This window comes from Macaca fascicularis, chromosome 2 (genome assembly GCF_037993035.2).
Source record: "Macaca fascicularis isolate 582-1 chromosome 2, T2T-MFA8v1.1".
Taxonomy (NCBI): domain Eukaryota; kingdom Metazoa; phylum Chordata; class Mammalia; order Primates; family Cercopithecidae; genus Macaca; species Macaca fascicularis.
The window spans coordinates 47,309,667-47,381,755 of record NC_088376.1 but is presented as its reverse complement, the minus strand read 5'-3'; the positions used below and the strand labels follow the sequence as shown (position 1 = coordinate 47,381,755).

Below are 72,089 nucleotides of genomic sequence, written 5' to 3'. Positions count from 1 at the left end.
GCAGTTCTGGTTTCCAAATTTCTAAGAGACAAGTACATTTGCCTCTAATTCTAGCTTTCTAAGACAGGGCAAAAAACCTCACATGAGTTGCTATGTTTCAATGAGAATTTGAGTTCCTTTATTTTTTAAGTGACTGTAAGAGCAAGAAAATCACACCCGCAAATATTTGCTTTATCTCCTAGAATTGCAAGTGAACATTCTTGTTACTATCATTTTTTATTTAAGTTCAGTTTAAAGAGCAGTTTTTCTGTCTCTAGGTGATATATAAACATTTCACTATGAAAATGTTCTGGCTTAATCAAAATGAGTCAGAAAGAAGTTTAGCCAGGAATTTTCCAACCTTCATCAAAAGTGGCACTGTCAAGGTTGAAAGAAAGCACTAATAATCTAATCTTCTGTTCTCAGTTCTCAGGTTTTTCTCCCTGAAGTCTGAATGTTTATGTCAGTTTGAGCAATCTTGCAATCAAATGCCTGTGAGGAGAGTATGAGGCATTTAAGACAAGTGATGAAATGCCAGCCATGACTCTGATTCAAATGGAAACTGTGGAAGAAGCAAAGTCTGTTTAGTTTTTAGTACTTAAGAAAAGTACTAAAAGAAGAAAAGAAGAAAAATTGTGTAACAATATTTTAAGAGATATCTATATATATCAGATGGAAAAATGGTACAGCTCTGCTCATGTTAGAGTATAGGCATGTTTGAGATTGGTCGTCATTTTCATTACTTTTAATTTCATAAAGACTAAGATAGCAAAGCCTGTCATTTAAAACCAAAGTATACATATGACTTCTGATGGTGCTGTTTTGTTCAATGGTAGTAATCAGGTGGGCATGCCAGGTTCCCAAGAACAGCCTTTTCTTATTAAGTAATAAGAAACCTAGAAAATCTAGTTGGCAAAGCCTCTCAGAATAACCTGACTCTGTTAAATGGTTGCAGCCTGGGCATTTACTTGATGTTATAAGACATGTTGGCAACAGTCTAAATAATATTTCTGTCTATAATTTCCTTATCCTCAACAAAGATATTCATTACCATTGTCAGGAGTAAACCATGTGTTGGAAGTAATTAGAAGAGTTAGAGCTGGGGAAAACAGGATTGAGAGGGAACTGGAAAATTTTGAAGGCATTTTTAGAGAATGTATATATCAATATCAAAATATGGCCCAATTCAAAATCAAATGATATTTTCCTTTTTATGGTCCTGAGAAGTTCTACAGTGATTCTTAACTAAAACTTTTTATTCTTTCCTTTGAAAATATGAATTTTTTTCACAACTTATGCTGAATAGCCTGGTAGGTACTAAATTCCTTTCATAGATTTGCCAATATCCAATTCAGGTACAGGCAAGTAGACATGATTTCTAGATTTTACTCCCATGTAACAATTGTAGAATATGCTATTCTTACTGTGTCCAATCCAAAATACAGACTGTTAAAAAATATGTGATTTCCCATAAAAGATATTCTCTGTTGGAAGTAAACTAAGGGTGGCTTTTAAGAAATAGGTTAAATTGCCTCCCTTCATACCCAATTTAGAATGAAATCCAATATAAAGTTCTTACAATTTTCCCCCTGCCTTCCTCCCTTCATTTTTTCCTTTTTCCAGAAATGTTTATTGAGTACCACTATGTCCCAATTATTATTCTAGATGCTGGAGATTTGACAATCAACAAAACATAAGAAAAATTCCTACCTTCATGAAGATTAAATCCTTCTAGAGGAAACAAACAAAAAACAAGATAAGTAACACAGGAAAAAAAATGAGGGACAAACAAAGAAGATAAATAGAAAAGATGAGATGCGAGTTGAGTTTTGAACTGAGTGCCCACGGAAGGTCTTATTCAGTAGGTAACGTTTATGTAAGAACCTGAAGAATGAGAGTAAATGGGATGTATTTGAAAAAGACGTATATGGGGAGGTGCAACAGTAAGTGGCAAAGCCCCAAAGCTATGAACATACCAGGTTTTCTTAATACAAAGTGTGGAGGTCAGATGATTAGAGCAAAATAAACAAGGCAGCGGTATAAGAGATAAAGTCAGAGAAATATGTGAGAACCACCAGATCATGTTGGCTTATAAGTCGTTGTAGTGATTTCATCTTTCCTTCTGAAAAGTGAAATAGTCACCATTGCAGGGTTGTGAGCCAAGAAGTGATATGATCTGACTTATAGTTTAGCAGGATCACCCTCACTGCTTGTTAAGGAGGGAATGAGATGGGCCAAAAACGGAGTAGGGAGACTACTGGGAAAACTATTAGAATAGTCTGGGGAGAAGAAAACCATGGTTTGGATAAGGGAGCTGGCAATGAATGTGGTAAGATGTTTGAACTCTGTGTGCAACCTAAAGGTAAAAGTAAAGAGATTTCTTACTGGATGAGGCATGAGATGTAAGGCAGAATAAGGCAAGAAGCATTCCAAGATTTGGGGGCAAAATAAAAGAAAGAGTGGGATTACCATTTACTGCAATAGGGAAGGCCACAGGAAGAGTATTTACGGGATTAAATGTCAGATGAAAAATTTTAGATGTGTTAAATATGTTGTCCAACATGAAATGGAAAAATCAAATTGTGGAGTTCGAGGGAGAGAATGGGACTTGGCCCGTTGTGATTTAAAATTTCCAGTATGTGCAATTTAGGCATAGTATTCTAAAGAATAGTCACTATTAAGTTTCAAGTGGAGGTGAAATTTAATTACGTGCCATTAGTTTATAATAGAGAGGGCAAATTTGAACTACTTTTGTTCATCCTTCTTCATAACTAGACTAAATAAGCTTTTCAATAATTTTTGTCAGGCTGGTAGTAATCATTCCTTCGGTTAACTTCCACCAGGCCAAAATTTCAGGGTCTAGCTTTATTATAAATCACAAGACCACTAAGCTGCAAAAATCAAAGGAATAAAAACACTATTTCAAAACTACATATCTTTCTATTTAAAAAAATTATAAAACACTGATCCACACTGATCTAGCAATTTTAAAAAAAAAATTTATTGTCAGGGCATATCTTCTATACAATGTGGTATTGCTCTCTTCAGTCTGTGAAAAAGTTCAGAGAAGAGTTAAAACAATAATAAAACTGCTCTGAGACTTTTGGAACAAAATGACAAACTGAGTATGAGTACATGACTTTTTCTCTTATTTTTCCCTGAACTAAGTGAAAGGAATTAAGGAAATAAAGATGTAACTAAACCTAAGACATAGATGCAAATTGAGGATATGCCTTTAGTGACAAACAGTTTAGACAAATGTCTGAAGATGAAAAGTAAATGTGTTTAAACTGATGCATCTATCAAAATGGAGAAAGTTGCAGTACAAAACCTAGTCAAAGAAGAATTCTATGTGGGAAACTTTCTTGCTTACAGAACCCCAGACATACCTGAGGTTTGATATGGTTAGATATGAAAACAAGACCAATGTGTGAAATAGTACTTAACGTACCATGCAAGATGAATGAATGAATACCCATATTGAAAGCATCCTTCTGAAATTTCACATGGGAAAGTGTTAAAAGAGCTTTCAAAGTTCACTTTCAAAGGGGACTAGATACATATATTTATCCCTTGCCTTATGATGGGGATACATTCTGAGAAATGGTTCTTAGGCAATTTCGTTGTTGTGTGAACATCACTTAGGGTGTACTCACCCAAACCTAGATAATATATCCTATTACACACCTAAGTTATATGGCATAGCCTATTGCTTCTGTAAACATGTTATTGTACAAAATAATGTAGGCAACTGTAGCACAAATGGTAAGTATTTGTCTATGCAAACATATCTAAACATAAAAACGGGACAGTAAAAATACAATGTTATAATCTTAGGGGCTCCCATCATATATGCAGTCCATTGTTGAACAAAATGTCATCATGTTGTACATAGCTGGACATATATATGTGTGTGTGTATATGGGTATATATGTGTATATATGTATGCATATGTGTGTATATATGCGTACACACATATATGTAAGCATATACATATACCCACAGGCATACATACACACATATATGTATTTGTGTGTGGGAGTATACAAGTGCATATATGTATATATATTTACTTATACATATGCATACCCATGTATATACACATATGTATACACCCACATATATATACCCATGTGTATACCCTTTTATAGCATCATCAGATAAAATAATTTAAAATTCTGAAGGAAGGTAATTTTGAGTTTAAATTCTATACTCAGCTGGACAGTCACTCATGTGAACAGGTAAACAATCATTGAAAAATTGGTAAGGTCTCGGAAAATTTTGTGCCCCCACATGCCTTCTTCACAAAGCAGAAGAGAAATACAGAGATAAGAAAGAAATGGTGGACCTAACCCGGTGCTTCATTTCAAAGACAGCTCAGAAAATTACCTGAGCAGAAAGCAATTGATCCATATCAGTATAGAAACCAGAGGATTTCCTGAAGGAAATCTTTAGAAAGAAAGTCAAGTCCATTCAACAAGAAATTTAATTTAAAAATTAAAAGTTCTATGTGTAAAATTAAGATAACATACGTACCCATTATGTTGAACAAGCATGGCATGGTTTGTGACAACAAACAAATTAATTTTATTTCCACCAACTTTTTAAACCTTTTTCAGTAGAAGCAATCTGTCCCATTCCAATGTAAAAACTCTGGAAGGCCCATAACATCTTTGCTTCCCTGGGTAAGATATTCTTACTGTATGTAAAGTTGCATAGTTGTGATTTATTAATTACAGTCTAATTGTAATAATTAGTGGAATTCTTCTTAGCCGTAAATAATTTCCCCTCCGCTAACTAGGTTCTAATACAAGGTGGTAGCCAGTGAGAAGGAGGGGAAATTGTGGCTTCTCTTCTTTTTCGACCTTCTTTGCTAGTTACTGTATTGATACTACTAGAGTCTAAGCAGGAGAGAGGAGAGATAAGGGAATATAGAAGTTATGAGCAATATTGTACTGATAGAAGCTAGCTTGCTACTCTACACCAGAAGAAGATAAAACTGATTCTTTTTCTCTTTAAGCCACTTCTGAAAACTTCCAAGAGATTCCTACTGAATTCCTCTCTCCTGCTACTCCGTTGTTCTAACTTAATATATGTCTATTACTGATGGTCACTTGCCCCTGAGCATCTCATGATACTGCTCCTGATTTTTTTGGCTAAGTTATACTCACTTCACCTGAAAATTTTACTGGAGAGAAATCAAGAAAATCTCATTCTTTTCCCTACTTTTTCGTTTTTCAAACCAATAATCTATAGGAAACACCACATCTCCTGTTTCAACAGTTTTTAAAGGCATGGGAGATGCATTTGAAACTTTAGACAGATCTCCTCAAAGTCTTCCCCTAAAAACAGTGACTTTGCACTGCTTACTTTCTCCCTCATGCCCTGCTTCTGCCTCCTATAGTCCACAGCAGAGGCCCAGAACAAAGGAGACACACAACAGATTTCATTCACTCAAAAAAAATTGATTATCAATCTAAAAAATCAAACATTGTTGCATTTCTGCAAAAATATTTGGCAATTGACTTATTAGTATAATTTGTTTGCCAATAGTCAATTTTTACACTAAGTAACACACATAGTTGTAAGTGTTGGCCATTTGTAGTTGTCACTAGTTTGTGACATAGTTCAGGAATCTGAAGTATAATTTGAGGCCACAGGTCAAGATGGATTTTTTTTTTATCAATTTGGAGATAAATATCTATAAACTTGACTTAATCTGAACCAAATATTCCCATGAACTAGTTTAAAAAAGTGGATAAAGAATTTACATATTAATCTATTCGTTTTTTCTCCCAAAATTAGCTGTATTTTATATCATAGTTGTCTACCACTGACCTACAACATAAAGTATTATACAATGATAGTTCTTAAAAGTTACTTTAGAGAGTATGCATGCCAAAAGAAATACTGCATGTATAAGGTCAGATAGCAATTAGTAGAACTAGAAAAACTTAACTATCTTAACATTAGTCCCGGTTTCTTATTCTACTTCTCCTGATTAATATGTAAAACATACACCTATTCATGTTTACTTTGGAAATTGCTCAGAATACAGACTGGAATTTTGCAACATTAATTAGATGGAGGCTATGAGACTGCAGCAATAATTAAAGATGCCTAATTTCAGAAACCGAAAAGGAGAAATAATCCAAAAGTGGAAAGCAAACAAATTATGAATCAGGATTGAGGTTGAGATGCAGAAAATGGTTGTGGACAAATAAAAAGTAATTGCTTTAAATGGGAATCAAAAGAGAAAAGCATGGAGGACCATAGTGCAGAGGACTAATCATTAAAGAAATGCAGATTAAAACCACAATGAGATACCATCTCACATCAGTCAGAATGGCTATTATTAAAAAGTCAAAAAATAACAGATACTGGTGAGATTGTAGGGAAAAGGGAATGCTTACACACTGCCGATAGGATGTAAATTAGTTCAGCCATTGTAGACAGCAGTTTGGTAATTTCTCATAGAACTCAAAATCGAATTACCATTCAACCCAGCAATCCCATTATTCAGTATATACCCAAAGGAATGTAGATCATTCTACCATAAAGATACACGCATGCATGTGTTCATCACAGTACTATTCACAATAGCAAATACATGAGGTCATCCTGAATGCCCATCAGTGGTAGACTGGATAAAGAAAATGTGATACGTATATACCATGGAATACTTCACAGCCATAAAAAGAACGAGATCACGTCCTTTGCAGCAATATTGATGAAGCTGAAGGCCATTATCCTTAGCAAACTAACACAGGACAGAGAGTGGAGGGTGGGAGGAGGATAAAGATCAACAAACTACCTATTGGGTACTATGCTTATTTCCTAGGTGGCGAAATAATCCTGACACCAAATCATCATGACATACAATTTATCTATATAACAAACTTGCACACGTACCCCTGAACCTAAAATAAAAGTTAAAAAATAAAAGAGGAAAGGAATTGTGCAAGCTCCATCTCCAGAAATTTAAATAAATTTAAAAAGAAAAAAATCTTAAAAAAAAAGAGAGAGTTAAGAAAGAAGTTGGACAGGTGTGGCTTGATTTTTATGTACAACTAAAAATATATGAATAACTACTATAAAAATTTTGAGCTTTTCTTAGCCTTTGTTATTTCTTCAATATTTTATCATCTTTCGTATTGTTTTATTCCCCCATCGTAAAACTCTTAGAAGTATAAACAGATCTTATATACATGTTTCAGCACCAGTGAAAGAAGTCTATGCTGGGGTTTTACTACACAGTCAACCTAAACAGAAGAAAATTTGGATACATTTAACTATTGTGGGCATCTGTGAAGAAGTTCAGAAACAGGATTGAGCTACAGAAAATTTACACTGAAAGCCAAAAGACCTGCATTCTCATCCCAGTCCCGCTGATAACCACTTGTGTGACTTAGACTAATTATATCCTCTCTGTTCCTCAGTTTATTCACTAATAGACAAGTGGGAAGGCATAGATGAAACAAGACTCCCTACAGTTTTCTCTTTCACTGTTTGTGTTCATTGTCAGTGGAATAATGTATGCTATACTGGTGGATGTCAAAACTTATTACCAAAATACTAACGTCAACCTTTTGCAATATGACAGTTTTAAGTGTATCTGTGTGTGTGTATTTTGTGTGTTTGTGTGTGTGTGTGTGTGTGTATTTGAAGAATGTGATGGTTAATACTGAGTGTCAACTTGATTGAAACGAGAGATACAAAGTATTAATCCTGGGTGTGTCTGTGTGGGTGTTGCCCGAAAGAGATTAACATTTCAGTCAGTGGGCTGGGAAAGGCAGGTGCATCCTAAATCTGGTGGGCACAAGCTAATCAGCTTCCAGTAAAGACAAAGCAGGCAGAAAAACATGAAAATGAGAGACAGGCCTAGCCTTCCAGCCTATATATTTCTCCCATGCTGGATGCTTCCTGCTTTCAAACAACAGACTCCATGTTCCTCGGTTTTGGGAATAGGACTGGCTCTCCTTGCTCCTCAGTTTACTACCTATTGTGAGACCTTGTGATCATGTAAGTTAATACTTTAAAAAACTCCCCTTTATATATATGTGTGTATATATACATATATATATATAAATTCTGTCCCTCTAAGATAACACTGACTAGTACAGATTTTGGTACCAGGAGTGGGGCATTGCTGAAAAAGATAACTGAAAATGTGGAAGCAACTTTGAAACTAGGTAACAGGCAGAAGATGAACAGTTTGGAGGGCTCAGAAGAAGATGGGAAAATGTGGGAAAGTTTGAAACCTTCTAGAGACTTGTTGAATGACTTAGACAAAAATCCTCATAGTGATCTGAACAATAAGGACCAGGCTGAGGTGGTCTCAGATGGAGATGAGGAACTTGTTGGGAACTGGAGCAAAGGGGTTGATGGCATTTTGCTGTGAAACTTCAAATCTGAGAGAGATGATTTAGGATATCTGGTGGAAGAAATTTCTAAGCAGTAAAACATTCAAGAGGTGACTTGGGTGCTGATAAAAACATTCCATTTTAAAAGAGAAACAGAACATAAAGGCTCAGAAAATTGCAGCCTGATAATGCAGTAGAATAGAAAAACTCATTTTCTGGGTATAAATCCAAGCCGGCTGCAGAAATTTGCATAAGTAGAAGGAAGCTAAAGTTAATCCCCAAGACCATGGGAAGAATGTCTCCTGGGTGTGTCTGAGACCTTCATGTCAGCCCCTCCCATCACAGGCCTGGAGGCCCAGGAAGAAAAAGTGGTTTCATGGGCCTGGCCCAGTGTTCCTGTGCTGTGTGAAGCCTAGGGACTTGGTGCCTTGTGTCCCAACTACTCCAGCCATGAAAGGGGCCAATGTACAGCTCAGGCTGTGGCTTCAGATGTTGGAAGCCCCAAGTCTTGGCAGCTTCCATATGGTGTTGAGCCTACCAGTTCACAGAAGGCAAGAATTGAGGTTTAGGAACCTCCACCTAGATTTCAGAAGATGTATGGAAATGCCTGCATGCCCAGGCAAAAGTTTGCTGCAGGGGAGGGGCCCTCATGGAGAACCTCTGCTAGGGAAGTGCAGGAAGCATATGTGGGGCTGTGGGGTTGGAGCTCCTCTACACAGAGTATCTACTGGGCCACTGCCTAGTGGATCTCTGAGAGGAAAGCCACTCTCCTCCAGACCTCAGAATGGTAGATCTACTGACATCTTGCACCGTGTGCTTCAAAAGGCTGCAGACACTAAACACCAGCCCATGAAAGCAGCTGGGAGGGAAGCTACACCCTGCAAAGCCACTGGGGTGGAGCTGCTCAAGACCATAGGAACCCACCTCTGGCATCAGTGTGACCTGGATGTGAGACATGGAGTCAAAAGAGATCATTTTGGAACTTTAAAATTTGCCTTCTGTGCTGCATTTTGGACTTGCATGAGCCCTGTAACCCCTTTGGGCTAATTTGTCCCATTTGGAACAGCTGTATTTACCCAATATCTGTACCTGCATTGTATCTAGGAAGAAACTAGCTTGCTTTTGATTTTACAGGCTTATAGTCAGAAGGGACTTGCCTGATTTCAGATGAGACTTTGAACTGTGTACTTTTGGGTTAATGCTGAAATGGGTTAAGACTTTGGGTGACTATTGGGAAGATATGATTAGCTTTGGAATGTGAGAACATATTCGGAGGGACCAGGAACAGAATGATATGGTTTGGCTGTGTCCCCACCCAAACCTCAAATTGTATCTCCCAGGATTCCCATGTGTTGTGGGAGGGACCCAGGAGGAGATAATTGAATCATAGGGGCTGGTCTTTCCTGTGCTATTCTCATTATAGTGAATAGGTCTCATGAATCTGATATTTGTATCCCATGTGAGTGCTTGCCAATAGGTGACCTCAGCAGAGGAGGATTTTAATAATCAAGTGGATAGAATGACCCATTCTATGGAAACCACTCAGCCTCCTTGCCCAGACAACCGTGTCATCACCCAATGGGCCCATGAACAAAGTGGCCAAGGTGGCAGGGATGGACGTTACGCATGGGCTCAGCAACATGGACTTCCACTCACCAAGGCTGACCTGGCTATGGCCACTGCTGAGTGCCCAATTTGCCAGCAACAGAGACCAACACTAAGCCCTCCATATGGCACCATTCCTTGGGGTAATCAGCCAACTACCTGGTGGTAGATTGATTGTATTGGACCTCTTCCATCATGGAAAGAACAGAGGTTTGTCCTCACTGAAATAGACACTTACTCTGAATATAAGTCTGCCTATCCTGCACACAATTCTCCTGTCAAGAGTGCCATCTATGAACTCACAGAACCCCTTATCCACCATCATGGTATTCCACACAACATTGCCTCTGACTAAGGTACTCACTTTACAGCTAAAGAAATACAGCACTGGGCTTATGCTCATGAAATTCACTGGTCTTACTATGTTACCCATCATCCTGAAGCAGCTGGATTGATAAAATTGTGGAATGGCTTTTTGAAGTCACAATTACAATGCCAACTAGGTGACAATACTTTGCAAGGCTGGGGCAAAGTTCTACAGAAGGCCATGTATGCTCTGAATCAGCATCCAATATATGGTACTATTACTCCCATAGCCAGGATGCACGGGTCCAGGAATCAAGGGGTGGAAGTGGAAGTGGCACTCACCATCACCCCTAGGGACCCACTAGCAAAATTTGTGCTTTCTGTTCCTGCGACATTATGTTCTGACGGTCTAACGTTCTTAGTTCCAGAGGGAGGGACGCTGCCACCGGGAGACAATAATTCAATTAAACTGATATTTAGGATTGCTACCTGGACACTTTGAGCTCCTCCTACTTTTAAGACAACAGGCTAAGAAGGGACTTAAGAGTGTTGGCCTGGGTGATTGACCTGGACTATCAGGATGAAATCAGTATACTATTCTATAATGGAGGTAAGGAAGAGTGTATGTGGAATACAGGGGATCCATTAGGGTGTCTCTTAGTATTACCATGCCCTGTGATTAAGGTCAATGGGAAACTACAACAGCCCAATCCAGGACTACAAATGGTCCAGACCCTTCAGGTATGAAGGTTTGGGTCACTCCACCAGGTAAAAAAAAAAAACATGACCTGCTGAGATGCTTGCTGAAGGCAAAGGGGATACAGAATTGGTAGTGGAAAAAGGCAGTCATCAAAACCAGCTATGAGCATATGACCAGCTGCAGAAATGAGGACTGAAATTGTCATGAATATTTCCTCACTCTTTTGTTAAAAACATATATGTCAGGTATACACTTGTACTAAGAAAATATCTTCATTTTATTTCCTTTTCCTTTATGATGTGACACAAGATTTATTGACTTCATATAGCATTTAAGTATTAACTTTATGTAATAGTATTTGGGTTGGGGATTGGTGCATTTCCAGTTGTATGAAGGATAGTTGTACTACGTTAGGCATAATTATGACTTCATTATTGTCTTTATTTGAAGATTATGTATGATCTCAGGAGTTGTGTATCGGTTCAAGTTGACAAGGGGTGGACTTGTGATGGGTAATACTGAATGTCACTTCACTGGATTGAGGGATACAAAGGATTTATCCTGGGTTTATCTCTGTGGGTGTTGCCCAAAAGAGATTAACATTTGAGTCAGTGGACTGGGAAAGGCAGACCCACCCTTAAGCTGGGTGGGCACAATGTAATCAGCTTCCAGCGAAGATAAAGCCTGCAGAAAAATGTGAAAATGAGAACTGGGGCTAGCCTCCCAGCCTACCTCTTTCTTCCATGCTGGATGCTTCCTAGCCTCAAACATCGGACTCCAAGTTCTTCAGTTTTGGGACTCGGACTGACTCCCCTTGCTCTTCAGCTTGCAGACAGCCTATTGTGGGACCTTGTGATTATGTAAGTTAACACTTACTAAACTTTCAGTTTATTTCTGTCCCTCGTTTAGTTCTGTCCCTCTAAGAGAACCCTGACTAACACAAAGTGTTTAACAACTTTCCTAGTATATTTTCTACTTTACAAAACTTGCTACTTTAGGCACTTCCATGTTGAAAATAGCTTATTGTGCCTTCTAGTACTTATGTTTGATAAATCCATGGAATCTTTTCTCTTTTAATGTTTAATTCCCTTTTCATCCTCACCATTTTTTGGCTTATCTTCATCTGCCTTGACGTAAAATTTAAAGTCTGTCTCATATAATTGATCAATTTACTACCACCTCCAAAATTTCTTTAACAGTTTTGTCAAAATTTAGTCATTATTTCTGATAGATGCAGTAGGCAGAGAAATTCTAGGCGGACAGAGGTAGGTCTCCAGAAAACCCCACCTTTGAGCTGAAAACCCTGAAACCTGTAGCCCAAAGTGAGACCTACTATCCCTGTTTGCCTGATCTCTCCCAATTGGTTCTTGTTGAATAACGTATTTTTATCAATTGAATGCTGCCATTTCGAAAACGACCTGTGGCCCGCCCTGCCACCCATCCTGTGTCTATAAAGACTCCAGACTCAGTCAGTAGAGAGGGAGAAGTGGCTCGACTGGAGAGAGGTGACTTGGCTTCAGAGGGATGGCTGGACTTCAGAGGAGCCAGCCAGAGATGGCCAGAATTCAGGGAAGATTATCTGCCCTTCCTCTCCAGCTCCCCACTCCGCTGAGAGCCATCTCCATCACTAAATAAAATTCTCCACCTCTACCATCCAACAAGTGATCCATGTGACCTAATTTTTGTTGGACATCGGACAAGAGTTCAGGACTCACTGAGTGCAGGTACTCAAAAAAGACTGTCCCACTGGCCCTTTGTCCTGTCTGGTGGAGAGCAGCCGCCCCACACCACAAGGCAAGGGGCTCACTGAGCTGATAACACACTGCTGTCCATGAACAGCAGAAATAAGAGAGTATTGTAACGTGCCCTGGGGGGCTTTGGAGGTTGCAGGCACCCCCCTGTCTCTCTCATTGGGTGCCACTGCAAGGCCTGCATGGAGCATGCTCCTGCCACACAAAGCAGCTGGCTGGATCCCTCACTTCATCACTCACACCTGTTCTGGCCATGGGATCCGCACAAAGCCTGCTCCTGCCAGTGCCCACAGTGGCTGGCTGAATTTTGGACTCACTCACTCACGGGCTCCCTCCTGCAAGAAGTTGCAAGAGGTTGAGCACAGTGGGCCCAGTATTCAGGGCCCCCAGTCACAAGTCCAATAAAGGGGTCAAGAAAACTCCTGCATCATTTTTACAGTTCTTTAAATGTGTACTTAAGTTTTTTAAAAGGCGAAAAGAAAAAACATTAAGTATAATTATGAGGAATTCCTTACCCATTTCCCTGCCGGTAAAATGATACTGGATAGTACCTATTTCATTGGGCAATTTTTAAAGATTGTCTATGCATGAAAAGAATATAGCCCAGTGAGTAACACTCAATAGACATTGGTTTTTCCTGTTCTTTAAACAGCCAGACAGGAACCCAGTTCTGAAATATAGGATTAGTACCATGTCGCTAAATTCCCAGAAATTCATGAAAAGGCAGTTTCTAGTATCACTGTTCTGAAAGATTTACCCCCCAGGCCTATTAAGATGCAAATCCCTTAATTTTTCATACTATTGTCTTTTCCATGACAAGTTTTCATTTGACCTTACTCTCATATAAAGAAGGACTTAAAGTGAAGAGAAATATCTTGCCTGTTGTGTGCTAATTACTGGAGCTTCCTTCACTACCATCCTGGTCTTTAGTGAAAAAGAAAGACAAGTCTTGAGCCTCTTTGGCTTGAGCTAATTACCAAACATTTTTTTCACTGGGCTCTTGCTCAGAGGAGGGCAATAATCAGGACTCTGAGCATTGGCGTTTCCTTGGCAGCCATGTCAGATACTAATTGGCAGTCCTGAGGCTGTGGGGGAAGAGATTTTACCTGACTAGTTGAGCTGAGAGCCTCAGGACTTCTTTCTTAAAAGCAATCTCCTGCTGTGATTTCTTACAGAAAGCCTGAGATTTAACCAAAATGCTAGCGATTGTCACTCATTGGGGCTGTAAAAAGGTTCGGGGCACTGGGAATTTTCCACTTTGTTGCCTGTGCAAGTGACAGTGTTCTGGATTGCCCAGGGTTTACTATGTTGATAATTAACATTTTGGCTACAGTCAATTTTAAGAATTGACCAGAAAATGAAAAACTGATTAGCATGACGCAAGTGGATCAACCTGCTTATGAGGAAACGATTTGGTTGAATCTTTTTGAATGAAGTGGTGAAAATACTCCCAACCTTCAGAATTGCACTAGAAACAACACATGCAAATGAAGGTATAAGAATCCACAACGATAATTTGCATTTTACACACTTTCACACAAATGTCCCAAAGGCCTCCCAAAACACAAATTAAATTTCACAGATCTCCCTCTAAGGACACATTTATTGTTGTTTATGAAAACAGAATGGGAAATTGAGACATAAATCGAGAGACAGCCACAAATTAGTCAGGTCGACAGAATGCATAAAAGATAGAGCTCAGTTTCAAGTTCTAAGCACTAAACTACATAAATTCTTATCCGACAGTAAAGATGAAAAGGAAAAATATATTAAATTTATTTTTCTGTTCTTTACAAGGTGGAAGCCTACATTTCAAAGCTTGTCATGCTGAAGATTTATAATTTATAAAACAAAGCAAGCAGAAAAATATTTCTTGTATCAGTATAATAATGTTTTTTTAATCCAATTCTCTTGCCTTTTTAGCAGATATCCATTGAGCCATCACCATACATAAGGCACTTTGCTCTGATGATGGAGAGTATAAAACACAATTCATTCTCTTGCAGACTTTGCCATCCATTTGTAGAGAACAGCAGTCAAGCCTGGAAAGTAAAAGACAACTCCATATCAGACTGTGATTAAATGTGAAATGATTAGTGTCATGATTGTTCAAAAGAGGGACAGCTGCCTGTGGCTGAAGGCATTTCAGGAAAGCTTTTTGAAGAAAGGAATAATTGAACAAGCCTGCTACAACATGAGAAAAGACAAAAAGACAAAGAGTGACGAGAACATTGCAGTGAAGGAGTGAACCCTAGGGGAAGGTAGAAATGAATTATGTCACTTCGTGAGAAACAGGCAGACCAGTATAAAAAGTTTGTGAAATCAGCTGAGCAGTTTGGAATCTGATTATTGGAAGCCTACAATGTCAGGAACTTGAGCTTTATATTATAAAATATGTTCTTCCAATTGCCGAATTCCCAGTGGTATAAAATACATTCCTGCTTCTATCATTTTATTCAAATATAATAGCATCAGTGGTCAAATTTATCTTTTGACTATTTCCATACAAAACAGAATATTTCAAATGAATTGTTTTCATCACCTGTTTGTGTATTTTAGTAATGAGACAAGGTCATTTCATTTCTCACTTCCTACCTCATTCAAAAAAGTGAGGAAAACTCATTACAACTTGCGTGCCCTAGGAAATTAAATCCAATAATGAACAAATAAATGTTCATAATGCATGTTTTTACAAATTGCAACCCTACCTAGGCCACAAATCCAGAGACAGCCCTTCAAGGAGGTTAAGAATTGGGATCCTACAGTCACTCACACTTGATGTGACTCTATGCTGCCAATCATTAGCTATATAATCTCATACAAATTACTTAACCTTTTTAAGCCTCAGTGTCATTATCTGTAAAATGGGGATATGATGTTCTCTCATTGTTAACATTGTTATTCATTTATCTTTTCAACAAGTATTTATTGAGCACCTACTCTGTGCAAGAAACTCTTCCAGGCACTGGGGATATAGGAGTGAACAAGATAGATGAGCAACAAGCATGTTTGGAAGGTTTAAATAAGACAATACCTATAATGGATTAAGCAATACACCTAGTGAATGATCAATAAATGTTAACTATTATAACTATTATTAACACCTTACCACATACTTTATGACTTTGAGCAAGTCCCTTTACTGCTCTGAGCCTCAGGTTCCTTATTTTTAAAATAAGAAAATAAATATATAGGGCTCCTAAATTCCTTTCCATCTTCTACATGCTACAATTTTACGACTGACAAGCTTTTTCGAATGTTGAGGGAGACACCAGAAAAGAAAAGAGAAAAAGGAAACAATCCCATCGATTCACAGAAACAGAAAGGTAAGAAAAAGTCAACATTAGAGTTTTCTACACCTATTACTCTATATATCAGCTAAAAGAAGCATTCCACTATTAAATCAGAATGTAGTATCTACAAAGATTGAGAGTGATATATAGTGCAGACAATACAATCACATTTGTAGGGTTTATTACTACTTATATTTTTGTTTTAAAAATTGGGTAAACATAGAATAATTTCTTGGAGGTAACTGTATGACAGAGATAACCAGACTGTAAGACAGTTGGTCTAATGACTAACTCTAGAAAATAGCAGCCAATTCATATGCAATCAACTTATAAATATGGCCGATGGTACTAAGTGAATTGTAATATAGACAGTTTGATGATCTTATATAAAGACTTTCTGTGAAGTTCCAAGCACAACTATACTTAGTAAGAATGTTATTTTCTTTTGCAAGTGGAGATTTAGTGAAACACTTAAAAAAATCTGTTCCAAGCCAACCAGTTAATTAATTTGTCACCTGACAACAATTTGTGGTTATCCTGTGAGCAATGGTCCTTGAATCAATGACATGAACATTAATTTATGATTCTGAAAAATAAAGAATCAAGAGGACTTCATGCATGACTTGCCGTGCTTTTAAAATTGTGACGTAAGTGTGATAATAAAAATGGTAGTAATAATAGTAGTAGCTACCATATTCCAAGGGAATGCGAAGCCAGGAAATACATTATTTCATTTAATTCTTATAGTAACCCAAGGAGCTGGGTATTATTCTTTCTATGTTTTCGGTAAGGAAATGACTCAGAGAGTTTCAGGAACTTTCCCAAGGTCACACAGCTAGCAAGCAGCAGCAGAGGCCTGAAAATTGTCACTCCTCTTTGTTAATGACAGTTGCCAGATGACTATGCTAGAAAATCTTTAGGTATAAAAGCAATTCAAGAGAATATAAATGAGTCATTCCTGGACTTCTTAGCAAAGAGACCTTCATTTTCTGCATTTACATTTCAAAAGACTATATGATAAAGAAATCATTTGCTATTGCTAGATAAGTGCTCCTTCAAGCAAGAAATTTAAAACCCGTTTTTAAAAAATAGGCAAAAAAGAAAGAAAGAAAAAGTACCAGCTCTAATTTCCTCTCTATATTAGACAACCACAAAAGACACTTGAAATTCTGGCATTAAAAGCAGGCTGCCCAGAATGACTGCAATCTCTAAGAGTTTGCATTTTAAATGAAACAGTTGCCTCTGTGACATAAATCAAGATATTCCATACATTTATGAAGTTGGAGGCCTGCTTTATTTGTGTTCATATTGTTAACAACCTTCTGGCATATTCTGGAATGTATCTCTTTCTTTTCATCTATTTTCCCAGCAGATTTTAACTCTACTGGCATGGGGATTTTTGTCTTCTTTATTCAGTATCCTCAGCACCTATAAGAGGGTTTGAAATAGTAGGTATTTGCTATATATTTGTTAGTTAACAACTTAATAAATCAATTGATATGATATAAAATATATTGAAGAAAAATGCTATCAAATTTTGTGTGTGCGTGTCTTGAAATTGTCACACAACTCAGAAGCCGAGTTCCTCTGAAGCCATCATTTGCGTATCTCAGAAGTTACTTTTCATGATACCCAGGACGAATTCAAAACTGTTCAAAGTATTTTTTCCTTATAAAATCAGACGGGCTGGAAGTCTAAAAGGATTATTAATACCTAGACTACATCAAGAAGAAAATTCTCCAATTCCAATGTTATCCCATTTCAAAGCCTACCCTTTGTAGGTTTGTATATAAAATATGCTCTGCCTTCTTTCAAAAACAATTGGTAACAGCTTAGACCAAAATAACTTAATCAATCCCTGGAAAGATTTTTTATTTTTCAACTCATCCTGTTGCTTTACCCTGAGAAGCCTTAAAAATGGTCTTAGAGCTGCTGGAATTCCCTTAAACTAGTCTCCTAAGGAAACTATCAGGAAGATTTATGTGGCAGCCTGCTTACTTGTCTGCCTATCTTCCAAGGGGCTGAACTTTAACTGCTAAATTAACTTAGTCCCTTTGGCATTTGGGGACTTACTATAAGGGAAGTTATATATATTTTTCTCTCTCCTAATATCTACTTCAGCCTATTTGATAAAAACTTCTATCCCACTAGAAATCTTAGAAAGAAAACCTCACCCATTTTTTGGACCCCTTTCTCTCTCTCTTCTACCCTAGAGAACGGTAGCTGTGTAAATTAAGATAATGCTAGCTGTTGTAACAAATCGTCAACTTTCAATGGCTTAGCTCAGCACAATGGAGATACCCTTTTTCACTCATGTAACAGTACCAGTACCATGCCATTAGATCTAACTGTCTTTCATAAAGTGGCTTAAGAATGTAGACCCCTCCCTTGAATGGCTCCACCATTTGTTAGGGTCTTGAAAATGTCTACCTCTAAGTACCCAATGAGAAAAGGAAAGAGATGGAGAATAAGGTGCATCATGGTTCAGAACTGACATACATACTTTCTATTAATATTCCATTAGTGAAAAAATAGTCATGTGATTACACCTGGAGGCAAGAGGTGGACTGGAACACATAGTCTTTGGCTGGGAACCTGCCTTCCAGGGAAAACTCCAAAATAAGGAAAGGGTACACATTATTTTATAAAATGTTTGGTGGATTGCATGCACCCTGCCAAAATGAAACTGTGGGACCCTGCCCTGCACTGAGGAAGTCAGATGTTTGGGTTGGATAAGTCTGTTTGCAGATGCTTTATGTCTCTTCCTATTTGGTGCTTTGTTGTTGAAATGGTCCACCTGGAGTTATCTCTGTCTTGTGGTTAGCCCTCCAGGGCAGACTAGAAGAACCTGCAGAGGAGGCTTGCAGTTGTCAGTTTTCCAATTTGTGACTAGGTGAGTAAGTTCAACTCACAGGGAAAGTGGAATAAAATGCCCCTCTTGGCCTCAAATTCAAGCTTATTGTAGTATCTAGGCTTATCAACAACACATCTTATTTATTTATTTATTTATTTTTTTGATACAAGGTTTCACTCTATTGCCCGGGCTGGAGTGCAGTGATACAATCTTGGTTCACTACAACATCTATCACCTTGGCTCAAGCGATCCTGCCACTTCAGCCTCCTGAGTAGTTGGGACTACAGAAACGCACCACCATGCCTAGCTAATTTTCTTTTCTATTCTTTTTTGTTTTGTTTTGTTTTGTTTTGTTGTAGAGATGCAGTTTTGCCAAGTTGCCCAGGTTGGTCTGGGACTCCTGAGCTTAAGTGATTTGCCCACCTTGGCCTTCCAAAGTGCTGGAATTACGGGCATGAGTCAACACATCTGGCTCACATCTGGCTCACTTCTAACATTTTTCTAAGTTTCTGTTAGATAGAGGAATATAGATAGATAGCTAGATAGATAGCCAGATAGATAGCCAGATAGATAGATATATAGATAGAGAAAAAGGAGAAAAAAATCAAAGCTCTATAATTAAGTTGAAGGATAGCCAAATTTAATTTTCTTAAAGTAATTATTACTCTTGCTTGAGCTTTTTAAAGTGGCTTAAAGAAAATAAACCACCAAGACTCTTGTAAACACTTTAGAAAACAAAAAATATATATTAAATCCTTAACCTTCCAAATAATCTGAATTCTTGACATTTAAATAGCTTTCCCAAGATAAAACTAAAGGCTCAGAAACGAAGTAAATGTTTAATGGGTGCATACTTTGATTCCTTTGAACTTGCTGCCAGCCATTGTTCAGTCTCCTTGTTGGGTTTAGGTTTGCAGGTTTTTGCCTAAGCTCTTCAAATTTCAAACCTGTTTCTTCAGAGTGGCATTAGCCCCTACCTATATGTGAACCAGACACAACTTCTTTTTGTGCCATGCCACAATACTATAGTGATCTTTTAAAGTGTTCTGGGTGGAATTTCAAGGGGGAAACGGCAAAGCTCTCCAAGGAGGTACTTGGGTGGCCTAGCATTGAAGACAGAGAAAGATTGCAGAGAGAACCAAGCAACCAATAAATCCTGGTTATCCATTTAAATACAGCCACAACTTTAGTACAATAAGCCTTAGCCACAGTGGCACAGGGAGTTGGACTCAGCTCTCTGGCGACTGTCACACCAGCTACATTGAATTGGCAGAGGAGGAGCTGGCTTGCTCACAGTCCAAATAGGAATGACGCATTAAGTGTGAATTAGAAAAAAAAAAAAAAAAAAAAAAAAAAAAAAAACATTTTAAGACATGTGTGGCCTCTTCTCTCTCCTGGCTGTTTTGGAATCAGTGTTTCATTCATGGAAACAGAATCACAAGTAAAACCTTACTGGATTTTAACTTCTCAATCAATATGGAGTCATTTTTGACATGATCCTGTAGCACCTATTTTCTTTTCTTTATTTTTCTTCAGCAACAATGTTTAAAACAAATTAAATGTAGATTTGAATACAGTCCCACACTGGTTACCTTCTTTGGCAGGAGAATCCTCAAACATAGTTTGGAAGTGACGTCTATACACATCAAGTTAACTAGAATGTAGCAAGTAACACCAAATCACGGGCTTATCAAGAACATTAATTAGAAAAAGGTCCTGATAGTGGTCGTTTAAACAGTAAGACATCAGTGAAGAAAGACATAAAGAAGAGATATAATGGATTGCCTGTTAACTTTCATTTTATTGTAATTTGCACATTTCAAATAACCTGAACAACAAAACAGCCAACTAGGTTAATGATTTACGTCGTCTTCATTTCCAACAAAGTTAGTAGATTACTGCATGAAAACAGACTGTTGATGGAAACTGTTGGAAATGAAGTCCCTCAAATTTTTTGTTTGTTTGTTTGTTTTTTGAGATGGAGCAAGGCTGGAGTGCAGTGGGTTTGATTTCGGCTCACTCCAAGCTCCACCTCCCGAGTTCACGCCATTCTCCTGCCTCAGCCTCCGGAGTAGCCGGGATTACAGGCACCCACCATCGCGCTCGGCTAATTTTTTGTATTTTTAGTAGAGACAGGATTTCACCGTGTTAGCCAGGATGGTCTGGATCTGCTAACCTCATGATCTGCCCGCCTCCGCCTCCCAAAGTGCTGGGATTACAGGCGTGAGCTACTGTGCCCGGCCGAAGTCCCTCAATTTTTAAACAGCAGTAAGCGTTTATATTGTTATTTTAGGGGAACCCTTTTCACGGTTATAAACTCATGTGAGAATAGATTCATGTGAGGAGAGATCATGTAGGTTCTTCTTTATTTTCTAGAGTTGGCTATTTAAAAGCCTACTGCTGAGAAAAAATGAAAGGGATATCTTATGCCTATCCCATCTTTCTATTATGGAGTCAGATAACTTGTTTTCCACCAGAGTCTCAGTCATACCTGACTTAGATGATTTAGAAGGTGAGATTTTGGAACTTTTTTTTTTTTTTTTGAGATGGAATCTCGCATGTCGCCCAGGCTGGAGTGCAATGGCAGAATCTCCGCTCACTGCAAGCTCCGCCTCCCGGGTTCACACCATTCCTGCCTCAGCCACCTGAGTAGCTGGGACTACAGGTGCCCGCCACCGCTCCCGGCTAATTTTTTGTATTTTTAGTAGAGACAGGGTTTCACCGTGGTCTGGATCTCCTGACCTCGTGATCCGTACGCCTCGGCCTGCCAAAGTGCTGGGATTACAGGCTGAGCCACCGCGCCCGGCCTGGACTTTTTTTATGTAGTTGTACGTGGATGAGATTTTGGATTAGAAGCTGAGGCTAGAATGGGTTAAGCTTTTGGATGGAGGTGAATGCATTTTGTACATTGCAAGAATATAATTTCATTGGACCAGAGAGTAAAAGGGTGTAGACTGAATAGTATCACTAAAAAAGTCATGTCCAGCTGGATTCTCAGAATGTGGTCTTATTTGGGAATCAGGTCTCTGCAGATATAATTAGTTGAGAGGAGTCATAATGGATTAGGTTGGGCCCTAAATCCAATACGAATGGTTTCCTTGTAAGAAGACAGAGATGCAGAGGAAGACAGAAAGAAGACTCTGTGAAGACAGACGAAAGGACTGGAGTGATGCAACTACAAAGCAAGAAATGCCAGCGATTGCTGGCAACAGAAGCTAAAAAAGGTAAGGAAGTATTCCTCTCTAAATCCTTCAGAGGAAGCAAGGTCCTGCTGACACCTTCATTTCCAGCTTTTAGCCCTCAGAGCTATGACAAAATAAATTGTTGTTGTTTAAAGCAGGGGTTCCCAATCCCCAGGCCAGGGACCTTGGAGTATTCTCATAGGAGCATGAACCCTATTGTGAACTGTGCATGTGAGGGATCTAGGTTGCGCAGACCCCATCCCGCTCCATGGAAAAACTGTCTTCCAAGAAACCAGTCCCTGAGGCCAAAAAGACTGGGAACTGTTGGTTCAAAGGGAATAAGAAAAATCTCTGTGAAAAGATATAAAAGTAGTTCTACTTTGGTGGCAAAAATGGAAATACTATATATCTGTGTGTGTGTGTGTATATTTATGTCTATACCCACATAAACACTGGAAAAGTAAATGATAAAGACAGGATAATGTTTTAGAGAGTTCATAAAAATGAGCTGGAGGAATAGGAATGGGAGTGATGTTTTTCTGAGTATTTTGGTATTTGAACTCTATATTAAAAATTAAAAAATAATTAAATCTAAAGAATGAAAAAAAATTCTCAATTGGAGTTTAAATAGAAATAAGTGAATCCAATCATATATTGAAATGACTGGTGAACTAGGTAGAAAAAAATTCATACAGTTTTGGACATAATATCTGACTATATATCCAAAATAAATTACATGGCCAATTGAGAGAACTTAAATATGATTTGTATATAAGATAGTATTATGAAATGATTTGTAATTTTCCACATTTCCAAAAATTTCCCAAATTTCTATAAACACTTCCAAAAAATATTGTGTATTTTCGGAGAGTGGTAATGGTATGTGGTATTCTTTTTTTTTTTTTTTTTAGAGACAGTGTCTTGCTCCATTACCCAGGTTGGAGTGCAGTGGCATGTTCATAATTTACTGCAAATTCACACTCCAGGGTTCAAGAGGTCTTCCTGCTTTAGCTTTCCAAGTAGCTGGGACTACAGACACATGACAGTGTGCCCAGTTAATTTTATAAAATGTTTATAAAATTTTATAATTTATATTTTAAAATTTAAATTCTAAATTTTTGTTTTTAATTTAATTTTATTGTTTCCTCGGTAGAAATGGAGTTTGACTGTGTTGCCCAGGCTCATCTTGAACTAATTTTAATTCTTTTTTTCTTGGTAGAGGTGGGGTTTCACTGTGTTGCCTAGGCTTATCTTGAACTCCCGGCCTCAAGGGATCCTTCCGACTTGGCCTTCCAAAGCGCTGGGACTACAGGCGTGAGGCTGGCCTTGTTATTCTTAAGAGATGCATTTTATATTTTTTAGAGAAACATTGCCATAATGCCTACAACTTACTTTTAAATAGATTATATACATAGTTAACAATAACGTATACATGTACACGTAATTGTGTACTTGAAATTTACTAAGATAATAGATCTTAAGTATTCTCACCACACGCAAAAAGGTAACTATATGGTGTGATTAATATGTTAATTAATTTAATTGTGGTAATCATTTTAAAATGTACATGTGTGTCATATCATCATCACATTGTATACCTTAAGTACATACAATCTTTGTCAATCATACCTCAATAAAGCCAGAAAATATGCAATATAGGGAAAACACATAAAAATATATAATTTTTAACTTTTGAGCTTGACTTTGTTGCCAAATCATATCAGTCATTCCATGAAATACCCATATAATATAATGGTTAAGAACACAATTTCTACAACTAGAAAATCTAGGTTTAATCCCAGCTTTAGCTTTATAATCTCAGGTAAGTTATTTAACCTCTGTGTGCCTCAGTTTCCTCAGCTGCAAAATTGTGATAGCAATAGTACCTAGCTCATATGAAGTTAAACACACACAAATAGAAAGAAGAAACTGTGTACATGTATATATAAATAATATTAGTATACATATATAATTAGCAAATATAAATAAAAGGCGTATGGCAATCACTGTATTCTTCTTTATGCATTCTATTGGCTTGAACATTTTCAAGATAGCTGGAGAAAAATTAATCAGCTAAATTTTATACCTTGGAATGTCACTGTTTAATCATGGAAAGTAACTGAATAATTTTGGAATGGGGTAGAGATAAAAAATTAAAGCCAGATATTTAGAGGAAAAAACAGTTTCTACTGGATATGGTTTGCAGCAGTTATTAAACAAACAATCAAACCAATCCTTCTTTGTACCCCAAAGATCGGGCTGTTTGGCGTATTTATTATGCAGGAACCACCATCCCATAAAGTGGCTGCTTTTAAAATTTTTATTGACATTTCCTGTATTATATTCATCCCTGAAATCTTCACAGCAGCCAAGTCGATCTTTTCTTGTCAGCAGAGGAAAAAACAATTCAGTGTCATTAAACACTTTGAAACTGCCATTATAACTCATTCTCTGATGTACGCAATATACTGGAAATGAATTATCAAGGAGAAGATAAACAAAGAAAATTGAAGGGAAATCTTCCGACGCTGGAGGACTATCTTTTTCCTTTTAGCCTGCTCTGCACTGTAACTCAGAAGTGGAGGTACGTGTGGGTGTGGGAGTGGGACTGATGCTTGCAGGCTGCCTTTCCCAGGTTCCAGTGACAGCTGGCTTGCAGCTGGTTTTGGTCAAAGGGAGACTAAAAAGGAAGTGAAGCGTAGAAGGGATGCAGAGAGAGGCCAGGGTCTTTATCTCCCTCCTCTGGTCGGGTGGGTTCTTCCACAGCATCAGAGTCTCTGGCTCCAGCCTCCCCCAGATAGGCCTTAGATGATTCCAGCTTCTACTGTGTAAGCATAGTTGGGTTCTGGTAACAACTTACCTTATACCTTGGAGCCTCGGGGCTTCTGTTGCCTCTTACTGCTGCCAGTTTCAGGGCTTCCTCCCCATCAACTGCTGGCATCTCATCTTTTCTATTTCCTGTTTAAATAATCCCTTTATAAATTCCTCATGTTTCAAATATGCAGAATTATTTTTTCCTGATTCAGGATGTGACTGCAAAATGTGAAGTAAAAAGAAAATGAACTTCAGAACAGTCATATATGAAGACACAGAAAATGAAGAGAGAATGGCAAATATTCTGATAGAATATTAACCAATATATATGATTCTCTTCTATAGAAACTTTAACCTACTATTTTTAACTTTTGAACTTGGTTTTGCTGCCACATCTCATCAGTCATCTTATCACAACAGCAATATAGCATAACGATTAAGAACATAATTTCTGAAACTGTACAATCTAGGTTTAATCCTAGTTTTAGCTTCGTAACCATAGGTAAATTATTTAATGTCGGTGCCTTAGTTTCCTCATCTGCAAAATGAAGGTAGTGATAATACCTATGTTATATGGAGTTGAATTATGTAAAAAGGCAGCATTCAGTAAATGTTATTTAATGCATGTGTTTACTTACTTTATTTTATATAGTAAACTTATAAACAAACTGATATTGGCAATGCTGCCTTTCGCATATTATAATTTTTATGTCAGATCACAGCTTTCAAAGAACTTTTAGATACATGACTTCATTCCACTTAACAATTTAGTTGAAGTAAGTAAAATAGGCTTTATTATCCCAATACAGATAATAAAACTTAATCTGTAAGAGATCACTAGCAAGAGAGAGATAAGCAAAATTAAAACAAGTCTGTTGATTCCTAGTTGAGAACTTTTCTGTGACATTATCAGTCACATTTTTGGGATACTACCATACTTACTTTTAACACATTCTCTTAACTTCACCTTGCCAAAATAATGTATAAAGAGTAAAAATAGTTGAGCGCCAATGATTAAATATAATCTCATAGGTAGCTTTATTACATTTAATATTTTCATTTTTAAGAAAAAGTCATCACATATTTATAATATCAAGAAAACAAAAACAAATTGGAAGGAGCAACCAATGATAAAACTAACAAAGTAGTTAATATAGAATCAAGAGATGGGTACTCTACAATTTGAAAGCATGGAATTAACCCTGAGTTATAAGAATCTGTGGGGAAGGTAGACAACTTCAGAGATAACATACTGAAAAGACCTAGGAGAAAGAGAGACATGTAAGTGGGATATAATTCATAAGCTCTATTACCTCAGGTTCATTCAGTGTAATGAGTTATTTTATTCATCATTGTTTCCAAGGAAACAATAGTTAACTCATTTCATGGTTTAATATCTTGCAATCACATATACCATTTTATACATGACATGAACATAATGGTTCTTACTCTACAATTCATCTATGTGCTTAAAACTCCCACGTACAGTACACATTGAAAGCAGTTAAACAGTGAATTTAACCTGAATAATTACATAGTACTTTAGGTATTTTCTCACTATATTCAATGATCTAATGTTAAAAATAGACCACTACACCCACATTTATTCAATTGGGTAGCCAGAATATATTTATTTGCTTTCATTATTATATTAACATAAAATATGTCATTAATTCTTTAAAATGAATTTTGAATTATGAGTTATCAGTGCATGCCAGTCTTTTCAAATATTTTTCTTATACAACTGTCATGATAAAAACATAAACATAACATGCATATATGCAAGAAAAAGTAAAAACTTTGAAGATTTCCAAACTGTGCCTCATGAAAACAACATTTTTCTTCATATTTGTTACAAATGCAGCCAAATTTTTAAGTAAAAGTTTTCTAAACTTTTAAGACACAGAATATTTGAAACCTTGTAAAAGCTTACATTTATAATGTTCAGTAATTCATTCATATATTTGATATCTTGGACAGACACTATTCAATGAAAAGGAAAACATATTATCTAGAAGTAATTACATCGTAAAATTGATTAGCATCAGGTAACAGAAAGATAGCATTAATGAGTTCAGTCTTGATAATGAGGACACATAGATTGCTAAGTAAAACTTAGAGGCACTCCAAACACAACATTGGCAGAAAAGAAGGGCTATCAGAGAAAATATAGCATAGTACAACATTACTGCAAAAATAGGAAAGAGATCATTTGCAAGATTTCAAGTAGCTGTTCAACTACTTTTAGATCGTTGTAGAAAAAGGAAACACTTAAGGACAGAAAACTGCACTTTGTGAGCATGCATAGACAAATCATGGAAATTTCCATAAATTATTAATAAGTATTCTGATGCAAAGAGTTGACAATTCTAGTGGATCTCAATTTAGGATGAGAATCCTGAGTCATAGTCATATAGAAAAGATTAGTAAAACTGAATTATCCAGTAAGCAAATATTTCCCTAGATCAGAGCAGATGAAATTCTCAAACTCTACAAAGTAAGGATTTTTACAGTTTGGGAGAGGAGGTAACGGAAATATTTTTAGAGCTCTGGCTTTGTTGATACCTACATCTGTTTATATCTAGCTAGCTGGTTAGTTTTTTTGTGTGTGTGCTTTAAGTATATTTTAAATACCCTAAACAAAATATTAGCAAAGTGAATCTAACAAACATATGTAACATTTTGTTGAGAATATTCTTATAGAAAGAATAATACACCACGAACAAGTGGGATTTATTTCAGGGATGCAAGACTGGTTCAACATTCAAAAATCAATTAATGTTATCCATCACATTGACAAGCTAAAGAGGAAAAGTCATATATTAATAGATGAAGAAAAAGCAGTTGAAAATATTCAACATTCAAGACTAAAAAAACAACAAATTAGGAGAGGACTTCCTCAACTTGTTAAGGAACATCTACAAAATCCTATAGCTAACATCATGCATAATGGTGAGAAACACAGATCAGAGAAAAAGCAAGACTGTTCTCTGTCCCCATAGCTTTTCAACATTATATAGGAAATTAAAGCTAATGCAATGAAAAAGAAAAGAAAAGGTAGATAAATTGGAAAAGAAGAAATTAAACTGTCTTTGTTTTCAGGTGACATGTTTACCTATGGAGACTATCCAAATAAACTGACAAGAAAAAAAATCTGAAACTAATAAGCAATTATAGCAAGGTTTCAGAATAAATGGTTAATGTACAAAAGACAATTACTTTTTTATGCACCATCAATTAAAAATAAGACTTGAATTGTAAAATACAGTGTCACTCATATTAGCACCCAAAAATGAAATAGAAATAAATGAAGCAACATATGTACAAGATCTGTATGAGAAAAACTATAAAAATCTGATAAAATATCTACAAAGAACTAAATAAATGAAGAGAGTCCATGTTCATGGAAAGAAAGACTAAATATTGTCAAGTTGTCAGTTCTTCCCAACTTGATCTGCAGACTCAACACAATCTCATTCAAAACCTCAGCAAATTATTTTATGGACACCAATAAACTGAATCTAAAGTTTATATGGTGAGGCAAAAGATGCAGAACAGCTAGCACAATACTATGAAAAGAGCAAATCAGAGTACTTACATTATCTAATTTCAAGCCTCACAATGAAGTCACAGTAAGTAAGAAAGTGTGATATTGGCAAAAGAATAGACAAATAGATCGATGGAACAGAAATAGGTACACATAAATGCAATTAACTGATTTTTGACAAAGAAGCAAAGCAAAACAAAGATAATTGCTTCAACAAATGGTTCTGGAACAAATGGATAGCCACACGCCAAATTTAAAAATAGAAGAAGAATTTAGGCACAGACGTTATACCCTTTACAAAAATTAATTCAAAATGGAAGCTGAACCTAAATGTAAAGTGCATATCTATAAAATTCCTAGAAGATAACAGAACAAGTAATCCAATTTGGGTATGCTGTTCACCTTTTAGATAAAACACCAAAGGAGTAACCCATGAAAAAATAATGGATAAGCTGAAATGTATTAAAATTAAAAACTTTGACTGTGAAAGACAATGTCAACAGAATGAGAAGAGAAGCCACCAACTAGGATAAAATATTTATAAAAGACGCATCTAAAAAAGGCCTGTTATTCAAAAGATACAAAGAACTCTTAAAGCTCATCAAAGAAGAGTTTTCATAAGCATATGAATAAAATGTTCAACATCACATGTTGTTAGGGAATTACAAATTGAAACAATGAGATACCACTCCATACCCATTAGAATGGCTAAAATCTCAAACACTGACAACATCAAGTTCTAGTGAGGATGTGAACCAACAGGATCTCTCATTCACTGCATTTGGGAATGCAAAATGGTGTAGCCACTTTGAAAGACATTTGGCAGTTTCCAAAACTAAACACACTCTTACCATATTATCCAGAAGTCACCCTCCTTTGTATTTACCTAAAGGAGTTAAAAATTAATTAACATACAAAAACTTGCACGAGGATGTTTTAACAGCTTTATTTATAATTGCCAAAACTGAGAAGTAACCAAGATGATCTACTTTAGGAATGGATAAATAAACTGAGGTAATCCAGAAAATTGAATATTATTCAGTACTAAAAAGAAATGTGCCATCAAAACATGAGAAGACATAGATAAAATTTAAATGCTTATTACTAAGTAAAATACACTTGTCTGAAAAGGCAACATACTGTATTATTCCAATTATATAACATTCTGGAAAAAGCAAAATTGCTGTGATCACAATGCTTCTCTAGATTCCTCCTCTCTGGGCAGGACCTCTCTGAAGGAAAGGCAGCAGCCCCAGTCAGGGGCTTATAGATAAAACTCCCATCTCCCTGGGACAGAGCACCTGGGGGAAGGGGCGGCTGTGGGCACAGCTTCAGCAGACTTAAACTTTCCTGCCTGCCAGCTGTGAAGAGAGCAGATCTCCCAGCACAGAAGTCAAGCTGTGCTTCCTCAGGTGAGTCCCTGACCCCCATGCCTTCTGACTGGGAGACACCTCCAAGCAGGGGTTGACAGACACCTCATACGGGAGAGCTCTGGCTGGCATCTGGTGGGTGCCCCTCTGGGGTGAAGCTTCCAGAAGAAGAAGCAGGCAGCAATCTTTGCTGTTCCACAACCTCTGCTTGTGATACCCAGGCAAACAGAGTCTGGAGTGGATCTCCAGCCAACTCCAGCAGACCTGCAGCAGAGGCCTTGTCTATTAGAAGGAAAACTAACAAACAGAAAGGAATAGCATCAACATCAACAGAAAGGAAGTTCACACAAAAACTCCATCTGAAGGTCACCAGCAGCAAAGACTAAAGGTAGATAAATCCACGAAGATGAGGAAAAAACAGCACAAAAAGACTGAAAATTCCAAAAACCAGAATGCTTCTTCTTCTCCAAAGGATCATACCTCCTCACCAGCAAGGGAATAAAACCGGATGGCGAATGAATTTGACGAATTGACAGAATTAGGCTTCAGAAGGTGGGTAATAACAAACTTATCTGAGCTAAAGGAGCATATTCTAACCCAATTCAAGGAAGCTAAGAACCTTGAAAAAAAGGTTAAAGGAATTGTTAACTAGAATAACCAGTTTAGAGAAGAACATAAATGACCTGATGGAGCTGAAAAACACAGCATGAGAACTTCATAAAGCATACACAAGTATCAATAGCCAAATCAATCAAGCGGAAGAAAGGATATCAGAGACTGAAGATTGTGGGGAAAAGAAAGAGAGATCAGCCTGTTACTGTGTCTATATAGAAAGAAGTAGACATAAGACACTCAATTTTGTTCTGTATTTGAGATGCTGTTAATCTGTAACCCTACCCCCAACCTTGTCCTTACAAGAGACATGTGCTGTGGTGACTCAAGGTTTAACGGATTTGGGCTGTGCAGGGTGTGCTTTGTTAAACAAGTGCCTGAAGGCAGCTTGCTGGTTAAAAGTCATCACCATTCTCTTAATCTCAAGTACCCAGGGACACATACACTGCCGAAGGTCACAGGGACCTCTGCCTAGGAAAGCTAGGTATTGTCCAAGGTTTCTCCCCATGTGATACTCTGAAATATGGCCTCGTGGGAAGGGAAAGACCTAATTGTCCCCAGCCTGATACCCTTGACGGGTCTGTGCTGAGGAGGATTAGTATAAGAGGAAAGAAGGCCTCTTGGCAGTTAAGATAGAGAAAAACCATCTGTCTCCTGCCCGTCCCTGGGCAATGGAAGATATCGGTGTAAAATCCGATCGTATGTTCTATTTCCTGAGAAAGGAGAAAACAGCCTTAGGGCTGAAGGTGGGACATGCTAGTGTGCTATAAAGCATGAAGACAAGATTAGAGAAAAAAGAATGAAAAGGAACAAACAAAGCCTCCAAGAAATTCGGAACTATGTGAAAAGACCAAACCTACATTTGATTGGTGTACCTGAAAGTGATGGGGAGAATGGAACCAAGTTGGAAAACATTCTCCATGATGTTATCCAGGAGGACTTCCTCAACCTAGCAAGACAGGCCAAAATTCAAATTTAGGAACTACAGAGAACACCACAAAGACACTCAAGAAGAGAAACCCCAAGACATATAATCTTCAGATTCACCAAGGTTCAAATGAAGGAAAAACTGTTAAGGGCAGCCAGAGAGAAAGGTCAAGTTACCCACAAAGGGAAGTCCATCAGACCAATAGCAGATCTTTCTGCAGAAACTCTACACACCAGAAGACAGTGGGGACCAATATTCAACATTCTTAAATGATATGAAATCCAGAATTTCATATCCGGCCAAACTAAGCTTCATAAGTGAAGGAGAAACAAAATCTTTTACAGACAAGGAAATGCTGAAAGACTTTGTCCTACCAGGCCTGCCTTAAAAGAGCTCCTGAAGGAAGCACTAAATATGGAAAGGAAAAGCAAAACCGCAAAAACATACCAAATTGTAAAGACCATCAACACTATGAAGACACTGCATCAACTAATGGACAAAATAACCAGCTAGTATCATAATGACTGGATCAGATTCACACATAACAATATTAACCTTAAATGTAAACAAGCTAAATGCTCCAATTAAAAGACACAGACTGTCAAATTGGATAGAGTCAAGACCCATCTGTGTGCCATATTCAGAAGACCCATCTCACGTGCAAAGCACATATTGGCTCAAAATAAAGGGATGGAGGAATATTTACCAAGCAAATTGAAAGTTAAAAAAAGCATGGGTTGCCATCCTAGTCTCTGATAAAACAGACTTTAAACAAACAAAGATCAAAAAAGACAAAGAAGGGCATTACATTATGGTAAAAGGATCAATGCAACAAAAAGAACTAACTATTCTAAATATATATGCACCCAATACAAAGGCACCCGGATTCATAAAGGAAATTATTAGAGACCTACAAAGAGACTTAGACTCCCACTCAATAATAGTGAGGGATTTAACACCCCACTGTGAATATTAGATCAATGAGACTGAACATTAAGAAGGATATTCAGGACTTGAACTCAGCTCTGGATGAAGCAAACCTAATAGACATCTACAGAACTCTCCATCTCAGATCAACAGAATATACATTCTTCTCAGAACCACATCACACTTATTGTAAAATCAACCACGTAATTGGAAGTAAAACACTCCTCAGCAAATGCAAAACAATGGAAATCATAACAAATAGTCTCTCAGACCACAGGGCAATCAAATTAAAACTCAGGATTAAGAAACTCACTCAAAACCACACAACTACATGGAAACTGAACAACCTGCTTCTGAATGACTACATGGTAAATAATGACATAAAGGCAGAAATAAATAAGTTCTTTGAAACCAATGAGAGCAAAGAAACATGTACCAGAATCTCTGGGACACAGCTAAAACAGTGTTTACAGGGAAATTTATAGCACTAAATTCCCACAGGAGAAAGCAGGAAAGATCTAAAATCGACACACTAACATTACAATTAAAAGAGCTAGAGAAGCAAGAGCAAACAAATTCAAAAGCCATCAGAAGACAGGAAATAACTAAGATCAGAGCAGAACTGAAGGAGATAGAGATATGTAACACCCTTCAAAAAAATCAGTGACTCAAGGAGCTGGTTTTTTGAAAAGATTAACAAAATGGACCATTAGCCAGACTAATAAAGAAGAAAAGAGAGAAGAATCAAATACACACAACAAAAATGATAAAGAGGATATCACCACTGATCCCACAGAAATGCAAATTACTATCAGAGAATACTATAAAAGCCTCTATGCAAATAAACTAGAAAATCTAGAAGAAATGGATACATTCCTGGACACGCACACCCCAACTAAGTCTAAACTAGGAGGAATTCAAATCCCTGAATAGACTAATAACAAATTTTGAAATTGAGGCAGAAATTAATAGCCTCCCAACCAAAAAAAAAGGCCAAGACCAGATGAATTCACAGCCGGATTCTACCAGAGGTACAAAGAGGAGCTGGTACCATTCCTTCTCAAACTATTCCAAATAATAGAAAAAGAGGAACTCCTTCCTAACTCATTTTATGAGGCCAGCATCATTCTGATACCAAAACCTGGCAGAGACACACACAAAAAAGAAAATTTCAGACCAATATACCCGATGAACATCAATGCAAAAATCCTCAATAAAATACTGGCAAACTGAATCCAGCAGGACATCAAAAAGCTCATCCACCACGAAGAAGTCGACTTCATAACTGAGATGCAAGGCTGGTTCAACACATGCAAATCAATAAACGTAATCCAACGCATAAACAGAACCTATGACAAAACCACATGATTATCTCAATAGATGCAGAAAAAGCTTTTGAAAAAATTCAACACCATTCATGCTAAAAACTCTCAATAAACTAAGTATTGATGGAATGTATCTCAAAATAATAAGAGCTATTTATGACAAACCCACAGACAATATCATACTGAATGGGCAAAAATTGAAAGTATTCCCTTTGAAAACCAGCACAGGACAAGGATGCCCCCTCTCACCACTCCTATTCAACATAGTATTGGAACTTCTGGCCAGGGCAATCAGGCAAAATAAACAAAGGGTATTTAAAAAGGAAGCAAGGAAGTCAAATTGTCTCTGTTTGCAGATGACATGATTGTATATTTAGAAAACCCCATTGTCTCAGCCAAAAATCTCCTTAAGCTGATAAGCAACTTCAGCAAAGTCTCAGGATACAAAATCAATGTGCAAAGATCACAAACATTTCGATGCATCAATAACAGACAAACAGAGAGCCAAATCATGAGTTAATTTCCATTTGCAATTGCAAGAGAATAAAATACCTAGGAATACAATTTACAAGGGATGTGAAGGACCTCTTCAAGGAGTACAAACCACTGCTCAAGGAAATAAGAGAGGACACAAACAAATGGAAAAACATTCCGCCCTCATGGATAGAAAGAAGGAATATTGTGACAATGGCCATACTGTCCAAAGTAATTTATACATTCAATACTCTTCCAATCAAACTACCATTGACATTCTTCACAGAATTAGAAAAAAAAGCTACTTTAAATTTCATATGAAACCAAAAAAGAGCTTGTATAGCGAAGACAATCCTAAGCAAAAAGAACAAAGCTAGAGACATCACACTACCTGACTTCAAACTATAATACAAGGCTATAGTAACCAAAACAGCATGGTACTGGTACCAAAACAGATATATAGACCAATGGAACAGAACAGAGTGTCTCAGAAGTAACGCCACACATCTACAACCATGTGGTCTTTGACAAACGTAACAAAAACAGCAATGGGGGAAGGATTCCCTATTTAATAAATGGTGTTGGGAAAACTGACTAGCCATATGCTGAAAACTGAAACTGGACCCCTTCCTTATACCTTATACAAAAATTAACTCAAGATGTGTTAAAGACTTAAATGTAAGACCTACAAACCATAAAAACCCTAGACAAAAACCTAGGCAACACCATTCAGGACATAGGCATGGACAAATACTTCATGACTAAAACACCAAAAGCAATGGCAACAAAAACCAAAATTGGCAAATGGGATTTAATTAAACTTAAGAGCTTTTGCACAGCAAAAGAAACTAGCATCAGAGTGAACAGGCAACGTACAGAATGGGAGAAAGTTTTTGCAATCTATCTATCTGACAAAGGACTAATATCCACAATCTACAAGGAACTCAAATACATTTAAAAGAAAAAAGCAAACAACCCCATCAAAAAGTGGGTGAAGGATATGAACAGACACTTCTTAAAAGAAGACATTTATGTGATCAAGAAACATGAAAAATAGCTCATCATCATTGGTCATTAGAGAAATGCAAATCAAAACCACAATGAGATACCATCTCACACCAATTAGAATGGTGATGACTAAAATTTAAGGAAACAGATGCTGGAGAGCTGGAGAGGATTTGGAGAAATAGGAACGCTTTTATACTGTTGGTGGGAGTGTAAATAAGTTCAATCATTGTGCAAGACAGTGTGGTGATTCTTCAAAGATCTAGAACCAGAAGAACTATTTGACCCAGCAATTCCATTACTGGGTATATACCCAAAGGATTACTAATCATTCTACTATAAAGACACATGCACATATATGTTTATTGCAGCACTATTAACAATAGCAAAGACTTGGAACCAACTCAAATGCCCATCAATGATAGACTGAATAAAGAAATGTGGCAGATATACACCATGGAATATTATGCAGCCATAAAGAATAATGAGTTCATATCCTTTGCAGGGACATGGATGAAGCTGGAAACCATCATTCTCAGCAAACTAACACAGGGTCAAAAAAACCAAACACTGCATGTTCTCACTCATACATGGGAGTTGAACAATGAAAACACGTGGACACATGGAGGTGAATATCACACACTGGGGCCTGCTGGGGGCTGAGTGGCTAGGAAAGGGATAGCATTAGGAGAAATACCTAATGTAGATGATGGGTTGATGGGTGTAGCAAACCACCATGGCACGTGTATACCTATGTAACAAACCTGAACATTCTGCGCATGTATCCCAGAACTTAAAGAAAAAAAAAGTAAAAGGATAGAACAAAGTATACCATGTTAATCCTACTCAAAATAAAGGAGGTTTGGTATATTAACAGCAGAGTAGGTTTAACTTTTTAAGATTATTTGTTTCAGAGATGGGATCTCACTGTGTTGCCCAGGTTGGAGTGCCATAGTATGATGATCATAGCTCACTGGAGCCTCAAAATACTGGACTCAAACAGTTCTTCTACCTCAGCCTCCCAAATAGGTAGGAATACAGGTGCACAACACCATGCCTGGATAATATTTTATTTTTTTTAATAAATGGGGTCTCATTATGTTGTCCGGGTTGGTCTCCAACTCCTAGCCTCAAGCAATCCTCCCACTTTGGCCTCCCAACATGTACTCATGTTTCCAGCCAAAAAAGTAAATTTTAAAGCATAAAATATTACCAAGCATTAAAAGGGTCATTTATTTATCCTGTGGTCAGGATAATAATAATATAGTTGACAATTTCTTAGAGAATAACTCTAAATTTGTATGCTCTTAATACAAAGTTTCAAAATATATCAAGAAAAAATCTGATAGAAGACTTGAAATTAACTATCAACTAACATGTCCTAATATATCCTAACATGTAACTAGCTAAATAACAACTGACATATCCTAATAACTTAACTCTAAGAATAGAGCAATACTTTCATTAAGGAAAAACAGAACATATACCAAGATAGAGCGTTTGAAGAGCTATCAAATGAGCTTCAATAAATTTTTAAAGATTCTGTTTTCATACTCAATGAAAAATTAGAAATCAATAACAAAACTTTATCCTTAACTTCCTAAATATTTGGGATCTGCCTGATATGGTTCAAAATAACCCATGGGTCAAAGAGGAAATCAGAAAGCAAATTAGAAAGTATTTTGAAATGGAATGAAAATGAAAAGAAAACACATCTAAATTATGGGATGAATCTTAAATAGTTCTTAGAGTAATATTTATGTCACTATATATTAAAAAAGAAGAAATTATTCAAATTGATGACCTCATCTTATATCTTAAACTAAAAAGTGATAAGAGAAAATTAAACCTAAAGTAAGCAGAGGAGAGCAAACAATAAGTCTGAGTGAAAATAAATGAAATAGAAAATAGAAAAAATGATGGAGAAAATAATAAAAGCATATATGCTTCTTTCAAAATATAAAATTGATAAACTCTAGCCCAACTGAAAATTTAAAAAGAGAGGATAAAAGGACACAAATTGCCAATATCAGGAATCAGAGATGTTATATCCTCAAAGATGCAACACATACAAAAAGATAAGGGAATATGATGTACTACCCTATGCCAGTAAGTTGACAATATATGGAATAACAGAGGGCCTGAAAGATAAAATAACAAAGCTTACTTATGAGGAAATGGTAGAATAGCCTATGTATATTAAGTAATTTATACTGGATTTGTAGTTTAAATCCTACCAAAAGTAAACTCTATTCACAAGTGGCATGGTTGTATATGTAGAAAATCTAATGTGATCTTCAAAAAAGTGACTAGAAGAATGAATTAAGCAAGGTTCTGGAATAAAAAAATCAATATGCAAAAATTAATTGTATTTCTATATACTATTAATAGTAATGGCAATCAGAAGTTAAAATTTGAAATAGTATTTACAATAACTTCAGGGAAAATGAATTATTTATGGATATATTTAACTAAAATGAGTAATAATTGTACATAAATTCTAATACTAAAGTGAAAGAAGACCTAAATAAATGAAGAACTATATAATTTTCCTAGATTAATATGTGGTTAATGTGGTTTAGATATCAGTCCTTCTCAAATTAATATATAGATTTAATGAAATCTCAATTAAAATTATTGGGCTTTTCTCTAGAAAATAAGCAAATTCTAAAATTTACATGGAAATGTAAAGGTCATAGTATAGCCAAAGCATCTTCGAAAAAAAATTGGGGGGGTGGAGGGGAACTTACTCTACCTGATTTGTAGACTTATTGTAAAGCTACAGTAAATAATCAGATTGTATAGTATTAGTGGTAAGGTAGACAAGTGGATCAATAGAAGATATTAGAAAGTGAAAAAGTAGATTCACGTATATATAGTTAAAGTATATCAGTTGGGAAGTAGCAGATTTTTCAAAAAGCAGGGGTAGGACAATTGAATATTTATAACCAAAAGAGAAAAAAAATCTGTAATCCATCCTCACACATATAAAAATAGTAATGTAAAATGATTTATAGATCTAAATGTAAATCTTGAAATTATAAAAATTCTAGACGATAGCATAGGATGAAATGATTGTGACTCTGTGTTAGGGGCAAAGAGTTAGTAGATACTCCACCAAAAGTATAATTCACAAAAGAAAAACTAAATTCAACCTCATCAAAATTAACAATTGGGCTGGGCGCAGTGGCTCACGCCTGTAATCCCAGCACTTTGAGAGGCTGAGGCAGGTGGATCACTCAAGATCAGGAGTTCGAGACTAGCCTGGCCAACATGGTGAAACACTGTCTCCAATAAAAATACAAAAATTAGTCAGGCATGGTGGCACATGCCTGTAGTCCCAGCTACTCGGAGGCTGAACTGAGGCAGGAGAATTGCTTGAAGCTAGGAGGCCGAGGTTGCAGTGAGCCAAGATCGTGCCACTGCACTCCAGCCTGGGAGACAAAGTGAGACTCCATCAAAGTAATAATAATAATAATAATAATAGTAATAATAATAATAACAATTAAAGACACTGTAAGAAGCATTAAAAGACAGCAACAGACAAGAATAATTAAGAATAATTACAAACATACTTACACATAATGAATCTGATAATGTGTTTCCAGACTATGTAAAAATTCTCAAAACTCTATAGTAAAAAATTTCAGCCATATAAAGTAATAAGAATCTGTCACATGCCACAATTTGGATGAACCTTGAAAACATGCTAAATGGAAAGAAGCCATACCAGAAATTATCACTATTGCATGAATTCATTTATATGAAATTTTCAGAGTGTACAGATCTAGGGGAACAGAGTAGATTCATGGGTTGCCAGAGATGAGTTGAGGAAAAGATTAGGCATGATTGTTAACAGGTATAGGATTTCTTTATGGATTAATGAAAATATTCTGGAATAAAATAGTCATAATTTTTGTACAACATTGTGTAGATATACTAGAAACCACTGACATATACACTTCAAAATGGTGAATTATATGTCATGTGACTTATATCTCAATGTTAAACATTAGAGAATGAAAAAAAAAGTTTATTAATAAGAAAACGAGCAACCCTATTTTTAAAAATAGGCCAAGACTGTGAACAGATCCTTTTTAATAAAGATTTACACATAGTAAATCAGCATAGAAACAGTTTCTGAACATCACAAGTTAAAAAACACAGAAATACTAGTACACACACCAGTAAGGGTGACTAAAATTTTAAGACTGACCTTACCAAGTATGGTAAATGTCAAACAACTGGAACTCTCATTTACTGCAGGTAGGAATGTAAAATCTGACAGTTGCTTTTGAACAAAAGTGTAGTAGTTTCTTAAGAAGTTAAACGTATACCTACCATTTGACTCTGTCATCGCATTTTTAGGTGTTTATCAAATTAAAGCACATATGTTTATACATAGACTTGTACATAAAGGCTGATAGTAACATCATTAACATCATCTTTAATGACTCAAAACTAGAAACAACCAAAATGTCCCAAATGTCCAATTGCCTAAACGTGAATGGATAAACAAATTGCAGTATATCTATAAAATACAGTATTTCTCAGCAGTTAAAAAGACATGAAATAATGATACACACATTAATATGAGTGAATGTTAAAATAGTTACATGAATGAAAGAAATGAGGCAAACATGATTTCACTTATATAAAATTCAGTCATCCATTGTGAGAGCAGATAAAGGATTGCCAGAGAGGAATCCAGAGAGGTGAGGGCTGGAAGCAAGAGGTTAGAAAAGGGCATGAGGAACGCTTTGAGGATAATGCACATATTCATTACCTTCATTGCAGTGGTGGTTTTACTGGTGTACAAATAGATTATGTTTTACCAATTGTACTTTGAAATATTAGTCATTTATAATACGTCAATTATGCCTCCATAAACTGCACAAATACATTAATTTTTTAAAACTGAATCAAATAAACTGATTTAGTCTCTGGAGATATAACAGATAATTCATGTCAGAGTTCATGACATTTTAACCACATACTATGTGTAAACCAACATTATCAGGATGCCAATTCTAAGATGTTCATTTTGGAAGTGAGGCTGCAGCAAAGTAAAGCAATGTGCAGAAATATATGCAAGATAACTCATCTTGAGTTAGAGAGAAAGAATGGATCCCTAGTGATTTTGGTTCAATTATTGCCAAGCTTAACTTTGTTTCCTGAGATTCTCTTTTTTCACTTGAGTTTCTATGGGTTCTTTTCATCTTTAAAAACCAAACTTCCATCATTTGAACAGTCTTTTTATTCATTTATTTATTTTGATTTTTTTTGTAGGCACAGGTCCTTGCTATGTTGCCCAGGCTGGTCTCAAACTCCTGGTCTCAAGTGATCCTCTCACCTCTGCCTCCCAACATGTTGGGATTACAGGTGTGAGCCACCACAATTGACCTTTCCTTTCAAGCCTGGAGCAAAAACAAACAAACAAACAAAAGGCTTTGCTGGTGTTTCTATGAATTAATAAGTAGGTAACTAAATTGGCAAATAACCTAGACTGCTTTGACCAAGATTTTATTGACCAGTACCTTAGCTTGAGGTCCTTTTAGAAAGAGACACGGAAGTAAGAATTCAGGTAAAAATAATTTATTTAGGAGGTGATCCTACACTTTTACTGATACACAGACACTCTATGCTAATAATAACAGAGGTTATATACTCAGGGCACAGATGTCATCTGCTATGCCCAAGTAAGGGAAACCAGGCAAAACATCACTGCTTACAGAATTTTCTTTAAGAAGAGTTATTTCCAGCTGGCAATGCTGTATTTTATACCTCCCCTTGTTTTCTTCCCTTATCTAACCTGGCTCCCTGTTGCCAATAAGAACCAAAGTATGTATTGGCCTGAGGCACAACACGCACAGCATTAGCTAACCCTCACCTACTTCACCAGTGTCATCTCCTACATGATCCTGCCATAGATAACTCATTGAACTACTTGCAGTTCTGCAAATACACCGTAGTTTTGCATAACAGTATGAATTTAAACATGCAAACCAGCAACCAGAAATAGCTTTCCTCTGTGGTGACTGTTTATTTAACGTTTCAATATGCAACATAAATATACCAGCTTTTACCTGAATACTCCGAGCGTCTGTCTCCTCCGTGTCTCTGTGTGTATTTCTGAGACAGCATTTCCATTGCATTATATTGACGAATTCATTGCTGTATTCCAGTAGATCAGAAACTCCCTAGTGGCAGAGATTATTGCATTCATCTTAGCTCCAGTTGTTGGCACAATATTGTGCAGATCGAAAATGCCCAATAACTTTTATTGAATTGTGATTTTCATAATTTAAAATAGCATTAATAAATTAGCTAAATAAGTGACTGTGCACTTAAAGAGTAGTATATTATGCAGCTTTTAAAAAGAATCGACTAATGGTACATATACAGTTATGCAAAGGTAACCAAAATACATAACAAAAGTTTAAACATAATGTTAAGTGAAACTAACAAGTTACAGAATACTATACATAGTGTGATCCAATTTTTGTAACATTTTGGTAAAATACAAACATATCTATATAGAGTATTCATAACTAAATACATGTATTCTATGGAGAGTCTGGATAAATCATATAGTCATACATGACTTGACAACAGGGATATAGTCTGAGAAATGAGTCATTAGGATATTTTTTTCTTTGTGCAAACATCAGGCAGTGTATTTACACAAACCTAGATAATGTAGCCTACCACACAGCTAGGCTATCTAGTATAACCCACTGTTCCTAGGGTATAAACCTGTACAGAATACTACTGTACTGAATATGGCAGGCAATTATAACACAATGGTAAGTATCTGTGTATCTACACATATCTAATCATAGAAAAGATACAGTAAAAATACCAGATAAAAGATTTAAAATGATATGCCTGTATAGCATGCTTACCATGAATGGAGCTTGCAGGACTGAAAGGTGCCCTGGGTGAGCCTATGATTGAGAGGTGAGAGAATGTAAAAGCCTAGGACATTACATTACTGCAAACTTCATCAGGACATTACATTACTGCAAACTTCATCAGCACTGTACACATAGGATACACTAAGTTTACAAAAAAGTTTTTCTTTCTTCAGTAATAAATTAATATTGACTTATTATAACATTTTGCTTTATAGAGCTTTTAAATTTAAAAACTTTTTGATTTTTCTGTAATAACACATAGCTTAAAACACAAACATATTGTACAGCTAGCTATATAAAATATTCTTCTTTATATTCTTATTCTATAAGTTTTTTCCTATTTTTACATTTTTTAATTCTAATTTTGCTTTTTAAACGATTTTGTTAAGAACTAAGACATAAACACAAAAGTTATACTAAGCCTAAAAGGTCTCAGGAGCATTAATATCACTGTCTTCCACCTCCACATCTTGTCCTGAAGGTCTTCAGAGGCAATAACACAAGTGGAACTGTCATCTTCTGTGATAACAAGACCTCCTAAAAGGACCTACCTGAGGATGTTTTACAGTTAACATTTTTATAAGTAGTCATACACTCTAAAATAATAACAGATAGTATAGTAAATATGTAAACCAGTATCATAGTGATTTGTTATCATTATCAAGTATAATGTAATGTACATAATTGCATGTGTCATGCTTATAAACTATCTGTACAGTAGGTTTGTTTACACTAGCATCACCACAAATATGTAAATAATGCATTGCACTACAATATTATGATGATCACAACTTCACTAGATGATAGAAATTTTTCAGCTCCATTTTAATCTTATGAGATCACCGTACTATATGCAGTCCTTCTTTGACAAAATTGTTGTCGTGTGGTACATGACCATATACAAAACTATTAACAATGGTAATGCCTGGAAGCTAGAATTATGAAGCATGTACATTATGTATACAACTCTATGTTGTTTTAATTTTTATAATAATAAAGTAATTAATTTTATAGGATAAAAATAACAATGATAAATACAGAATTAGGTTTTATCATTAAAAAACCTAATTTAGAAATAGTAATGTGAGAATCCAGTTAATTCCATTTAAGTCAGCCAAGAAGCTTGAGTTCCATTTAACAGAGTATCCTTGTAGATTAAAAAAGAAAGGTGGTGGGGAAAAGCATAATGAGACGCTATGAAGGAAATTGAATTTTTTGTATATTTTAAGCTGAGATAGAGAAGACTTGGTAAGGAACATAACCTGTCTTCAAATTCTTGAAGACTGTTATATGGAAGAGGTCATAAATATGTTCTGTTTTGCCCTTGGGGTTTTACCAAGGTCTATGTGTGAAACTTGTAGAGAGAGATTTAGTTTTAGTATAAAAAGACACCTTTTGCATGGTCATCATTCTACAAAGATAGAAAGAACAAGCTCCATCGTTTCCTCATTTTCACAATACCTGAAGTTATCCAAATACAATCTGGAAAAACACATGTCAGAGAAATTGAGCAGTAACTCCCGGTTTGGTTAGAAGGGTTAAATGCCCTATCTAGGCTCCCTTCCAGCCATGAGGTTATGATATTGTGAGATCAGAAGTTTCCAAAAGAGCTTTGTAATTTTGAGGACATGGAAAGCATTTCTATAAAAAAGTGACTGTTTTATTAAATTTGGTTCATATTACACAGTTAAAAGCAAAATGAAAAGAAGTCTGGAGATGTAGTTCTCTTCCAAACTTTCTAATAAATTCATTCATTCATAAATTCAAAATTTATTGAGTGCCTGCTATGTATCAGGAACTTCATGAGAAAAAAATAAAAGAAAAAAAAAGGCATAGTCCAAGTAGTTTGTATTTGAATGGATGAAGAAAATTCTTAAGCAAACAATTACAATGCAATAGTTGAATCAATAGAGGAACGTAACACTGTTCAGTAGCAACAGAAAGAAGAGGAAGAACCTTGTCAAAGAATACCAAGAGATGTATGGGTAGGGGGACACACAGAAGCATGCAAATGTGTGAAAAAGGATGTAGATCTGCAAAAATGTAGGTGGTTTACTATTACTACAGCTTAGAACATCTATATTTTAAGAATATCAGGCTAAAAAGTCAAAGCCATGTTAAAGAGTATTTTGAATACCATTCTAAAAAAATGCAGAGTTTTCTTTAAAGGTAATTGGAAGCCACAGGAAAGACTTTAATAATTAAAAAGAAAAGAACACCAAGTATGCAATTTATAAAATTTGCACCTGTCAGTTCCATGAAGGAAAAGATGGTGAAAATTTAGATAAGAAAAGGAAAGCCAGTTAAGAAAATTTAATTGGCATTTCAAAATGTGGCTAAAGAAATGGAGAGAGAAGCAAAAGAAAGGAGGGCCAATAAGAAGGTAGGATAATCAGGATTCAGTGATTAACTGAATGTGGATATTGAAGGAAAAAGTAAAATTCACTAGGCCTACAGTGAGTCTGGTTTTTGAAACTGAGTAGATTATCCGAGACAAGGAACGCAGAAAGAGGAACTCTTTCTGGGAAAAATAAAAAAATAAATACAAAACAATAGACAATAGCATCAACACAAAATCTTCTCCTGTTTGATGTTATTAAGAGGACTCAATAAAAATGTCCTGGACACCCTGAAAGAGATGGACTGGGGGGCGGAGCAAGATGGCCGAATAGGAACAGCTCCAGTCTCCAACTCCCAGCGCCAGCGACACAGAAGACCGGTGATTTCTGCATTTTCAACTGAGGTACTGGGTTCATCTCACTGGGGAGTGCCGGACGATCGGTGCTGGTCAGCTGCTGCAGCCCAACCAGCGAGAGCTGAAGCAGGGCGAGGCATTGCCTCACCTGGGAAACGCAAGGGGGAAGGGAATCCCTTTTCCTAGCCAGGGGAACTGAGACACACAACACCTGGAAAATCGGGTAACTCCCACCACAATACTGCGCTTTAAGCAAACAGGCACACCAGGAGATCATATCCCACACCTGGCCGGGAGGGTCCCACACCCACAGAGCCTCCCTCATTGCTAGCACAGCAGTCTGTGATCTACCGGCAAGGCAGCAGCGAGGCTGGGGGAGGGGCGCCCGCCATTGCTGAGGCTTAAGTAGGTAAACAAAGCTGCTGGGAAGCTCGAACTGGGTGGAGCTCACAGCAGCTCAAGGAAACCTGCCTGTCTCTGTAGACTCCACCTCTGGGGACAGGGCAATAACAAACACAGCCGAAACCTCTGCAGACGCAAACGACTCTGTCTGACAGCTTTGAAGACAGCAGTGGATCTCCCAACACGGAGGTTAAGATCTGAGAAGGGACAGACTCCCTGCTCAAGTGGGTCCCTGACCCCTGAGTAGCCTAACTGGGAGACATCCCCCACTAGGGGCAGTCTGACACCCCACACCTCACAGGGTGGAGTACACCCCTGAGAGGAAGCTTCCAAAGCAAGAATCAGACAGGTACACTCGCTGTTCAGAAATATTCTATCTTCTGCAGCCTCTGCTGCTGATACCCAGGCAAACAGGGTCTGGAGTGGACCTCAAGCAATCTCCAACAGACCTACAGCTGAGGGTCATGACTGGTAGAAGGAAAACTATCAAACAGGAAGGACACCTACACCAAAACCCCATCAGTACATCACCATCATCAAAGACCAGAGGCAGATAAAACCACAAAGATGGGGAAAAAGCAGGGCAGAAAAGCTGGAAATTCAAAAAATAAGAGCGCATCTCCCCCAGCAAAGGAGCGCAGCTCATCACCAGCAACGGATCAAAGCTGGATGGAGAACGACTTTGATGAGATGAGAGAAGAAGGCTTCAGTCCATCAAATTTCTCAGAGCTAAAGGAGGAATTACGTACCCAGCGCAAAGAAACTAAAAATCTTGAAAAATAAGTGGAAGAATTGATGGCTAGAGTAATTAATGCAGAGAAGGTCATAAACGAAATGAAAGAGATGAAAACCATGACACGAGAAATACGTGACAAATGCACAAGCTTCAGTAACCGACTCGATCAACTGGAAGAAAGAGTATCTGCGATTGAGGATCAAATGAATGAAATGAAGTGAGAAGAGAAACCAAAAGAAAAAAGAAGAAAAAGAAATGAACAAAGCCTGCAAGAAGTATGGGATTATGTAAAAAGACCAAATCTACGTCTGATTGGGGTGCCTGAAAGTGAGGGGGAAAATGGAACCAAGTTGGAAAACACTCTTCAGGATATCATCCAGGAGAACTTCCCCAACCTAGTAGGGCAGGCCAACATTCAAATCCAGGAAATACAGAGAATGCCACAAAGATACTCCTCGAGAAGAGCAACTCCAAGACACATAATTGCCAGATTCACCAAAGTTGAAATGAAGGAAAAAATCTTAAGGGCAGCCAGAGAGAAAGGTCGGGTTACCCACAAAGGGAAGCCCATCAGACTAACAGCAGATCTCTCGGCAGAAACTCTAAAGCCAGAAGAGAGTGGGGGCCAATATTCAACATTCTTAAAGAAAAGAATTTTCAACCCAGAATTTCATATCCAGCCAAACTAAGTTTCATAAGTGAAGGAGAAATAAAATCCTTTATGGATAAGCAAATGCTTAGAGATTTTGTCACCACTAGGCCTGCCTTACAAGAGACCCTGAAGGAAGCACTAAACATGGAAAGGAACAACCGGTACCAGCCATTGCAAAAACATGCCAAAATGTAAAGACCATCGAGGCTAGGAAGAAACTGCATCAACTAACGAGCAAAATAACCAGTTAATATCATAATGGCAGGATCAAGTTCACACATAACAATCTTAACCTTAAATGTAAATGGACTAAATGCTCCAATTAAAAGACACAGACTGGCAAACTGGATAAAGAGTCAAAACCCATCAGTCTGCTGTATTCAGGAGACCCATCTCACACGCAGAGACATACATAGGCTCAAAATAAAGGGATGGAGGAAGATTTACCAAGCAAATGGAGAACAAAAAAAAGCGGGGGTTGCAATACTAGTCTCTGATAAAACAGACTTTAAACCATCAAAGATCAAAAGAGACAAAGAGGCCATTACATAATGGTAAAGGGATCAATTCAACAGGAAGAGCTAACTATCCTAAATATATATGCACCCAATACAGGAGCACCCAGATTCATCAAGCAAGTCCTTAGAGACTTACAAAGAGACTTAGACTCCCATACAATAATAATGGGAGACTTCAACACTCCACTGTCAACATTAGACAGATCAACGAGACAGAAAGTTAACAAGGATATCCAGGAATTGAACTCATCTCTGCAGCAAGCAGACCTAATAGACATCTATAGAACTCTCCACCCCAAATCAACAGAATATACATTCTTCTCAGCACCACATCGTACTTACTCCAAAATCGACCACATAATTGGAAGTAAAGCACTCCTCAGCAAATGTACAAGAACAGAAATTATAACAAACTGTCTCTCAGACCACAGTGCAATCAAACTAGAACTCAGGACTAAGAAACTCAATCAAAACCGCTCAACTACATGGAAACTGAACAACCTGCTCCTGAATGACTACTGGGTACATAACGAAATGAAGGCAGAAATAAAGATGTTCTTTGAAACCAATGAGAACAAACATACAACATACCAGAATCTCTGGGACACATTTAAAGCAGTGTGTAGAGGGAAATTTATAGCACTAAATGCCCACAAGAGAAAGCAGGAAAGATCTAAAATTGACACTCTAACATCGCAATTAAAAGAACTAGAGAAGCAAGAGCAAACACATTCGAAAGCTAGCAGAAGGCTAGAAATAACTAAGATCAGAGCAGAACTGAAGGAGATAGAGACACAAAAAACTCTCCAAAAAATCAATGAATCCAGGAGTTGGTTTTTTGAAAAGATCAACAAAATTGACAGACCACTAGCAAGACTAATAAAGAAGAAAAGAGAGAAGAATCAAATCGACGCAATAAAAAATGATAAAGGGGATATCACCACCGACCCCACAGAAATACAAACTACCATCAGAGAATACTATAAACACCTCTACGCAAATAAACTGGAAAATCTAGAAGAAATGGATAATTTCCTGGACACTTACACTCTTCCAAGACTAAACCAGGAAGAAGTTGAATCCCTGAATAGACCAATAGCAGGCTCTGAAATTGAGGCAATAATTAATAGCCTACCAACCAAAAAAAGTCCAGGACCAGATGGATTCACAGCCGAATTCTACCAGAGGTACAAGGAGGAGTTGGTACCATTCCTTCTGAAACTATTCCAATCAATAGAAAAAGAGGGAATCATCCCTAACTCATTTTATGAGGCCAACATCATCCTGATACCAAAGCCTGGCAGAGACACAACAAAAAAAGAGAATTTTAGACCAATATCCCTGATGAACATCGACGCAAAAATCCTCAATAAAATACTGGCAAACCGGATTCAGCAACACATCAAAAAGCTTATCCACCATGATCAAGTGGGCTTCATCCCTGGGATGCAAGGCTGGTTCAACATTCGCAAATCAATAAACATAATCCAGCATATAAACAGAACCAAAGACAAGAACCACATGATTATCTCAATAGATGCAGAAAAGGTTTTTGACGAAATTCAACAGCCCTTCATGCTAAAAATGCTCAATAAATTCGGTATTGATGGAACGTACCTCAAAATAATAAGAGCTATTTATGACAAACCCACAGCCAATATCATACTGAATGGGCAAAAACTGGAAAAATTCCCTTTGAAAACTGGCAGAAGACAGGGATGCCCTCTCTCACCACTCCTATTCAACATAGTGTTGGAAGTTCTGGCTAGGGCAATCAGGCAAGAGAAAGAAATCAAGGGTATTCAGTTAGGAAAAGAAGAAGTCAAACTGTCCCTGTTTGCAGATGACATGATTGTATATTTAGAAAACCCCATTGTCTCAGCCCAAAATCTCCTTAAGCTGATAAGCAACTTCAGCAAAGTCTCAGGATACAAAATTAATATGCAAAAATCACAAGCATTCTTATACACCAGTAACAGACAAACAGAGAGCCAAATCAGGAATGAACTTCCATTCACAATTGCTTCAAAGAGAATCAAATACCTAGGAATCCAACTTACAAGGGATGTAAAGGACCTCTTCAAGGAGAACTACAAACCACTGCTCAGTGAAATCAAAGACGACACAAACAAATGGAAGAACATACCATGCTCATGGATAGGAAGAATCAATATCGTGAAAATGGCCATACTGCCCAAGGTAATTAATAGATTCAATGCCATCCCCATCAAGCTACCAATGAGTTTCTTCACAGAATTGGAAAAAACTGCTTTAAAGTTCATATGGAACCAAAAAAGAGCCCGCATCTCCAAGACAATCCTAAGTCAAAAGAACAAAGCTGGAGGCATCACGCTACCTGACTTCAAACTATACTACAAGGCTACAGTAACCAAAACAGCATGGTACTGGTACCAAAACAGAGATATAGACCAATGGAACAGAACAGAGTCCTCAGAAATAATACCACACATCTACAGCCATCTGATCTTTGACAAACCTGAGAGAAACAAGAAATGGGGAAAGGGTTCCCTATTTAATAAATGGTGCTGGGAAAATTGGCTAGCCATAAGTAGAAAGCTGAAACTGGATCCTTTCCTTACTCCTTATACGAAAATTAATTCAAGATGGATTAGAGACTTAAATGTTAGACCTAATACCATAAAAATCCTAGAGGAAAACCTAGGTAGTACCATTCAGGACATAGGCATGGGCAAAGACTTCATGTCTAAAACACCAAAAGCAACGGCAGCAAAAGCCAAAATTGACAAATGGGATCTCATTAAATTAAAGAGCTTCTGCACAGCAAAAGAAACTACCATCAGAGTGAACAGGCAACCTACAGAATGGGAGAAAATTTTTGCAATCTACTCATCTGACAAAGGGCTAATATCCAGAACCTACAAAGAACTCAAACAAATTTACAAGAAAAAAACAAACAACCCCATCAAAAAGTGGGCAATGGATATGAACAGACATTTCTCAAAAGAAGACATGCATACAGCCAACAGACACATGAAAAAATGCTCATCGTCACTGCCCATCAGAGAAATGCAAATCAAAACCACAATGAGATACCATCTCACACCAGTTAGAATGGCAATCATTAAAAAGTCAGGAAACAACAGGTGCTGGAGAGGATGTGGAGAAATAGGAACACTTTTACACTGTTGGTGGGATTGTAAACTAGTTCAACCATTATGGAAAACAGTATGGCGATTCCTCAAGGATCTAGAACTAGATGTACCATATGACCCAGCCATCCCATTACTGGGTATATACCCAAAGGATTATAAATTATGCTGCTATAAAGACACATGCACACGTATGTTTATTGCAGCACTATTCACAATAGCAAAGACTTGGAATCAACCCAAATGTCCATCAGTGACAGACTGGATTAAGAAAATGTGGCACATATACACCATGGAATACTATGCAGCCATCAAAAAGGATGAGTTTGTGTCCTTTGTAGGGACATGGATGCAGCTGGAAACCATCATTCTTAGCAAACTATCACAAGAACAGAAAACCAAACACCGCATGTTCTCACTCATAGGTGGGAACTGAACAATAAGATCACTTGGACTCAGGAAGGGGAACATCACACACAGGGGCCTATCATGGGGAGTGGGGAGGGGGGAGGAATTGCATTGGGAGTTATACCTGATGTAAATGATGAGTTGATGGGTGCAGCACACCAACATGGCACAAGTATACATATGTAACAAACCTGCACGTTATGCACATGTACCCTACAACTTAAAGTATAATAATAATAAATAAATTAAAAAAAAAAAAGAGATGGACTGGAGCTGAATTAGAAGATCTGAGCTAGAGACACATAATTGGAAGTCCTTATGACATAGATATTTGAAAAAGCTTATTGATATGGATAATATTCCTGGAAAGGGGAGCAAAACCATAAGAGAAAGGAAAACTGACATCTTCACACATCATATCTTTAAGATAAAACAGCAAAGGTAAGACATTAATTAACTGGTTAGATATCGTGAGTGATCCTCTGACTTGAAAGCAACCTACAATGCTAGATAAATTTTTTAAAGCAGTTTCTTTTTTTTGTTTTTTTGTTTTTTTTTTTTTTTTACTTTAAGTTCTGGGTTACATGTGCAGAACGTGCAGGTTTGTTACATAGGTATATGTGTGCCATGGTGGTTTGCTTCACCTATCAACCTGTCATCTAGGTTTTAAGCCCCACATGCATTAGGTATTTGTCCTAATGGTTTCCCTCACCTTGTGCCCCATCCCCCAACAGGCCCTGGTGTGTGATGTTACCTTCCCTGTGTCCATGCGTTTTCCTTGTTCAGCTCTCACTTATGAGTGAGAACGTGTGATGTTGGTTTTCTGTTCCTGTGTTAGTTTGCTGAGGATGATGGTTTCCAGCTTTGTCCATGTCCCTGAAAAGGATATGAACTCATTCCTTTTTATGCTGCATAGTATTCCATGGTGTATATGTGCCATTTAATCTCATTTGCAATAGCTACAGATGAAATAAAATACCTAGGAATAAACCTAACACAAGCAAAGAAATATATCTACAATAACAACTGTAAAACATTAATTCGGGAAACTGAAGAGGACACACAAAAACTGGAAAGATACTCCATGTGAATTGGAAGACTCAATATTGTTAAAATGTCCATACTACTAGAGACAATCCATAGATTCAATTCAATCCCTATCAAAATACCAACGACATTCTTCACAGACACAGAGTAAACAATCTTAAATTTTATATGGAGCCACAAAGGACTCAGAATAACCAAAGCTGGAAAAAGAACAAAACTAGAGGAATCATATTACCTGGCTTCAAATTATACTACAGAGCTATCTATTATAACTAAAGCAGCTTGTTACTGGCATAAAATACACACATAGACCAATGAAATAGAACAGAGATCCGAGAAACAAATCCATACATCTACAGTGAACTCATTTCTGACAAAGTTGCCAGGAACATATACTGGAGAAAGAATAGTCTTTTCAATAAATGGTGCTGGGAAAATGGGACATCCACATTTAAAAAAATGAAGCTAGACCCCTATTTCTTACCATATACAAAAGTCCAATCAAAAATGGATTAAAGACTTAAATCTAAGACCTCAAACTATGAAATTATTACAAGAAAACAATGGGAAAATATTCAAGGCATTGTCTGGGCAAAAATTTATTGAGCAATATCCACAAGCATGGGCAGCCAAAGAAAAACATGAATAAGTGGGATCGCATTGAGTTAAAAAAGCTTCTGCATAGCAAAGGAAACAAGTAACAAAGTGAAGAAACCCATTCTAATTCCCCCACCAAAAACTCCACCTCTCTTACCCTAACTGGCTCTAAGAATGCTGTCAATTAGGTCTTTATCTTCCAGAGAAATCTGGAAATATGACAGCCTCAAATTAAATACCTAAGATTCTGATATCAGAAGTTTGCCAAATAAAAGCTCCAGCCACATCATCCTACAATGAAGCTTATAGTCAACAGGCCTCAGAGGATTCCACTCCTCTTGATCATGTGCAGGCAACCAAACATGAGCACGTATCTAGGAAAAATCTCTAACAAGAGGTATAGAGATGAAAGAAAACGTATAAGAACAAGCGCTTTACAGGCTATAGGGAGGATACATGGAAATAAAACTCTTTAATACAACAGTTAGTATCCTTAAAGAAAAAAGAAAGATGGCAATCCATACAGTAAGAATACAGTGCTCTAAAAAGGAATCCTTAAGGGAATAAAAAGATCTCAGTAATTAAAAACATAATAGCAGTAATGAAAAACTTTGGAGAAGTGCTAAAAGATAGGGTCAAGAAAACGTTCCAGAAAGTAAAGCAAAAAATAATAAGTGTAAAAAGTATTAGAAAATGAATGCTGGAGATAAAACTTACAGATAGAAGTTCTAAAAAGAGAGAACAGAGAAAATTGAGAGAAAGTAATCATTAAAATGATTTCAGAATAGTGCCCACAACTGAAGGTTCTGAGTTTCCACATTAAAAGGATACTTTAGTAACTGAATTTTAATTATTATTATAGGAAGTCAGTAAATGATACCTAAAACTGACCAATAATAAAAATATATTATAGTCCTATTATTTAGAAATGCTGAGACAAACGCCAAAATAATCAGATAAAAGAGCAAAAAGAAATATTTCTCAGGATGAAGAAATAACAAAAGAGAGGTTCTAAGAACTGCTGTTTTTCATAGTTTGTAGAATCATTTGATTTTTAATTCACATTTATTAATTAGATTAAAATAAAAATTAAAAATTAAAAATAATCCTGAATAAATAGATTTAATGGTAGATTCAACCAACATGGATGAATTAAAAAACTAATTACCTAGAAGATACATCTGAGGAAATTAATCAGAATGTAGCATAGAGGGATAAGGAGATAGAAAATATGAGAAGGAGGCTAAGAGACTGGGAGAACATGTCGGGAGGCCTAGTATGTAATTAATTGGAGTCCCAGAAGGAGAGAGAGAGATAATAAAGGGGAGACAATACTTAAAGGAATAATGACTGAGTTTTCACAAACTAATGGAAGACTCCAATGCCTACCCTTAGAAATTCCAAAAGAAAGGTCAAAGATAAACCAGGAGGTGAGGATGTCATGGAATCTAAAGGAGTACAAATTTTGTGATAAGAGCTGGATCCACAGTTCTGGTTATTTTTCTATCCTGTCATCAATTGTTGGCTAAAATATGTAAACCTACTTGGTTACACATTTAAAGAATGTATTTGCCATCCACAAAATATTTCAATTTGGGCAAATCAGATACACATGTGTAGACACATATCATGTAAACTATTTAGGAGGGCTCTTTACTAGTAAACTCAACCAAAGTGATCAAATTAATTTGTGAGTATAGATTTAGTCTCATAACTAAAGAGAAAATTATTTTCCCTTAGACAGTCTCCCTAGGAAATGTGGCCTGAGACACAAAGGTAAAGTAGCTCGCAACATGTAGTGTTGTCTCTATAACGCCACAAACAACCGAAGACAGAACGCAAGCATCAGGGAATCAGTTCTCTGTTTTGCTTACATGATAAAACTCAGCCTAACTGATTCAAAATACTAAATTAGTTATTTTGGCATTATGTAGATAAAACCTTGGTTATCTAATTAGGAAGTTCATTTCCTGTTCCTTTTCCTTAGCAATCTGGTTTCCATCTGTTTATTATCTGATCATTATTAGTTTCTACTTGGATGACCAGGTATGATTTAGGCAGTATAAGTATCGTTTCAAAATGGTTAACCCTGCATCATACTATAATAAAATTCTTTTGCTTTTAAAATTTTATATGATTTTAAAAGTTAGTGAGCATGTCAATTGGGGGTTTCATAAAAGGCAAAGCCAACAAAAAAATATTTTTTTTTTATTTATTTGTTAATTTAAGACATTTCTCTAGTGGCAGTCACATGTGAATAAAACATTGCCTTAATTGACAGTAAAAAATTTCTAGCCTTAATTGACAGTAAAAAATTTCTTCTAGAATCTAGTGCAAACTGTGGAGAAATGCAAAACATGCGAATATCTGCACTGATGTGTTTATGGACAGGTAGAAGTAAAGACAGAAAGTGGCAATAAGACCAGTGAGCAAGTGACAAGACTTTCTTGGAAAGAGCTTGGTAATTAAACACATTAACACTGTTTCTTGGCAGTATGTTAGTTTACCTAAAGCTAACTTAGAGGACATTTTACAGATTACAAGAGCTCATATGAAACTTTTATTTAACAACTTTCGGATCATCACATCCAGGTTATAAAATAATAGCATCTTCACTTACAAGAGAGTATCATGATCAACTTTGTCTTGTAAATGTTCTTCCTGGCTGGCTTACGTATTGACTTAGGTAATGCAAATATTTCCTGTGATATTTTTAGCATTAAAAGGGTCCTTTCATAGCTAATTTTTTAACATTTATTAAGGAAGTAAGCAAATGATACCTAAAATTGACCAATAGTAAAAACGTATTCTAGTTCCATTATTTAGAAATGCAGAAACAAATGCCCAAATAGTTAGATAAAAAATAATTACATATTATTCATTTTGGGTTTTGCCTTTCTTTTTAGTTGCTGATAGAAACACAATTTCCTTCTGCGCTCTCTTTGCTTCTTATTCTTCAAATAAACATTTTATGTGTAAATGGAAGAAGAACATTACTTTTTCTTTTCTTTTGCCTCGGCTAGGTTCTTCCATGACACAGAATTGTTGAATAAATTGCTCTAAAGTTAAAAGTAAGAAACACAGCACTCTCACTGGGGAAAGCTGTGTTGTATACCCTGAGGAAATGACAATAGGCAGTTAAAACAAATATTGATAATGAATTTTGCTATTTATCTTTGTTTTGTTTTGGTCCAAGTCAATGAAGACAAAGAGTCAAGATGGTGAGCAGTGGGTCTTGACTGATTCTATTGAAAATCTAATTAAAAGATTCTTCTCATCTAAGATTATATTGGAATTCTAAACACAAAAGATGTTGTCATTAGTTAGAACAAACATAATTTAAAACACTCCTAAGAAAAGAAGTGGTGTTTAATTGCTTGTCAATAGGCTATTGTTTAATGTTATTCACCTCAGATCAAACTTGCTCAAAGACAAATGTTCATGCTTTTATTAGCTGTACTCTGTGACATGACATTCAAATAAACTAAGGACTAATAAATCAAAGTGTAAGAATTAGAACCACAATATTTATTCTTTCTGGGCATCCATGATATACAAATGATTGTTTTGTGTTAAAATTCTCAATAAATAAAATAATATTGCTTGAAGGCATGAAATTATATTAAGTTTGCTATTACTCTGAACACACCACCATTTTTTAGTACTCTTTTTGTATGTGGAAAATTGGAAACCTTCTTTACTTCATAATTTCCAGTGTTTATACATATGCCTGTCAAACAAACCCTCCCTTTTAAACAGAAATTATTCTTCATTTAATTTTGCATTCTCATTCAAAACCAAGGGTTAACACAAAGCAATTGCTTCCTAATGTATAGAGACCAGGTGAGTGAGTGAATGAATGAATATGGATAGGTGGAAATCTTGGAGGTTTGCCTCTCAGTGTCAGAAAGTCAGATTAGGCAGAGCAGCATCTTTCCTTGGCCTCTAATATAGTATCCCACTATAATTCTTATTTTTCCCTTTCATGTTGATGCTCCTTCACCTCCTAATTTCTTCAGGCAAAGAAGAATTTATGAAGAAGCTTTTCACTGCAAATCGATTTAGGTATATGCTAATTGTACTCATGGTTTGTTCATTCAATAAGTTTCCTGTTCAGTATGGAAGATAAGAAAATACTAACAAGAATAAATTAAAAAGTTATATCCTAAGAGTGAAGCAAATGAAGTTCTATGGCAACCTCCATTCTTCTAATGACACCATTAATTTACCACATTTCCTTCACCCTAAAACAGTATTGATTTTCAAGGCATATCATCAAATTGAGAATAGCATTTTGAGGAAAGACAATATATTAAAATGCACATACTTAAAAACTACTTAACAGTAACATTCATTTATCCATAAAATTGCATGTCACTTTATTCATCAGTATCAACATCTAAGCCATGACACAGTCCAAGTCTAAAAATTCTTCTGATAAATTTTGTCCAGCAGTGGGTAAGCATATCATCATAGTGATCAACAGTGCTCACAATCCTAATTTCTTAACATTTTTAGGAGCAACAGTGTAATTTAGAAACCAATCAGGTAATACTAGAGTTTTTTTTCTCCATTTACTATTTTGTTAAATTCTAGTTAACTTGTTTTTGTTTATGGTTGTTAATTAAATGAGTGATAGTTCCCCAGGACTCAAAAACTGGTCACAGTTTTTATCTGGTTTTGAAAAATCTGTAGTGAATTCCAAAAACTTTGTCAATACTACGACCTTCATTATGCTAGATGGCAAAAAACAGGCGATCACCTAGGTTCACAGTAACTTCTAGTTCTAATGCTTCTTAAGGGGGTTATCTTTTTGTGGACATTTTAAGTGACAAATGCAGATCCAAATATAAAATTCAACCATTGCTGATGGTATTAAGGCAAATAACCCTTCTCAAATAGCAGACTGATGAAACAGAAGTCAGATGAAGATACCTTTAATTCTTGACCATGTTATCATAAGCTTAGAAATGACAAGTATAATTTATTTCAAGCATAGAAGATTTTTTTGACATCAATGATGTTTACCAATTTCAGAAACATTAAAAGTAAGTTGAATTTCTTAGAATTGAATTTCATAGAATATTTCTGTTTGAATGTGACCCGTAACTTCTGATAATTTAATAAAACCACATTCTCTATTTTTATTTGTGCCTAACATGCTGGACATGTTACACTTTATTAATGTACTCAGGATGTTGCTATATCCTGGCCAGTAGTGTTGCACCTCTAATTTCTACTGTTACTACATGTATACATCCCCTAGGTAAATCACTAAAAATATAATAGACCTCTTAGGGCAATGAGGGAGGCTTAATCTGAGTTGCTTTTTATCCATATAAATCAGAAATGTACAAAAACATGTAGAAATGTAAAGTACCCAATCAATTAAACTTTGTGTCACTGATATCAACTTTCCAGTCTACCTTAAGGTTTAAGTATAAAAGAAGGAAATAAAAGATAAATCAAACAGGTATGTAGGGGCTGGGGATGTCACTGAAAAACAAACAAATCAACAAAAAACTGTATTACAAGGGAAATTCAGTCCCAGAGGAAGATGATAAATCTAAATTCACATTTGTTATTTGCAGGTAACAAAATAATATCCAAGGAAAAGTTTACATTGGTTATTTGGAAATGGTATAAGTTCTGCAATTAAAGAAGTGAACTGTTGGTAACTGTTTGGAATACAGCCAGTAATTGAAGCCACAAAGAATTAACTGCTATTAAGAAATAATGATAAAAATAAATTAGAACTTGTGTTCAAACTTAATGAATATTTTAATGCAACCATTGACTTCTATAACATACATATGTTCCTTGAATGTGGCTAATATGATGAGGTCCACTCAATCCTATATTGGGAAACTTAGACCACACTAGAGTGAGTTTCTAATACCCTGGCATTGCTCTGAACTGCCAGTTCCTAACCTACCTAAATCCTACAATTTTTTTCCTCATCTCTACAGATTCTTACCACAGGGTTTCCCCCCCCAACCCCATTTATGGCCTTGCTTCTGCCTTCAGACTGTAGGATGGATTCACTCCTTTGTTCTTACTTTCCATGACATCTGTACATCATTATTTTGTCTATAGCTGTACAGTCTTCTGCAGCCCTAGGTGAAGATCTGCACATCAGGAACAACGTTCAGGATTCTCTGTCTCATTGCAGCCCTCCCTGAGTGTTGTCCTCTTCTGTTTTAGAATGGATCCCTCTAATGAGACCCACGTCTATTTACTTAATAGGAGACCACTAGTTTCTACAAAGAATAAAAAAGGATTGAGCATTAAAAATAAAGAGTATGTTTCTTGAGGGGAGCTCTAAAAACAAAAGAGCAAATTTAAATATAATAGGAAAATCCATAGGATAAAAACAAGGTGTTCTTAAAATTTTATGTTTGCTCAATAGTTTCTAAAGTACATTTCATCAGTAAAGACTAACTTCTCCAAATTCTAAAAGCACAAAAAGTGCCAGACTATGAAAGATCTATTCAATTAACTCACATGTACACCATCTGCCACCATCATATTTACAAAATGCATAAACTCCACAAAACAATTTTTAACAATTTGTAACAAAATTGCAAATCATGCATTTAAAAAATAAAATTTATATTTAAGTGTTTATGTATACATATCAACATATATTAATATGACTATGTATATATTAAGCTAGTATGCACAAATAAGTAAAACAACTACATGTTAACAAATATAAAAAGTATTTTCTTACAGAGCAAATCTTATGCAAATTTAGCAATAATTTAACTGTTAAAATTTCAAATTCTTAGAACAAAACAGGTTTCTTTTTTGCTAAAAACATTTTTTTGAAACTTCCAGCATAAGTAATAAGGAACCCCAGCAGCTTTCAAACAATACTTTTGTTTGAGTCCTGGGCTTCCAAGTTGAAAATGGCAAAATAAATCTCCAGTAGAGAAAATTATCTTCCTTTTTTGAAACCTTTATATTACAAATGCTACTTGCACAATATTAAAGTTTATAATCACAGATTTTTAATTTCATTAAAAATGATATTTGTAAAAAATGCAAATGTGTGCTAAGAAAAGTTAATCTGGATCATATTTTGAACAAGATGAACAAAAATGAGGTTGAATATTTTGCTCTGATCTCAAATCCATCCCACAGGAAGTAAAATGAATTTGAAATGAAATCAGGCGGTTTTCACAGGCTCAGAGAAACTGAATTCTGCAGCTAGTATTACCTACCACTAGTGGCCAAGAGTCCAGATGGATCCTAAAGTTAAACATGGCTTATTCTGAGCTATTAGTGCCAGCCACCAGACAACTGAATATTCTGAGAGATAATCAGCCATTTGTTGAGAACCTCAGGCATACACCTGTGGCTTCAGGAGCTAAAAAGGAAATACATATTTCCAAATATCATCTCATAATTATTTAGCAGCAGGCCTGGAATCACTTGATTACCTCTTAATTGAGTAAAATGTTCTTACCAAAATGACCATAGGTCAAAATGGGAAAGCATCCACCATCCTTCTTTTCTCAGATTTGTTTCCCATCATATACCTGGAAAATCCAAAAATAGAATGTGGAATTTTGCTGCATTTTAAACCAATAGGTCAATAACTGGTTATTATAGGTTGGAAGGTTGGAAAATGGGGATATATATATATATATAAAATATATATATATGTGTGTGTATATATCTCTCTCTGTATATATATATATTCACTTGAATGGTCTTGAATTCAAGTCTCATAGGAAAGAGGCCCACCGTGAAGTAGAAATGGAAGTGAAATTTCATTCATTTGAACAGATCAAAAGGATTATAAAGATATGTACTGGAAATAGATCTACAGGAGTTGTTGAGATTTTAGCAGGCTAAGAATGAAATGGCATGTTTATCCGAGGGAATGACAGTGGTTAAGAGGCTTATGTTTAGGAAATAGCCATCGAGATGCAGGAGGGTAACAATAGCTCTCCTCAATGCTTGAAAATTGGGTGCCAGGCACAGCCAATAATATACACAAGTAGATCTAATGACTGGTCTAATATTCCAATAAGGTTATGGGAGTAGCAGTATTAAATTATCACCATTTAATTGATGAAGACATTAAGGTACAAAGTGTTCGTATAACTTACCTTCAAGAACACAGTTAACAAGTATGAGAGTTAGGATTATGAACTGAGGTGGAATGACTGTCAAGCCAATATTCTTAATCAGTATGACATACTATATATTGAGGAAATAGGAGAATGTGAACTGGTTAAGTAGATTAAGGCTATGTCGTGGGGACCCTGCCTGCCTCCTAGACTAAATAATATGTTTAGGCATGTCTCCTATTGTGTGAGTTTATGTGATATGAATTAGAGAGAACATGATTGAATAATTAAGGGGAAAGATTGTCACTACTCCAGCAGCTGTTGGAAACAATGTTATTGTGATTGGGAAGAAGCACCTTGCTCAGTGGAAAAATGCTATTGAGTAAACAGAGTAGGAACCCACACCTGCTTGGTTTGCAATAAATGGATGCTCAGCTGGTGTTCTTTCTTCTATTTCCTGCTGGAAGTTGTAAACAACACTAGAATTCATTTTGACTATAGAAAGTTTATTGATTCTTGTCTGATCTTACATGCTCTTCAGTATCTCCCCAGGGACATTTTGGTTTATTTTTATTGGTTTTGTTTATTATTTGTCGCTTTCATATAATATTGCCATACCTAGTTTGAATAATAATTTCATCTAAGAAATTTGTGAATATAATTCAGTTATTGTGGTCTGGTATTATTTACTCCTTTCCTTATCCTTTCTTAACATATACATATTGAAACAATTGGTTTTATAATGCAATTTTTGAAAATGTGAATTTTCAAATGTGTAATATTGCTGTCATTAATAGCAAAAAAAAAAAAAAGATTTAACTTAAAACTCAGTATGCAATGGGGAAGCATTAATGGTTTCTGAGAAGATAAATGTTATACAAAGAACCATGAATTAGATAGATGGATACTGGGTATATGGTTTGCAGTAAGGGAGAGAGAAAAAACAGGAGAAAATAAAGATGAGTCAAAGATGACTGCATTTCAAACCCATGTATCTGAGAGAATAGTAGTAACATTAATAACCTCAGCTATAAAGACATAAGGACAAATGTAATAAAACAACAGTCTCAAGTGACCATGTTTTGGAAATACACATTTTATAGGCATAATTCTCCTGTCATGAAATTTAGTTATCTGTAACAAATATAAATGTCACATTAAAACCATTTGTTTCCCCAAAGGCACACACCCGTGCCTAAGATGTTACTTATAAGAAACAATTAAAATCAATCTGTTAATAATTTATACTTTTCCACATACACCCCAATTCCTCTGTGTTTTTGAAAAGGCTGCACCTAATATATGAATAGACAACGTGCAATGCCTATTATAAAGTGCTTCATGGTTAAACTAACATACTGCTTGCTGAGTTACCATGGAATTTAAGTCTTAGTAATAGAGCATAAAAGCACTACTAAAATGGAACTTAAAACCCATATACTTATTAGGAGTCTCTTTATTTCTTCTACCGTTAGTAGTCTCCACAAATATATTTTCAATAATCAAAATTATAATTCATTCAACAGCTGGAGGTCAGATATCAATTCTAAATCATTTTCTCACAAGCTCGTGCCTTTGAAAATTAAAATTAATTAGCCAGTTACAATAGCAACAAATCAAAGTTAAATTCTTACATTATCACAAGGGGACCTTTGTCATAAGATCTAATTATGGATCTATTTTCTGACGCAAAGAAGCATACCTAGTTGTGTATAAATGTGCTTTTGATAGTTTTTCAGTGGAATTGACAAATTATGGATTAGCCTCACCTCACCCTCCTCAGATCAGCAAATATTTGGAAATCCTCCAAATGCATTACTCGATTGGAACACGTCTGTTTAGTCTGACATTATCTCTTGACAAATGCCTTCATTCTCTTCTGAATCAGCATGATATACACAACTTCAGTTTGCCTCTGTAGCAGACATTTCCAGTGAGGCGAAAACAGATTGCAGCATGAATACATTGTCTAAATTTATTTTGACTTCTTCACTTAAATTCTTAAATCTTAACAAAATATTACATTTGCTAAGGTTTATTTTATCATTTTCCAAGGCAGGAGTAAATTGAATTCTTCTTATATACCTCAACCAAAAGGGTAAAAATGGAAAGTATTTAATAAAATTTTAATAAGTAATCTGAAGAGATAAATGTGTGGGCAGTTTTTCAATATGAACACAAATATTTCATTGAACAATTGACAATTCAACAACCACGCTTATTAATTTTTTTTCACAGTTCTTTCTGCTATATCCAAATTGTTATTTGTGTTGGGAAAGTAGATCCAAATGTTTAAACATATTCCTTCCCTCTTTTCTGTGAATACACCTACCATAAAAATGATATTTTGTTCTATGGTTTCACATAAGTTTATATAAGACATCTAAAGGAATATAGCGATATCGCATACCTCACAATTAAGGTGGCTCTGTTTCCGAAGATGAAAAAGCTGGTGGGAGGTATAGGGAAAGGCGTAATGCACTTGGAAATACCATACCAAAAGATAACTTAAGGATGACCTTTATTAGAAAATATGACTCTGCCATGATAAGAAGTTGGAGTGACCCTGAGGTATCTATCCATGGTAGAGAAACAGAGCTAATCTGATAAAGCTAATCTGACTTTTGAGGCAAAGTCACCCTGGAGCATTTGTTGCCTGTGTGACAAAGCTGACTAGTCTGGTCCTCTGGGCCACCACTAAGCCTACTCTTGAAAGCAACACCTGATAAATGCACTCCCCTACCTGTTGTGCCTCTTTCCCTTAAACAAAACTTTACCCTATAAAACAATGATTTTGTTTTTCCTACCTTGGATGCATATTAAATGCCTAGGATGCTTTTAATACATGCCTTGGTCTCTGACTTATTCAAGACCTATAAAATCAGGATGTGGGTTGGAGCAGAAATTGTTTTGTAAGGGATCTCCGTGGTTGAAAATCAATGCCTTAAGTGATGAGGCTACATACATCCTCTTCTACCGGTCACAGTCACTTTTCCAGGCTCAATTCTGCTCCAGATGCATGCCCATGACCAATGCAAATCACTTGCTGTCTGAGGCCCACATCGTAAGCTCCCCACACCTATCATAGAGTAATGTTCCTAAGATACTGAGGCTGATGGTTGTGCATTAGACGCATGCATGCTAAAATCAAACCAGAAAGGAGAATTTAGGAGAAGAATTAAAACATAGTCACAGCATAGGAGGGCTGGAAATAAGTCACTCTGAAACAAAGAAAGCAAACAAATGCTAGAGAGTTCATGCATAATGTCATACATCAGAAGTAAGTCTTATTAAGGCAGCATACTGTACCGAGTGCAGAAACCAAAATCTTTACCCAGTTGTAAGTAGGGCTCCCTCCATGTACAACAATCCCTGAAGAGGCTATATAATGCAAGACTTTATAAGAACAGAGATTAATTGACAGTTACTGAGTGTGTTCAATGGGATAAGAATAATAGAGTTTGCTTCGAGGAGGCACACAAACAAACTACACATGCAATACAAATTTGCTATTAACTGTCATTTTAAATTCTTTAACTAATACACTCACAAAAACCTTTAACCCCATGAAAGTAAAGTAGTTGCTTCTCATGGGCCAACACTTGTCGGTAGGTTAAAAAATGGCAATCTTGAGTATATAGCCAAGGAGGATTATTGAGTCATGTCTGAGATTAGCAGGAAAGAAAAGCCCTATTCAAACAGCAGTGCCTGCTGTGGGTGCAGGAGCGTGTATGCTGCAACCTCACCTGCCTCAGCCATGTTCCTTATCTGCTCCTTCTGTATTGTCTTCCCTTTACCCTCTTATCTGGTTCTACTTAAATTGCTGATCTTTTTCTGTATTCAAGAGTTTTAACACTCCAACACTGTCTGACTAGGAGCAGGTATTTACTCATAGCTGATCTTTTATATTAATTACAAAAATTAGTTTTATACTTATTACAAAAATTAGTTTCCTCTTCTTATTGCTGAGAGTTTGCATGTGTATCCTTAATGAATGATTTTTTTGCAGGGAAGGGTGGAGAAAGAGGGGATTGTCTTCCAAGGATCTCTGTTCTTGAAAGACCTGAAGAGTTTCTCTTTCTCTTTTTTTAAAAATATGTTCTGGAAAATGCCTGTCACCAATAACATATTTTCCAGAAATAGCCTTGTTTTATTTCTGTATAATGCTGTCTTTCTCTCTTTCTCAATCTCTACTTGGAGCTGACCTGCTGTGGTGGGAAGGGATTTCTATTCTGCTCTGGGTCTGAGTGGGAAAAAGCAACCTCCATTTCACGTCTAAGTGAAAAACACGCCTCCACTAGAAGCCAGGGACCCTGTGTGGCTTTATGTCTGAAGCAAACAGGAACTTCACTTTTGATGCTTTCATAACCACTTTTACTTAGACTAAAGTAAAATTATTGTGGGAATCATGACCTAAATTCCTCCAACATGTTTATTCAGCTATTTCATAAGTAATAGTTACTCTCATACAACATAATTTCTTGTGTGCATTAGCATATTTCTCAGCCCCACACATAAAATGAGATGGAAAGCTTGATGAAAAACATAATAGAATGGATGAATTTCAGAAAATGTCTGTAAATCACCATATAACCGAAAATGAAAACCAGGGCATAATACTTGGATTTAAATATTCTGTATCTTGTTTCCTATAGAATTTTTTGACTAATGGTTTTAGACTCACACAAATACACTGTCCAAGTAAAGAATTCCAAGTCTTCTGTATTCTGGATAAAAGAAAAGTTTTGATGTAAATTAGTGATGTAGAATGAAGTCTCTCTTGATTAATCAAGATGCTACAATGATGGAAATATATTAAAGATCTGAAGTTGTTAAGAAAATAGATAAAACTGTGACAATATTTAATCAAATGAAAAAGATACAATGGGCAAAATGAAATAGAGTTAGGAACAAGAAAAGAGTTCATGACTACAAATTGAGTAGAGTTTTGTTGTTGTTGTTGTTTTGTTTGTTTGTTTTGAGATGGAGTTTCACTCTCGTTGCCTTGGCTGGAATGCAACAGTGGGATCACGGCTCACCGCAACCTCCGCCTCCTGAGTTCAAAAGATTCTCCTGCCTCAGCCTCCCGAGTAGCTGGGATTACAGACATGCACCACCACGCCAGGCTAATTTTGTATTTTTAGTAGAGACGGGGTTTGGCCATGTTGGTCAGGTTGGTCTTGAACTCCCTACCTCAGGTGATCCACCTGCCTCGGCCTCCCAAAGTGCTGGGATTACAGGTATGAGCCCACGCACCCGGCCTGCGTAGAGTTTTTGTTTGTTTGTTTGTTTGTTTTTAAGAATTATAAAGTAGTAGAAAGAGCAACTTTATGACAATTTTTAATTAAAGAGATCATATCCTGGTAAACTATAACTATCAACATAGACACAAGAAGAAAGAGAAAATATCTGAATTAACCCAGAACCATTTAAATTTGCTAAACATTTATTTCTCATGAATTTCTGTTTAACAGAAGACACCATTAAAAGCATAAAAATACAAGCCATAGAAAACAAAAGTGAAAAGGCAAGCCACACGATAGAAGATATTTGTATAAACATATCCATAAAGACCACAAACTGAAGCTATATATGTGTGTATGTATATGTATGTGTGTGTATGTGCAGATGATAGATATTCTTACTATTCTTTGACAAAGAAAAATAATAGAAAAAATAGGGAAAATACTTGAACAAGAAATTCACAAGAAGATATCTACATGGTCAATAGACATATAAAAATATATTCAATTTCACTAGTGATGAGGAAAATGCAAGTTAAAACCTCAACACGATACCACTATGCATTCACTGAGATGGCTAAGATTAAACGACTGACAACACTAAGTATCAACAAAAATGTGAAGCGACCGGAGCTAATTTCCTGCTGGTGGGATTGTAAATCTGTCTGACTGCTAGGGAAAACTGGCAGTGTGCACTAAAGCTCCCATATGCCCTCCCTATGACTCAACAATTCTACTCCTAGACATACGCCCAAGTGTTTGTGTGTGTGTTTGAATGTATGTATACAAAAATACTAGAAGGAAGTTCATAGTGGACTACCTGTAAGAATAAAACACTGAAACAATCCAAATATTCATTAACAAAAGCATAAACGAAGAAAGGATAATATATTCACATTAGAGAATACTATAAAATGAAAAGAATGTATGCTCATTCATGCAGTCACAAATACGAGTCTCATAAATGTCATATTGAGCAAAAGAAGCCAAACAGAGAACAGCATACCCTGCATGATTTCACTATCATAGAGTTCAAACTAATCTATGCTGTTTTGAAGAACATTTTTGCTCAGCTTTGGGCTTGCATGCATAATTGTGTATCCTGAACAACTTATGCTCTCTAGAATTTTACACAACCCAGTCTTGATTTGATTAAAACCAGGCTTTCAGTTAGCAGGGAAGTGAACCTTGATAGTGGCCTCTCACAAGGAAGAGTCTCCCATCCACCTTGTAAACCAGCCGGAGACCTGAACTCAAAAAGCTGCCTAATTTTATAATATTTCTCCTTTTTTGATCTATATCAAGCTCTTTCAATTTCTTTTCTTTTTTTTTTTTTTTGTTTGTTTGTTTGTTTTTTGAGACGGAGTCTCGCTCTGTCGCCCAGGCTGGAGTGCAGTGGCGCGATCTTGGCTCACTGCAAGCTCCGCCTCCCGGGTTTACGCCATTCTCCTGCCTCAGCCTCCCGAGTAGCTGGGACTACAGGCGCCCGCCACCGCGCCCGGCTAATTTTTTGTATTTTTAGTAGAGACGGGGTTTCACCGTGGTCTCGATCTCCTGACCTTGTGATCCGCCCGCCTCGGCCTCCCAAAGTGCTGGGATTACAGGCGTGAGCCACCGCGCCCGGCCCAAGTTCTTTCAATTTCTAAATAAAATAAAACTGAACTTGTACTTGAATAATACTGCTCTTCCTCGCCAGGCATGCAAATAAATTCAGCCTCATTTTACATTGTTATTTATTAGCCTTTATTTCTTTTCACTTAAGAAGTGGATAGACGTTAGAATACTGGAGGCACTTATAAGGAGCAGATATAAGGTGTGCTTGTGGGATGCTATTCTATCTTGATTTGTGGGTAGTGACATAACTGTTTACTTCTGTGAAAGTTTACTGAGATCTACCTTTATGATTTTATAGTGTACGTTGCAACAAAATTCACTGGAAGAAAGACAAAAAAATGTGTAGCCATTAAAAATATTTCAATCAAAACAAAACAAAAAACACAATAAAGTGAAACAAACAAACAAAAACCCCCCAAAAGCACATTAGGCTAAGATGATTTTACAGGAAAGTTCCACTAAACAGATAGTTCCTAACCTTGTTCTAGAGAACAGAGATATAAATATTGTGCCCCTGCTCTTTTTTTTTGTTTTGTTTTGTTTTGTTTTTTGTTTGGTTAATGTAACCTTGATAGCAAAAACTAGACTGTACAAGAAAAGAAAATTATAGGCCAATCTCACATATGAATATGATTCCAAAACCCCTTTTATAAATCAAAATTTAGAAAAGAAACTAGCAAACAAGGAACACAGATGTCTTAGAGAAGTAAAACAAATGGTAAATAAAATTCAGGTAGCCAAAAATCTGTACATTTCATAGACAGGCCCTGTGTAAAGCTTCATATAATTTAGATTTTCAAGCTGGTAATATTCAGATCTCAGAGATAACTAAAGATAAGTAAATCTTACAGGACTTATTATAAAGAAAGATTCAATTTCCCCATTATCCAATTAATCTTTTTCCTAAGGAGCAGCAATGAGATCACTCGGACTCAGGAAGGGGAACATCACACACCGGGGCCTATCATGGGGAGGGGGGAGGGGGGAGGGATTGCACTGGGAGTTATACCTGATGTAAATGACGAGTTGATGGGTGCAGCACAGCAACATGGCACAAGTATACATATGTAACAAACCTGCACGTTATGCACATGTACCCTACAACTTAAAGTATAATAATAATAAATTAATTAAAAAAAAAAAAAAAAAAAAAAAAAGAACATGGAGGGAATGTTACAGGTTTGGTTAGACTTCATTTTATCTATTCATAATTCTCCTGAAGAAGGCAAAGCTTGTCAGTGAAGCTGACTGTTCCAACTCAGAAAAAACAGGCTTTTGCCCAGGCACAGTGGTTCTCAAGATGTGTGCTCAGACCAGTGTCATCAGCAGCACCTGGGAACTTCTCAGAAATGCGCTGAAAGGAAGTGTAACTCCCAACCAAATCAAAGCGCCATTTAAGCACACAGAAATAGAAATAACCTTACCCTTTCACTTTTCTAAATGTGGGAGAATATTGTGAGGTATTAAAAACAACTTGTGAAAAGTCACTCTGTTACTTGACTTGAGATAGTTTCAATATCAACTTTTATTACTTTTTAAATTACAGAATAATAAACAGTAACTGTAGAAAAATATGACCGCAGATAAGCAAGAAAAAAAAAAGAAAAAAAGAAACTTGTAATTACATTATCCACAAATAATGTTTTAAAAGATTTATAAATTACTTTATTACTATGTTTTGATAACTGGTAGGACCCATTCTACTCATTTGTTTCATAATTTTCCTGACTATACTTATGATAATATATTTGCACATACTCTTACAGATTTTAAATAAACAATTTCTTACAGCACATATAATTTTGTAACCTGTATGTTATACCAAAAAAAAAAAAATGAAACTGTCTACATCTCTTTGTATATAAACACATTTTCTTCTACAGCATTTTAAATGTGGCATGTCATTTTATTGCTTAAATGTGTCATAATTTCTCAAACTGCTATTGTCGAACAAGCAATATTCCTGATCATTTACTGTTACAAAAACTCCATAATGAACATTTTTGTAGGAAATGCTGCTCATATACTAGAAGTAGGAAGTTAATAAAGGTTTTTGTTTTTTGTTACTACTCTTTTCTATCTTCTCTCTCTCCTCTTTTCCTTTCTCAAACACATACACACATATGATTGCTGTTCTCTTTTTGTATATATATTACCAGCATCATTTGCGTTTTTGCACCACTCAACAATAGGTGTTATTTCTTTTGATCTTTTCCAAGTTGATATAAAATAGAATGTAATAAAATTTTGTGTTCTATTTATGTAAATACAAGTATGGTTGAACACTTTTAATGTATTCCTTAGCTTTTTTTTCATTTGTAACTTACTCATATACTGTATCTGTTTCCCTATCTTTTAAGCTGTATTTGTTTACATTGCAAAAAAACACATATATAGGTTCCTGCTTTTCTAAAGATCAAGCTAATAATAGATGTAAAATAAAAGTCCCCTTAACGCTCCTATGCCAACTTTAATCCCATTTTCTTCCCCAGAGGTACCAATTATTTACAGTCCAGTGTATGTCTTTCAATCACTGTTGTTAGTCATTTATACACATACATGCAAGTACACAAACATACGTTTATATATACATACAGGTTTTTGACAAAATTTTAACCACATTGTATACAGAGTTCTCTAAATTGCTTTTTTTTTTAACATGTTTTAGGATTTTCCCATATCAGTATACGTAAATCATTTTTCTATGGCTTTATTTTTTCAGTGGAAAATATGTATGATAATTTCAAAAATAATTCTTTTACAAATTGATGTTTCAATTGTTTTCAATTTTTTCATGTTATAAATAATGTCCCAATAATGTTTTACATATAATTTTGTTCATGTAACCAGTATGTTACATCATTAAGATTCAGTAAAATCAGAAAATTGTTTTCTGTCAGTTAACTATACAAACCCCTTCTGATTTTACCCTACCCCTTGATAAAATCCCTATAAGCCCTTTAATATCATCTCTTGGACATTTAGTAAGTCTTCCAGTCACATGAGTTATAATAGTGCCCCAATATGCATTCATGCTTAGCATGCAACAGGCAGCTTGCTAAGCACTTTCCATGTGTAGTCTTTCGACCTTTATAACAGGCCGGGCACTGTGGCTTACACCTGTAATCCCAGCACTTCTAGACGGCCAGGTGGGCAGATCACCTGAGGTCAGGAGTTCAAGATCAGCCTGGCCAACACGATGAAACCCTGTCTCTACTAAAAATACAAAAATTAGCCTGGCATGGTGGCATAGGCCTGTAATCCCATCTACTTGGGAGGCTGCTGCAGGAGAATTGCTTGAACCCGGGAGGCGGAGGTTGCAGTGAGTCAAGATCGCACCACCACACTCCAGTCTGGGTGACAGAGTGAAACTCTTCATAAGAGCCGAAGGAAGTAGGCATTTTAGATGAGGAAACTTAGGAACTTGGCTTACAGAGGGCACACATAGCTAGTGCATGTAAATAGCAGAGTCATTTATTATTTACAAAATCAAACCAATTATATGAGAAGAATTTATTTAAAAAAATAGGTGTCTGCAATGATATGTTGTTTCATTTAAAGATAAATACTGGCCCATTGTGGTAAATCATTGTACGTTGACTTTTATACTTTACTATGATCACGCAGGAGACTATAAGCATTTATGAACATTTATGCACTTTTATCCCTCTGTAGATGCATTTAGCTTGATTGTTAAGCACTGCTGTTTTAACCCAAAGCACTGTCAAAGATACCTTAATTCTTAGTCCATAATTACAACACTTGGACTTCATCCACCCTTATACTGATATAGTATTCACTAGTAATACTATTCTGAACAACACAGAAAACCAAACAAAACAAACAAACAAAAAAACTCCTCTATCCTTTAGCTTGTATTGATTAACTAAGAAGGAACATTTTCATTTCCATGGTAGGCAGGCAAGCAACATCTCTCTTGCATAATAATGTTTTTAGTCTACAAAGATTTAGCTGGCCCATATCCCTAGACTTCATGAAGACACCTAATTAGCCCTTCTAATGCTACAACTCAAGACAGCTCTGGATGTTCTTCTGCATAAATAACACATATTATTCTTTAAATTCCTCAGATTAGCCCTTCATCTTCCAGCAAGGCCCATGTTTAAAATCTTACCAAAAAGTCTGGAAGCGATAGTGAAATTAAATCTATCCCATGCTTATTAACTTTTAAAATATACACTAGAATAACAGAATGACCTGCCAAGTAGTCAAAGGAACACTTTGGCTTTCTCAGATGCTAATTAGGTCAATTCTCTGATAGTAGAAAAAAAAAAATGCTTCCTCACTTTTGTCAGTCTACATCTACTATTGTTAGAAGAGGTCATTTTTTTTTTTTTAAATTTTATGCGTGTATTTATTAGGAGATGATTCACTCACCTTAAGACGGTTATCCATGGTTCTCATTTCAGACAATTATGTCTTTTGAATCAGGAAAAAGATGAAAGGATGAATATTTTCCCTGTTGATACTGCAGTTGCAAAAAATATGAAACAATATTTTTAACAAAATTACAAACATGTCCACTTTCAAACTTTGTGGCTCTCCTACCTCTCTAATCCTTCCTGTTTACCATTCTTTCTATCTTTTCTTTTTTTTTTTTTTTTTTTTGAGATGGAGGCCCACTCTGTCTCCCAGGCTGGAGTGCAGTCTTACAATCTCAGTTCACTGCAACTCCTGTCTCCAGAGTTCAAGAAATTCTCCTTCCTCAGCCTCCTGAATAGCTGGGATTACATGTCACCACGCCCAGCTAATTGGGGCATTTTTAGTAGAGACAGGGTTTGGTCATCTTGGCCAGGGTGGTCTTGAACTCCTGACCTCAAGTGATCTGCCTGCCTCAGCCTCACAAAGTGCTGGGAATACAGGCGTGAACCATTGCACCCAGCCTCTTTCTTGCTTTTAAACATCAGAGTTTCACACTTCAGACCACACCCTTTTCCTCTTCATTGCTTCCCTCTCTAATTGCCTTCAGCCACCCCTTGGAATCAGTTTAAA

The 72,089-nt window shown here is 36.3% G+C and overlaps 1 long non-coding RNA gene across 1 annotated transcript; it reads right to left on the bottom strand.

Annotated features, from left to right (window-relative positions):
- Positions 1–14,291: 14,291 nt before the first annotated feature.
- Positions 14,292–42,634, bottom strand: LOC102117796 (uncharacterized). The gene is made up of 4 exons (XR_274383.4): positions 41,941–42,634; positions 41,122–41,235; positions 24,894–25,066; positions 14,292–14,746 (listed from the first exon to the last, which is right to left on the bottom strand). It is a non-coding gene; the product is annotated as an uncharacterized lncRNA (long non-coding RNA).
- Between the last annotated feature and the right edge of the window lie 29,455 nt (positions 42,635–72,089).